We start from the raw sequence: 72089 nt of genomic DNA, 5'->3' as shown, positions 1-72089 counted from the left end.
GGTGAATCCAGGCAAAAGCTATGATCCCTTATTGATGTCACTTACTAAATCCACTTCAATCAGTGTAGATGAAGGGGAGGAGACAGGTTAAAGAAATATTTTAAGCGTTGATTCAATTGAGACCTGGATTGTGTATGTGTGCCATTCAGAGGGTAAATGGGCAAGACAAAATATTGAAGTATTTAAGTGCCTTTTGAATGGGGTGTGGTAGTAGGTGCCAGGCACACCGGTTTGACCGTGTCAAGAACTGCAACGCTGCTGGGTTTTTCACACTTAACAGTTTGTATCAAGAATGGTCCCGTGTGTATCAAGAATGGTCCACCATCCAAAAGACATCCAGCCAATTTGACACGACTGTGGGAAGCATTGGAGTCAACGTGGGCCAACATCCCTGTGGAACGCTTTTCAACACCTTGTAGAATCCATGTCCCGACGGATTGAGGCTGTTCTGGGGGCAAAAGGGGAGGGTGCAACTCAATATTAGGAATGTGTTCTTAATGTTTTGTACACTGTGTTTATAGGGAATAGTGTAGAATTTACACTCACAGGACACTGAAAATAGTGCATCAATAAACTACAGCTCCTTCTTAGGAGTGGAACATTATTTAACGGTGCAACTATTTCAGGTGAGAACTTATAATGGGATCACCCTAGTCTTTTTTTCCTTTTTAGTGTTTTTTAAAAGTAATTTTCAAGTTTATTGGACAGCGACAGTTGAGAAAGACAGGAAAATGAAGAGGAGAAATGGTGTGCAGGAGGAAATGCAAAGTTGTGCGTATTCGAGGTTTAAAAAGGCTTCTAAAGTGTGTACTTTCCACTTTAAAATGTCAGACTTGATTTGCCCTAATGAAAAATGTATCAACTCCTACAAAAAATGGCCATTGATTATAATCCCCATAATAATTCACATTTCTTGTTGCTGCAGGATTCTTTTCCTGCTGTAGAAAACTGGGTCAAATTAAGATCCTACATGTGTGCCCCGAGGCAATGTTAGCGAGCGCCAGACCACCCCGGGATACAGCACACTAGTCTTAACACTGATAATATCCTCTATATCTGTCTTCAGATCCAACCTGGCTCTCCACTAACCTGGGAGTGCTCATCTGCATCGAGTGTTCTGGAATCCACAGGGAGATGGGTGTCCACTACTCTCGAATACAGTCTCTCACACTGGACGTCCTGGGAACCTCAGAGCTCCTGGTAGATACTACAGGCTTTTAGGATTGTATTTGACAGACTTTTGTACTATAGTATAGTTAGTAAGATTAGTAGTGTGGTCCCCAGATCTGTTCATGGTGTCTTGACAACTCCTATGGTCATTGTCCCTGTTTGTCACAAACAAATCTGGGACCAGGCTAGATTAATGAAGGCTGAGCAGATACGAAATTGACGTGTGCCTGGTCTTCCCCAGCTGGCTAAGAATGTAGGGAACGCAGGTTTCAATGAGATCATGGAGGCGGACCTGTCTGCACAGAGCGTGACTAAACCCAACCCCTCCAGTGACATGTAAGTGACAGACTGCAGGGCAGGCCACACAAAACAGGAACAACACTGAATAGATTTAATTTCACATTAAGTCGAAATACGTTTCACTTCTTTTTTTATACTGTTTATAGTCCTGAGTGTCTTAGGTTGTGTCCAAAATGACACACAATTCAATGGGCCCTGGTCTACAGACACCCTAGTTCGAATCCAGGTTATATCACAACCAGCCGTAATTGGGAGTCCCATAGGGTGGCACAGAATTGGCCCAGCGTCGTCCAGCTTTGGCTGGTGCAGGCCATCATTGTAAATAAGAATTAGTTCTTAACTGACTTGCCTAGAAAAATAAAGGTTAACAAATCATTTTTTACAAATAAAAGTAGTGCACTGTGCTGCTGAGGGGAGGACGGCTCATAATAATGGATGGAACCGAGTGAATGGAATGGCAACAAATCATGTGTTTGATACCATTCTACCCCTTCCACTCCAGCCATTACCACAAGCCCGTCCTCCCCAATTAAGGTGCCACCAACCTCCTGTGCACTAATATATAAAATATTATTATATATTATATATTGGGTGCCAATTTGTACGCAGGTTTGCACTTGTTTCCTGTCTCTTTCCTGGTATTTGATCATCTATCTGTCTGGGCTCTTGTCTCCCTCAGGCAGACGAGGAAGGACTACATCACAGCCAAGTACACGGAGAAGCGTTTTGCTCAGAGGAAGTGTGTGGACGTGGCGTCTAGGCTGCACGTCCTGTGTGAGGCAGTGAAGACCCGAGACATCCTCTCTCTCATCCAGGTCTATGCTGAAGGAGTGGACCTGATGGAGACCATCCCGCTGGCCAATGAGCATGTGAGATGATTGACACTGTATGCATCCCAAATGGCACCCTATTTCGTACATAGTCCACTACTTTTCACCAGAGCACTATGGGCCCTGGTCAAAAATAGTGCACCATATAGGGAATAGGGTGCCATTTGGGAAGTAGACATTGCCTTCTAACAATGACATGAGAGAAACATTAGTCTTGAAGTCCCTCATGAAGTTAAAAAACTTGTTTTATAATGATGTTTTTGTGTGATTTGTCATATTTGAATGCCTCTGATTGGTAGGTATATTGGCTATATGTTTCTAACTCTGATGTTGTCGAACTGTTGTCTTGAGTTGTCATTGTTTCATGCCCTCAGGAACCGGGTGAGACAGCACTACACCTAGCAGTACGAATGGTGGACCGCAACTCCCTCCATATTGTGGACTTCCTGGCCCAAAATAGGTACTAAAGTACTGGGTGAAAAGATGCTGGTTTTTATAGCTTATAGTAGCAGAAGCAAACAAGCTCTCAGATATCAAATGTGAAGAGGGGAAGTTATTTAACAGCATATAATGAAATGTTTAGATAGGAGCAGAAGTTGTTCTCCCAATAATTGTCCATATCAATGAACGGCAGTGTTGCGCTCTTGTGGTGATAGTTCTCAGCTGCGTGTCTAACTTAACTTTTCTTTTCAGGTTCCAAAAGTCCTCACAAGGATAGTAAAATAAGGCTTATGGGTTAGGTTTAGTGTAAGGGTTAGAATTAGGGTAAGGGTAAGGGGTTAGGAATTAGGGTTTGGGGTTAAGGGTTGGTTAAGAGTAAAGTTTAGGGTTAGGGAAAATACCATTTTGAATGGGTATACATTTTTTGTCCCCCACTTGGATAGTAAAACCAACGTGTGTGTGTGTGTGTGTGTGTGTGTGTGTCTCTCTGTCTGTAATTCTGTCCGTGTGTGTAAGTGGGAACTTGGAGAAGCAGACAGCCAAAGGGAGCACGGCACTGCACTACTGCTGCCTGACCGACAACAGTGAGTGTCTCAAACTGCTACTGCGGGGCAGGGCCTCAGTCAGTATTGGTAAGTACCCTCATAGGATCATCTGCATCCCAAATGGCACCCTATTCCCTATATAATGCACTACTTTTGATCAGGGCTCTATTCAAAAGTAGTGCACTATATATGGAATAGGGTGCAATTTGGGATACAAACCCATCAAATCTCAAATCAAATCAAATTTTATTTGTCACATACAAATGGTTAGCAGATGTTAATGCGAGTGTAGCGAAATGCTTGTGCTTCTAGTTCCGACAATGCAGTAATAACCAACAAGTAATCTAACTAACAATTCCTAATCTACTGTCTTATACACAGTGTAAGGGGATAAAGAATATGTACATAAGGATATATGAATGAGTGATGGTACAGAGCAGCATAGGCAAGATACAGTAGATGGTATCTAGTACAGTATATACATATGAGATGAGTATGTAAACAAAGTGGCATAGTTAAAGTGGCTAGTGATACATGTATTACATAAGGATGCAGTTGATGATATAGAGTACAGTATATACGTATGCATATGAGATGAATAATGTAGGGTAAGTAACATTATATAAGGTAGCATTGTTTAAAGTGGCTAGTGATATATTTACATCATTTCCCATCAATTCCCATTATTAAAGTGGCTGGAGTTGAGTCAGTGTCAGTGTGTTGGCAGCAGCCACTCAATGTTAGTGGTGGCTGTTTAACAGTCTGATGGCCTTGAGATAGAAGCTGTTTTTCAGTCTCTCGGTTCCAGCTTTGATGCACCTGTACTGACCTCGCCTTCTGGATGATAGCGGGGTGAACAGGCAGTGGCTCGGGTGGTAGATGTCCTTGATGATCTTTATGGCCTTCCTGTAACATCGGGTGGTGTAGGTGTCCTGGAGGGCAGGTAGTTTGCCCCCGATGATGCGTTGTGCAGACCTCACTACCCTCTGGAGAGCCTTACGGTTGAGGGCGGAGCAGTTGCCGTACCAGGCGGTGATACAGCCCGCCAGGATGCTCTCGATTGTGCATCTGTAGAAGTTTGTGAGTGCTTTTGGTGACAAGCCGAATTTCTTCAGCCTCCTGAGGTTGAAGAGGCGCTGCTGCGCCTTCTTCACGATGCTGTCTGTGTGAGTGGACCAATTCAGTTTGTCTGTGATGTGTATGCCGAGGAACTTAAAACTTGCTACTCTCTCCACTACTGTTCCATCGATGTGGATAGGGGTGTTCCCTCTGCTGTTTCCTGAAGTCCACAATCATCTCCTTAGTTTTGTTGACGTTGAGTGTGAGGTTATTTTCCTGACACCACACTCCGAGGGCCCTCACCTCCTCCCTGTAGGCCGTCTCGTCGTTGTTGGTAATCAAGCCTACCACTGTTGTGTCGTCCGCAAACTTGATGATTGAGTTGGAGGCGTGCGTGGCCACGCAGTCTTGGGTGAACAGGGAGTCCAGGAGAGGGCTCAGAACGCACCCTTGTGGGGCCCCAGTGTTGAGGATCAGCGGGGAGGAGATGTTGTTACCTACCCTCACCACCTGGGGGCGGCCCGTCAGGAAGTCCAGTACCCAGTTGCACAGGGCGGGGTCGAGACCCAGGGTCTCGAGCTTGATGACGAGCTTGGAGGGTACTATGGTGTTGAATGCCGAGCTGTAGTCGATGAACAGCATTCTCACATAGGTATTCCTCTTGTCCAGATGGGTTAGGGCAGTGTGGTTGAGATTGCATCGTCTGTGGACCTATTTGAGCGGTAAGCAAATTGGAGTGGGTCTAGGGTGTCAGGTAGGGTGGAGGTGATATGGACCTTGACTAGTCTCTCAAAGCACTTCATGATGACGGAAGTGAGTGCTATGGGGCGGTAGTCGTTTAGCTCAGTTACCTTAGCTTTCTTGGGAACAGGAACGATGGTGGCCCTCTTGAAGCATGTGGGAACAGCAGACTGGTATAGGGATTGATTGAATATGTCCATAAACACACCAGCCAGCTGGTCTGCGCATGCTCTGAGGGCGCGGCTTGGGATGCCGTCTGGGCCTGCAGCCTTGCGAGGGTTAACACGTTTAAATGTTTTACTCATCTCGGCTGCTGTGAAGGAGAGACCACATTTTTCCGTTGCAAGCAGTGTCAGTGGCACTGTATTGTCCTCAAAGCGGGCAAAAAAGTTATTTAGTCTGCCTGGAAGCAAGACATCCTGGTCCATGACTGGGCTGGATTTCTTCCTGTAGTCCGTGATTGACTGTAGACCCTGCCACATGCCTCTTGTGTCTGAGCCGTTGAATTGGGATTCTACTTTGTCTCTGTACTGACGCTTATTTGATAGCCTTACGGAGGGAATAGCTGCATTGTTTGTATTCAGTCATGTTACCAGACACCTTGCCCTGATTGAAAGCAGTGGTTCGCGCTTTCAGTTTCACACGAATGCTGCCATCAATCCAAGGTTTCTGGTTAGGGAATGTTTTAATCGTTGCTATGGGAACGACATCTTCAACGCACGTTTTAATGAACTCGCACACCGAATCAGCGTATTCGTCAATGTTGTTATTTGACGCAATACGAAACATGTCCCAGTCCACGTGATGGAAGCAGTCTTGGAGTGTGGAGTCAGCTTGGTCAGACCAGCGTTGGACAGACCTCAGCGTGGGAGCTTCTTTTTTAGCTTTTGTCTGTAGGCAGGTATCAGCAAAATGGAGTCGTGGTCAGCTTTTCCGAAAGGGGGGCGGGGCAGGGCCTTATATGCGTCGCGGAAGTTAGAGTAACAGTGATCCAAGGTTTTTCCGCCCCTGGTTGCGCAATCGATATACTGATAAAATTTAGGGAGTCTTGTTTTCAGATTAGCCTTGTTAAAATCCCCAACAACGATGAATGCAGCCTCCGGATAAATGGTTTCCAGTTTGCAAAGAGTTAAATAAAGTTCGTTCAGAGCCATCGATGTGTCTGCTTGGGGGGGATATATACGGCTGTGATTATAATCGAAGAGAATTCTCTTGGTAGGTAATGCGGTCTACATTTGATTGTGAGGAATTCTAAATCAGGTGAACAGAAGGATTTGAGTTCCTGTATGTTTCTTTCATCGCACCATGCCTCGTTAGCCATAAGGCATACACCCCCACCCCTCTTCTTACCAGAAAGGTGTTTGTTTCTGTCGGCGCGATGCGTGGAGAAACCCGTTGGCTGCACCGCTTCGGATAGCGTCTCTCCAGTGAGCCATGTTTCCGTGAAGCACAGAACATTACAGTCTCTGATGTCCCTCTGGAATGCTACCCTTGCTCGGATTTCATCAACCTTGTTGTCAAGAGACTGGACATTGGCAAGAAGAATGCTAGGAAGTGGGGCACGATGTGCCCGTCTCCGTAGTCTGACCAGAAGACCGCTACGTTTCCCTCTTTTTCGGAGTCGTTTTTTGGGGTCGCTGCATGTGATCCATTCCGTTGTCCTGTTTGTAAGGCAGAACACAGGATCCTCGTCGCGAAAAACATATTCTTGATCGTACTGATGGTGAGTTGACGCTGATCTTATATACAGTAGTTCTTCTCGGCTGTATGTAATGAAACCTAAGATGACCTGGGGTACTAATGTAAGAAATAACACGTAAAAAAACAAACTGCATAGTTTCCTAGGAACGCGAAGCGAGGCGGCCATCTCTGTCGGCGCCAATATCAACAAATTATAAAGGGCTGGTCAAGTCCCATAGAAACACATTATTAAAGCTCTGGTTGATTTGTCTGTCTCTGTGTGCAGCCAACGAGGCAGGAGAAACACCAATGGACATCGCCAAGCGCCTCAAACATACGCAGTGTGAGGAGCTGGTGAGTGTAGGCTTGCAATGTAATCTGAAGGTCATAAACATTTTAACACACTGACTGCATCCCAATTCTCCACCCTTTTCCCAACGTGTTAACTTGCACACTTTTCGTCGTGGATTTAACAATAGTGAAAACTCCCCCCAGACAATGCTTACACCATTCATATGCTTTTAAATCCATGACAGGGAGAGGGCAAAGGCACAATTTTGGAAAAGGGTGGAGGATTAGGAAACAGCCTATAAAAATATGATGAACCAATTTATTAGAGGGTCCATGGTGCCATATGATCAAGATGGGTAACAGCAGATAGAGGTTGACTGTACGTTTGTTGTCTTTGTTCTGTTCAGCTGACCCAGGCCGAGACGGGGAAGTTCAACGTCCACGTGCATGTGGAGTATGAGTGGCGGCTCAGCAACGACGACAACCTGGACGAGAGCGAAGATGAGATGGAGGACAAGGTGAGTTAGTTGACCTTTATTTTGATATGATTTATTAGGATCCCCATGATGACAGATAGTCTTACTGGGGTCTGACATATAACGAAAAAAACATTATAAACAAACAAAAACGTTAAAATGTATATACAGTTCCAATCGAAAGTTTGGACACACCTACTTATTCCAGGGTTTTCTTTATTTTGACTATTTTCTACATTGTAGAATAATATTGAAGATATTAAAACTATGGAATCATGTAATAACCAAAAAAGTGTTAAACAAATCAAAATATATTATATATTTGAGATTCTTCAAAGTAGCCACCCTTTGCCTTGATGACACTCTTGGCATTCTCTCAACCAGCTTCACCTGAACTGCTTTTCCAATAGTCTTGAAGGAGTTCCCACAAATGCTGAGCACCTGTTGGCTGCTTTTCCTTCACTCTGCCGTCCAACTCATCCTCTGCGGTCCAACTCATCCTGTTCTTGGCCAGCTGCATTTTAACTAGGTCTTTCTTTGCTGCACTTGACCATATGACTGGACAATAATCAAGATAAGATCAAGCTAGAGCCTGCAGGACTTGCTTTGTGGAGTATGGTGAAAATTGCTGTATGGTTGAATCATCGGCATACATGGGGACACATGCTTTGTTTAATGCCAGCGGCAAGTCATTGGTAAAAATAGAAAAGAGTAGAGGGCCTAGAGCTGCCCTGCGTTACACCACACTTTACATGTTTGACATTAGAGAAGCTTCCATTAAAGTAAACCCTCTGAGTTCTATTAGATACAATAGATGACCCTGAATCCACAATATAGCATAGGTTGAAAAGCCATAACACATACACTACCGTTCAAAAGTTTGGAGTCACTTAGAAATGTCCTTGTTTTTGAAAGAAAAGCACATTTTTTTGTCCATTTAAAATAACATCAAATTGATCAGAAATACAGTGTAGACATTGTCTCAACAACAGGTTGTGGTCAATAATATCAAAGGCTGCACTGAAATCTAACAGAGTGGAGGCTCTTATAGCAGCAAGGGGGGACCTCTCCATGTTAATGCCCATGATTTTGGAATGAGATGTTCGACGAGCAGGTGTCCACATACTTTTGGTCATGTAGTGTATGTGTTTATGACATCCCAGGGGAATCGGTGCTGCCTGCTGTATACCAAACACACTTGGTATGCATATAAGCTGTTCTATGCTGTGTATGTAGGCTGTGCTATGCTGTGCATGTAGCATATCACCATCTGTTTCCAATTGTTAAAAAAGATGGCATCGATATCATTAGCAGGCTAGTAATGCTCTCTACCTGTGCGTCCTATCCCCCATAACCAGCCCATCCCCTACAGACGGTCAGAGCAGGAACGTCCTGTCAGCTGTTTCGTCCCGAGCAGTGGTCTCATGGGTCCAATGCCAGGTGGTCCCAACATGGCCTCCCTGGCCCGTGACGCAGCCAGCCTGGCCAGAGACAAGCAGAGAGCCCATCTCCCCAGCATGATGATGAACAACGAGACCTATGGCACCATTCTGGAACTCAGCCCCCCTCCCTCCGGCGTGCCAGCGTTACCGGTGGTACCCACCCCTCACCTTCCCCCCAGGACAGCCACCAAAGGTCAGTCAGACGACAATGAGCATAGGTCATAGGTCATGCATTAGGTCAGGGGTGTCAAACTCAAGTCCTGGAGGGTGTCTTCTGGTTTTTGTTATATCCTTTCGTTAGGTTCTAATTATCAGAGTAAGAACTCAATGGACACTATGAAAGCTCAAAGCAAGTTTATTCTTCCCAAAGGATCAAACAGCTGAATCAAACACAACATGTTTACCATAGTGGTGGTATTTGTACCCCACTTTGGATGGAGTCTCCTCCATCTCGTTAAACATTGTATCTTTATTGCTAGGCAGGAAACTAAGTGATACGGCAATAAACTTTTCCTCTCCCTTAACGTGACTTGACCTGACCTCGACCCCCTTCATCTCTAATCCATGACTCTCTCTCCCCTTATCAATGCCTGCCACGTGATCGTTTTCCCTACACTCAAAACATTCCAAGCTTAATTGCATCCACCATATACCTTCCTCCTACAGATAACCATTAACCTCTGGCGTAGACCCTCGGCTATGGCACCCCTCAGGTCTCTAGTATAACTAATGATTCATAACATTTAAAGTTCAGAAATCCAAACCCATCAGTCCCCCCCTTTTTTTTAAACATTTGACATCATACTGTTCAGCATTACATAAACTTGGAAATTACTTATAAATGGACAAACGATGATAATAAAACATGAACAAAACAAAAAATAAACATGATTAACATTCAGTGAGGTTTACAAACGCAGAGATTTATGGTCTCTGTTCTATGATCACACCATACACAATCTTATTTCCCTTTAGAACACTGATCATAACATGTGCGCTGAAGCCGTTGACTCCTTCCATTTCAAATTTCTCCGACATTATCTCACCACCGAGTCTAACGATTCACTGGTCTCTTTTCCCCATGATTCTCCATAACTACCGCACCACCATGTCAATGAACAACTACAAAAAATGTCAAAACTTTAGGTTTGGTACCCCAATGCTAATTCCTCGTGACCCCCTCCACCCTTTCGTCCATTCTAGAAATATATTTCAGAATAAGGTGCCATAAAATGTCAATCTTTCATAATAAAACGACATAAAATGTCTCATGAGATTAAAAGCCCCCCAAGGTTTTCTGAGTTACCCGGAGTGTTTGCCCAGATACTTTTTATTTGTTTCCTCTTTAGAATCCATTCCCCAGGTGTTACGCCTAGATTCTTTAACCCAAAATACTTTTTCCTGTGGCAAATTTAGCCAATTTCTCATCATAACGAATCCGCGATATTTGAACCCTGGCTTCTATTACTAAGTTGTGCAAAACGTGTTCTCATTCGTCTTCCTTCACATAGAAACTACTATCGATTGAACCGATAACGATAACATATGTGAAAGTTTCCTGTCCCGCTACTTTCAGAAGGTTTTGTTGCTGCTCTTTTGAAAAAGAGGCAAACGCTTGCATGGCAGCATTTCCTCCGAATGCAACAGGCTCCACTTCCACTCTACACTTATTAATCCAAAACCCAGCGGCCCCACATCTAAAACAGGGATCCATCTCCTTACGCTTTGGTGTTTTTTCACTACTTTTCTTTGTCTTACCTTGGCCATTGAAACCACTGTTGGTGACTTCCACTGTGGCTGTATTAAACCATCGCACATCTGAAAAGTGAACAGAGTTATATTCCACTCAAAGCATCCTGCTCTATTTCATCCACAACCCCCGCAAGTGATCACAGGTTTCAAACCTGCCACCAAAGCCGAAGTGCAAATTCTGTCTTTCTGTGGCTGCGTACTTCTACTACTTCCGAGTTTATCGGTTTGTATTTTTTGTTGATAGAATGCTGACATCAAAATGTTGTCATATTGAGCTTTTGATTCTGGTTCAAGTCACAATTGCCTCCCTGAATTCTCTATCAGATTAGAATGTTCCGTTAGCCAGGAAAAGCCGACCAATTTTATCCCGTTTGCTGAATTCTTCCCATATTCGAGCCGAATTGTTAGAATGCTTGTGCGCTTCTTTCAGCGCCTCCATGGCTTAAATCCTCTAGTTCCACTTTACAGGGAGAATCGGGGCCGTCTGTCACCATTTCACTAGTTATAATTCCCAACAGTGTCCAGGGTGTTTTTAGATTTCTTCACTTCTGTCTCTATTAACTGTTTTCCAAGGTAGCGCTACCCACTTCCCCGGAGAATAGTTATGGTATTTGTGCCTATTAATTGGTCACGGCACTTAATACCTTGTATTAGAACCAATAATACAGCGTCTACAAATGTATTACCGGAAAATACAACCGCCCCAATAGGGCATAAACCAACCTCTCTCCTTATTGCTACTGCTCATATACTCATATATACTCAAATCATGTCATCTTTCTCTTTTTCTAACCCACAGCTACTTGGCCCTCCAGGAATTGAGTTTGTCACCCCTGCGCTGGACCATAGGTCCTTGAAAGTGTTGCTGGGATAGTGACAAATGGTTGACCCTATGTGACAAATGGTTGACCCTATATGGTTGACCCTATGACTGTAACCTTGCAGGTCCACGGTGGAAGCAGGCTCCTATGGAGGGGGTGGGTAGACAGAGGTCCTCCTCAGACCCCCCAGACCCTCACACCCCAGACCCCAACAGCTCCATGTATGGTAAGTGCACTATATCATACTACACAATAAATAACACAATTATAACTATGTGATGGTGTCACGATCGTCATAAGCATACTCGGACCAAAGCGCAGCGTGATCTGGGTTCCACATATTTATTTAATGAAACGCACAAAAACAATGAAGAATAACCAAAACGTGACATTCTGGAGTGCTCATAGGCAACTACACAAAAAGAAGATCCCACAAAACACAGTGGGGAAATGGCTGCCTAAATATGATCCCCAATCAGAGACAACCAAAAACAGCTATTGGGAACCATACCAGGCCAACATAGAACTAAACAACCTAGAATACCCACTCAAGTCACACCCCGACCTAACCAAAATAGAGAATAAAAAGGCTCTCTATGGTCAGGGCGTGAAAGAAGGATAGATAGATTGATATCACTCTCCTCTCTCCATGTAGTGCTTCCTCCAACTGCTCCCCCTCCCCCTGTGAACAAGAGGACTAATGTGATGGAGCCTAGAGGCCATAAGACTGGTCCTCTACCACCTTTACCTCCAGTATTACCTGGGCCTCCAGTGCCAACGGTCATCCCAGGAGCACCAGTCCAACCAACAGCACCCCCCTTCAAACCCACACAGCCCCCTCCTGTCCCCGCACACCATCCCAGCAGGAGAGCCACAGGGCCCAAGTCACCTCAATCACAGACTAGGTAAGAACTGGGGCAGAATTGATCAAGCATCTCAGAGTAAGAGTGCTGAATTAGGATCAGTTTAGTATTTTAAATCACAATGAATATGATTATGTGGATAGGCGGGACCTGATCCTAATTCAGCACTTCTACTCTGAGACGCTTCATACATATGGCCACTGACCATGGAAGGATGATGTTTTGAATTCTTAAACTGCATCCTCATATGTTCTCATTCAAGATTATTGCATATTGTGTGTAGAAAACCTGTGTATAGATGGATACAGTAGATGGATGGATGCATGGATTGGTTTCACTCCCAATTCTCCATCTAGTGATTATCAGTTAACTAAGACCATTCATTAATGTGTGTGTTCAGTTCAGATAAACCCACTCCTAAAGGACCTCCCACCAGGACTGCTGGACCAACTGATGGACCAGGTAAACAGACAAATACAATTATTATAAAATATTAAATAACTGGTCTGTTTTGATTCAAAGAGCTTTCATGTACAGTTAAAGTTGGAAGTTTACATACACCTCAGCCAAATACATTTAAACTCAGTTTTTCACAATTCCTGACATTTAATCCCAGTAAAAATTCCCTGTCTTAGGTCAGTTAGGATCACCACTTTATTTTAAGAATGTGAAATGTCAGAATAATAGCAGAGAGAATTATTTATTTCAGCTTTTATTTCTTTTATCATATTCCCAGTGGGTCAGAAGTTTACATACACTGAATTAGTATTTGGTAGCATTGCCTTTAAATTGTTTAACTTGGGTCAAACGTTTCGGGTAGCCTTCCACAAGCTTCCCACAATAAATTGGGTGAATTTTGGCCCATTCCTCCTGACAGAGCTGGTGTAACTGAGTCAGGTTTGTAGGCCTCCTTGCTCGCACATGCCTTTTCAGTTCTGCCCACAAATGTTCTATGGGATTGAGGTCAGGGCTTTGTGATGGCCACTCCAATACCTTGACTTTGTTGTCCTTTAGCCATTTTGCCACAACTTTGGAAGTATGCTTGGGGTCATTGTCCATTTGGAAGACCCATTTGTGACCAAGCTTTAACTTCCTGACTGATGTCTTGAGATGTTGCTTCAATATATCCACATAATTGTCCCCCCTCATGATGCCATCTATTTTGTGAAGTGCACCAGTCCCTCCTGCAGCAAAGCACCCCCACAACATGATGCTGCCACCCCTGTGCTTCACAGTTGGGATGGCGTTCTTTCGGGCTTGCAAGCCTCCCCCTTTTTCCTCCAAACATAATGATGGTCATTATGGCCAAACAGTTATTTTTGTTTCATCAGACCAGAGGACATTTCTCCAAAAAGTACAATCTTTGTCCCCATGTGCAGTTGCAAACCGTAGTCTGGCTTTTTTTATGGCAGTTTTATAGCAATGGCTTCTTCCTTGCTGAGCGGCCTTTCAGGTTATGTCGATATAGGACTCGTTATACTATGGATATAGACACTTTGTATCTGTTACCTCCAGCATCTTCACAATGTCCTTTGCTATTGTTCTGGGATTGATTTGCACTTTTCGCACCAAAGTACGTTCATCTCTAGGAGACAGAACACATCTCCTTCCTGAGCGATATGGCAGCTGCGTGGTCCCATGGTGTTTATATACTTGCGTACTATTGTTTGTACAGATGAACATGGTACCTTCATGCATTTGGAAATTGCTCCCAAGGATGAACCAGACTTGTGGAGGTCTACAAAAAAATCTGAGGTCTTGGCTGATTTCTTTAGATTTTCCCCATGGTGTCAAGCAGAGGCACTGAGTTTGAAGGTAGGCATTGAAATACATCCACAGGTACACCTCCAATTGACTCAAATGATGTCAATTAGCCTATCAGAAGCTTTTAAATCCATTACATCATTTCTGGAATTTTCCAAGCTATTTAAAGGCACAGTCAACTTAGTGTATGTAAACTTCTGACCCACTGGAATTGTGATACAGTGAATTATAAGGGAAATAATCTGTCTGTAAACAATTGTTGGGAAAATTACTTGTGTCATGCACAAAGTAGATGTCCTAATCGACTTGCCATAACTATAGTTTGTTAACAAGACATTTGTGGAGTGGTTGAAAAATGAGTTTTAATGATTCCAACCTAAGTGTATGTAAACTTCCGACTTCAAACGTATGCGCTTCGACAAAGGAGACGAAACGCCTCAGTAATAAACATCATGGAAGGGAAGTAAGCTGCAGTTCTAAACCTTCTTTTACAATTGCGACTTTATTCTATGTGTTTCGTCAACGAATTGATGATTGCTGTCTCTGTGTGTCTTTTTGTTTGTGTGAGCAGTACAGGCTGCTCCTGTACCTGGCTCCCCTCACAGCCTTAGTCCCACCCCCCCAACACTGAAGCCCCGCACCAACCACCCTGTAAGCGCCTAATATAATAATAAAATATGCCATTTAGCAGGCACTTTTATCCAAAGCAACTTATGTGTGCATACATTTTCATATGAGTGGCCCTAGCGGGAAAGGAAACCACAATCTTGATGTTGCTAATGCCAAGCTCTACCAACTGAGCCACACAGGACCTGACCTCAGCCAATTATTAGCTCCTGACATTAGCCAATTAGAGCTGTGCAATCACTACCTCACACACAGACTATTATAGCAATACAGTAATATCATATTTACACTGATTATGATCAAGTCATATTTACAGTCTTAGGATTTACCATCAGGACTGATTGAACACAAAAATCATAAACTAACATTGTCTTGTCTCACTTTGTATTAATTGGCCTTTTTCACACTCAGAAACAGAAACCCAAGAGAGTGAAAGCCATCTATAACTGTTCTGCTGATAACTCAGATGAGTTAACTTTCACAGAGGGAGAGGTGATCGTAGTGGATGGAGAGGAGGACCCGGAGTGGTGGGTAAGTACTATATATATATATATATATATATATATATATATATATATATATATATATATATATATTACACTCACACACACTCACACTAAAGTGTTGTCATATCTTTACTACTGACTGTATCCTGTCCTGTGTATATTACAGTTTGGACATATAGAGGGGGAGCCGACCAGGAGAGGGGTCTTCCCTGTGAAATTTGTACACTTCATCACTGACTGATGCATCTGATGGTGTGACCGAAGCTGTCTCTCGCCTCTAGGCTGTCTTTATCTATGGCTGTATCAGAAGAGGCTGGTGGGAGGAGCTATAGGAGGGCAGACTCATTGTAATGGCTAGAATGGAATTGATGGAACAGAGTCAAGCATGTGATTTCCATATGTTTGATACTGTTCCATTTATTCCATTCCAGACATTATAATAAACCCGTCCTCCTACAGCTCCTCCTACCAGCCTCCACTGGTCTTTATGTGAGACTGTGAGTGAAAAAGATGTAGAATGTGCACTGTGTGTATGATGTTATTCTCATGCATCCAAACATCAAAAGAAAATGTCTGCTTCCCAAATAGTACCCTATTCCCTACATAGTGCACAACTTTTGACCAGAGTCCTATGGGTCCTGATCAATGGTAGGGCACTGTATAGGGAATGTATAATAACAGAATGTTAGAATGTTCTACAATTATGGAAAATGTGTGACAAACTATGTAACAACATTAACCAAATAAGAGGCAAGGAGAAAACTGTTCAGCCCGCACCCCAAGTGTTGAGAAACTTCAGTTTGTTGGGACAACTGGAAATAACTGGAGAAAGATTCTGGTTAGACTATGGCTAGAATTCAATCCAATCGTACTTCGTCCACAATGTGCATTTTAAAGGCAATGTTCCCTCGTTCGCGGAGACCACATTCATGGTATACGCTGCACATGTCGGCTTAATCAAAGATGACCTTAAAATGGTGTGTTGTCCCTCAGATCCAGTAATGTGTATTGTGTTATTAACTCAATGGGTATTGAAAGAGTAAACTCATAATGTAATAAAACATATTGTACAGACATTCAAAGTTTTCTACATATTACATAGTCATTAAACTGCTGTGAATCACAAACACTTACCACTGTGCATGGTCATCACTGACCACCTCTGCTGATGGGAAACTGATATGTTTGATCCTAACATAGAAAAACATCTAATTTATCAAGAAAGCATTTGTGAATATATATCATGCTATCGAAAGGGTTACAGGGTAACTCTGTATGTACATTGTTGTAGCTGTACAATGATCTTCCCTCTTGTTCTTTACAAGGTCATTAAAACATGAAATGGCTCATTGTGTGTTTTGTCTTCAATTCATCATGTTATGACGGATCAGTATAGTGGTCACTCTACTTACACGTACTGTAATGACAGTCCAGATGATGATGATGACGATATGACAGACCATAGCAATCTAATAACTGCTCTTGCTGCTATGCCCTAAAATGTTGTTACAACACTGGTGTCGTGCTGTAAATCTCCCCCCTGCCAGAACAATCTTCACATCAGGATAGGCAACCGAAATGAATAATTAATGTATGTGTGTTATATTAAACATGGAGGAGGGAGTAAAATGTTGGCAAGCAATAAACATGTCAGAACAACTATGGCTGAATTATTGTCCTTCCACTTACAAAAATACTAATCGATTAAGACATGGGAGAGATGAGGAATTTTGGCAAAGAGATTTATTTCTAGACTAATACAAAATCAGTAGCAGATTTAAGTACGGGCGACATGGGCAGCCTCCCAAGGCGGCATCTTGCCGTCACCAGCGGGCGCGGCTGCTGAAGGGGGGCCTCGCCCAGGGCGCCATACAAGCTAGAACCTCCACATACACTTGAAACAAATAGCCAAACCGAAAACTGCAGACAAAAAATACTTTCTGCTACTAAGATCAGTGAAATGTAGGTTAAACTGACAGTGTGTGAAGAGCAGAAATGTCAACTAGCAAGCAAGTCGCAGCAATGAACGACTCTGTCAATCACCGCATTCTTATCGGCAGACTCAATAACCTTGGCTTTTTAAATGACTGCCTCGCCTGGTTCACCAACTACTTCTCAGATAGAGTTGTGTGTCAAATCAGAGGGCCTTTTGTTCGGACCTCTGGCAGTCTCTATGGGGGAGCCACAGGGTTCAATCCTTGGGCCGACTCTTTTCTCTGTAAACATCAATGATGTCGCTCTTGCTGCTGGTGATTCTCTGATCCACTTCTACGCAGACGACACCATTCTGTATACATCTGGCCCTTCTTTGGACACTGTGCTAATAATCCTCCAAACGAGCTTCAATGCCATACAACACTGTTCGAGGCCTCCAACTGCTCTTAAACGCAAGTAAACTAAGTGCATGCTCTTCAACCGATTGCTGCCCGCACTCTCCCGCCCGTCTAGCATCACTACTCTGGACGGTTCTGACTTAGAATATGTGAACAACTACAAATACCTAGGTGTCTGGTTAGACTGTAAACTCTCCTTTCAGACTCACATTAAGCATCTCCAATCCAAAATGAAATCTAGAATCGGCTTCCTATTTCGCAACAAAGCCTCCTTCCCTCATGCTGCCAAACATACCCTCATAAAACTGACTATCCTACCGATCCTTGATTTTGGCAATGTCATTTACAAAATAGACTACATCCAGTAGTGTTGGAGGCTATCACGTTGCCATCTGTTTCGTCACCAAAGCCGCATATACTACCCACCACTGCGACCTGTATGCTCTTGTTGGCTGGCCCTCACTACATATTCGTCTCCAAACCCACTGGCTCCAGGTCATCTATAAGTCTACGCAAGGTAAAGTCCCGCCTTATCTCAGCAAACTGATCACCATAGCAAAACCCACCCGTAGCACGCACTCCAGCAGGCATATTTCACTGGTCAACCCCAAAGCCAACACTTCCTTTGGCCGCATTTCCTTCCAGTTCTCTGCTGCCAATGACTGGAACGAATTGCAAAAATCACTGAAGCTGGAGTCTTATATCTCCCTCTCTATCTTTAAGCATCAGCTGTCAGAGCAGCTTACCGATCACTGTACCTGTACTCAGCCAATCTGTAAATAGCCCACCCAACTACCTCATCCCCATGTTATATATCCTCTTGCTCTTTTGCACCCCACTATCTCTACTTGCACATCATCATCTGCACATCTATCACTCCAGTGTTAATGCTAAATAGTAATTATTTCACCTCCATGGCCTATTAATTGCCTTACCTCAGTTATTGTCCAAAGATGCCCAAGTGTATTTACCGGGCTAAAGATGTAGCTAGCTAGTTGGTATTTCCAAGTAGTTAGCCAACTAATTTACTATGCATTCTATGAGTTCTCATCAAGATGCATTTTTTATTTTGCTGTCAAAATATTGCCATAATGCGTGCTTGTTCTGAATCTGTCAGAACATTACTTTGTGTCAAAGGTCATCATCAGACAGTCGACTCCTGTTTCCCTCCAACAGTGGAGCTGGACAGGTCATGCATCATTCTGGAGGGGAACAAAAATCATGGCAATGTAACACACCTTCAGTCATAAACTCAGCAAAAAAAAAGAAACGTCCCCTCACTGCGTTTATTTTCAGCAAACTTAACATGTGTAAATATTTGTATGAACATAAGATTCAACAACTGAGACATAAACTGAACAAGTTCCACAGACATGTGACTAATAGAAATGGAAAAATGTGTCCCTGAACAAAGGGGGGGTCAAAATCATGGAGGGATTGTGCCTTCCTGGTGTAACTCGGGCAGTTGTTGTTGCCATCCTGTACCTGTCCCGCAGGTGTGATGTTCAGATGTACCGATCCGGTGCAGGTGTTGTTACACATGGTCTGCCACTGCGAGGCCAATCAGCTGTCCGTCCTGTCTCCCTGTAGCCCTGTCTTAGGCGTCTCACAGTACGGACATGACCATGTATTGCCCTGGCCACATCTGCAGTCCTCATGCCTCCTTGCAGCATGCCTAAGGCACGTTCACGTAGATGAGTCCTCTTCACAGTAGAAAGGCCTCTTTTGTGTCCTACGTTTTCATAACTGTGACCTTCATTGCCTACCGTCTGTAAGCTGTTAGTGTCTTAAACATGCACCTGTGGAACGGTCGTTATTAATTGTTTATGGTTCATTGAACAAGTATGGGAAACAGTGTTTAAACCCTTTACAATGAAGATCTGTGAAGTTATTTGGATTTTTACGAATTATCTTTGAAAGACAGGGTCCTGAAAAAGGGACGTTTCTTTTTTTGCTGAGTTTATTTGTCACACTAAATGTCTGAGTCAAACTTCAATAGAAGTAATCTGATATGCTCAATCGTTTGCAGCTGGACTGGAATTCACCAAGGACGGGATGGAACCCAGGCCCTCTCCCTGTATCGATTTGATCAACCCGGCTGAGATAGACCTGCTTCTCATCAGCGAGTGAGTCTTCCTTCCCTCTCATCTGTTCTGTAGAAAACACAATACACAAAAGAAAACAAGTGTTTTTTTAACAAGTGATTTTTATTGGACAAATCCAGGTAGTCCCCTGTTTCAGTATGGGGATACCTAGTCAGTTGTACAACTGAATGCATTCAACTGAAATGTGTCCACATTTAACCCCACCCTTCTGAATCAGAGAGGTGCGGCGGCTGCCTTAATCAACATCCACGTCATCGACGCCCAGGGAGCAGTTGTTGTTGGGGGTTAACTGCCTTGTAGGGCAGAACGGCACATTTTTATCTTGTCGATTTGGGAAAATCGATCTACACAGCCATGTCTTCAGGGCAAAAACTACAGGATGCTGCTGTGTAGAGTCAGTGTAGAGATGCCATCATCCATTATGGACAATTGGGGTTCACATGGTGTCGGTGACTGTCTCCATTTTTCCTCCAGATAACATCTCTGCAGGCAACATGCTGCACACAGAGACCAACGTGGATGCCACAGCCATGTTTATGATGGAGATAGCAGGGGTAAAAGGGAGTACTGAGTTTAGAAAATGAGGAGAGCTTTTTCAACTTCTTCTTGAATGGTTCCATTGGTACATGATTTCCCCTGATTTTGTCCAGTTTTATTATTCTTGAATATCTCCTCATCTCCACCTTGTTTTTGTAGATGTGCCATTATAAAGTGTAATAATCATCTCCCCAATGCATCAATAGATACAGAATGTGTTGTTTAATCTGGCCAGTAGATGGCACCCATATGCTGGACAAATGTTCCTGTACGAGGCCATTCATGTTGTTTTCCATGTCTCATCCCCGTGTTTGCCTTGGGAAAAGGCCAGGAATTTCTGCTCATCCTGGGTGAGATTCTCCAACCAGTCCCCACTTCAGCCTGCTTATAGAGCAGGGATCTTCCTCTGTTCTACAGCTCCAGTCACTCTCAATCATGGAAGAGTTCACTAGGAACCAAACGACACATGGCCTCCAATCAGAAACGCACTTTTCACTTTCCGTTGCGTGCTCTAATGAACACAACCCTTCTCTAGTGTGTGTGTGTGTGTGTGTTTTCCCAGAGGTGTACTAGCAGAACCACCCAGGGCGTCATGACATTCCCGTCTAGTACACATAGTTTCTGGCTGAAAGAAGTGCTGCTTACCAGACCTACATCAACGCTGTGAACGACAAGATCTGCAAGGCCATCAATGTCAACAACCCCTTTGTCTTCAAGCACATCAGCAACCTCATGGTGGGTAACATTAATCAGATGAATGTTCAGCCTCCGACCGCAAGGCACTACAGAGGGTAGTGCGTACGGCCCAGTACATCACTGGGGCCAAGCTTCCAGGACCTCTATACCAGGTGGTGTCAGAGGAAGGCTCCAGACACCCTAGTCATAGACTGTTCTCTGCTACCGCACGGCAAGCGGTACCGGAGCGCCAAGTCTAGGTCCAAGAGGCTTCTAAACAGCTTCTACCCCCAAGCCATAAGACTCCTGAACAGCTAATCAAATGGCTACCCAGACTATTTGCATTGCCCCCACCCCACCACACACTGCTGCTACTCTCTGTCATTGTCTATGCATAGTCACTTTAATAACTCTACCTACATGTACCTATTATCTCGACACCGGTGCCCCCCGTGCATTGACTCTGTACCGGTACCCCCAGTATATAGCCCCGCTATTGTTATTTACTGCTGCTCTTTAATTTTGTTATTCTTGTCTCTTACTTTTTTTTCTTTAACCGGTTAAGGGCTTGTAAGTAAGTGTTTCACTGTAAGGCTGTATTTCGGCATGTGACAAATAAAATTTGATTATTAGGTACCAAATAGTAGATAGACTGAAACGGGGAGGGACTACCTGTACTTATTCAATAAGAAACTATTTTAATTTCCTTTGCAAATTGGTTTGCTATGGTGTGCGCTAATAATTCTGACTCTGCTGTACCCCTCGGTCCATGCTAACTCTGCTGTAGCCCTCGGTCCATGCTAACTCTGCTGTAGCCCTCGGTCCATGCTAACTCTGCTGTAGCCCTCGGTCCATGCTAACTCTGCTGTAGCCCTCGGTCCATGCTAACTCCGCTGTAGCCCTCGGTCCATGCTAACTCCGCTGTAGCCCTCGGTCCATGCTAACTCTGCTGTAGCCCTCGGTCCATGCTAACTCTGCTGTAGCCCTCGGTCCATGCTAACTCTGCTGTAGCCCTCGGTCCATGCTAACTCTGCTGTAGCCCTCGGTCCATGCTAACTCCGCTGTAGCCCTCGGTCCATGCTAACTCTGCTGTAGCCCTCGGTCCATGCTAACTCCGCTGTAGCCCTCGGTCCATGCTAACTCCGCTGTAGCCCTCGGTCCATGCTAACTCTGCTGTAGCCCTCAGTCCATGCTAACTCCGCTGTAGCCCTCGGTCCATGCTAACTCTGCTGTACCCCTCTCCTCAGAGTATGGACCACTTTGATGACGGCGGGCCCAGTGTGGTGATGGCGTCTCCAGATATGATGCAGAGCAGTCTGTCCTGAGAGCTGGTGCAACGACAAAAGGAACTGTCATCATCGCCGTATACTGCGTAGAGGATACCCTCACCAAGTTGGGGCTCAGTCTTCAACACGTCTTAAGTTGCCCTTTTAAAGCAGACATTGCTCAGTAGTATACCTGCCCATACCCCCACCATGGGGGCACTCTTTTCACAACAGCAAACCGCTCGACCACAAAATGCTATACGTGGTCTGCAGTTGTGAGGCCAGTTGGATGTATTGCCAAATTCTTTAAAACAATGGAGGCTTACGGTACAGAAATGAACATTCAATATTCCAGCGACCACTCTAGTGGACATTCCTGCAGTCAGCATGCCAATTGCACACTCACTCAAAACTTGAGACATTTGTGGCATTGGGTTGTGTGATAAGGCCACTCTAAAATGTGCCATTTTTTTTCTGCTGTTTCATGCTGTTTAATCAGCTTCTTGATATGCCACACCTGTCAGGTGGATGAATTATTTTGGCAAAGGAGAAATGCTCACTAAAGGATGAAAATAATTTGAGCGAAATATGCTTTTTGTGCATATGGAACATTTCCGGAATCCTTTATTTCAGCTCATGAAACATGGATCCAACACTCTGCATTTTATATTTTGGAGTATATTGTTGGACAAGTTTGCACACCAACAGAAAACAACTTCCAGCTCACAACTTAAATGCAATGTAAACATGGCATCTACTGGCACTCAATAATGAAATAAAAGACACCCAATTTTTGGTAAATATATCACTTTATTTTCTTATAGCTGCTGAAAGCTCATAAGTTTATAATGTATGTTTCTAAAACTCTCATCCCCCTGGAAAGAGTGCAACCACAGCATTGAAAAGTGCTAACATGCTCCAACAGATTTGTTGCCCTGCAACAACCTCTCAGTATTCTCAAAGTACCTCTGACATGATGTCCAAACACAAGATCATTCGGACTAAAATCGAGATATTCCTGAACAACCACCCGCGCTGTAAACAGCACAAGACCTCTTCATCCCAGTCTCTGAAACACTCTCAACATAGACTTCAAAGTTTGATAAAATCTCAAGAGCACCTTGAAACTCTAGGTGGTAGGCACTAGAGGGGCAGTGAGTAACACCCAACTATTGTAGCACTTGCTGGAAGATTTGCTTTGAAATTTAAACCTTGGTCCGACTGCACTACCTGCGGAAGTCAAAACGTTGAAAATAATTTCCCCATAGCCTTAATGTTGGAAGCTGTGATTTTCCTCAGTGGAACGGCCTCAGGGAAACGGCCTCAGGGAAACAAGTGGCAGTGCACATAATGGTCAAGAGAAACTAATTATCACTCTGTTTTGGGCAAAGGAACAATACAATCCACCAGAACACTGCTGAAAGGTTTGTCAAGAGCATGAATAGGCTGCAAAGATGCAACCGGTACAGCTTGGTTTGGTTTAACCTTCCGCTGGCAAACGCGGCAGGATTTACAGTAAGACATCCTGTTTCAAACCAGAATAAGTAAGAAACGGTCATATGTCTCAACCCCAAGAAGGCCTGTCACGTTGTTTCAAATGTTTGGAGACAGCCGCAAGAATACATAATAGGGTGTTTTAACACTCCACCCAATATATAACATGCCATGAAAAGGCACGGGGACGAAGCCCAAAACAAACATGTATACAAAAACACAGGGATGTAAACCCAAACAAAGAGTGAGGTTAAACCTCTAATAAATACAAGGGACCCGTAATAACAATACACGGGACGAGACCCGTAACAATAATTGCACAATACTACACAGGACGAGACCCGTAATAACGTGTACACAATACACGCAAGCCAAAACAACAAAGCACAGGTACTCACAAGACCAACAGATATGGGAACAATAACCAACAAGACAATGGTGAACAGAGGGCACATATACAATTACTAATCAGGGGAAAATAGGAACCAGGTGTGGTTAATAATTAGACAAGACAGTCCGGGGTTGGTGGAAAATGAACCAGTTCAGTGACACCTAGAATTTGAGATACACTGGGCCAATCGTCTTCCTAAGAAGTGGGGCGAGAACACCATTTCCTCATTCGAACACCATCTCTGTCAAAGTAACCCACACAAATGTATCTCAGCAAAAAGAAGGGAAAGGGAAACAGCTTTACTCTGTTCTGCAATCAGCTGCTTCTTAGACATCGAAGCGTCAGCTGTAAGGACGCTCTCTTCCTTCAGCGGTCCTACAAACTCGCTCACCTTTGGGGTTTTTAAAGGAGAGGTCAACGCAGGAGGTTTAGGATGACCTATAAACGTCTCAGAAGGACCATGGTGGGATCGCTGACATCCTCCTCAGTGTTGCTCCCGGGGACTTCCTTAGACAGAGCATGTGTCACGGCCATGCTGGGAACACACAAGGGTACTTTTCTGATAACCCATCAGGTTCTTCCACTCTGGGTTCCTTACAAAGTACAGGATTTGGCAAGATCTTCCCTCCAGCCAAATCATTTCCCAAAATAAATGAGACCGCCTTCACCGGTAGACTTTACTTTAAATACATTCATACATCTTGAACTGCTCAAGATGTATGAATGTATTTAAATCATTGTCATCTTGAGAACCATACCACCAATCAAAAAGACATGTTTGTGAACTCAACATGGCTTTGTGATTCTGTCTTTGGTAATTTAATGAAACTGTCTGTATGCCTCTGGGACCAGCTCGTAAGCCCGAAGGAGAGCAGCTTTAATAGTTTCCAAATCTGAACTCTGGTCAAGGGAAAAAGCGGCGTACACTTTCTGAGATTTTCCCACAAGATCACTTTGGAGGAGCAGCAACCACTTGTGTTACGGACATTTTAGAGATGTGGCAATAGTCTTAAACAGAGTAAAATATACAGTACCAGTCAAATTTTGGACACAAACCAAATGGGATGGCGATAATGAACTCATCCTCTGGTTTTTGCGACTGCACTTGAAGAAACTTTCAAAGTTCTTGAAATTTTCCGGATTGACTGACCTTCATGCCTTAAAGTAATGATGGATTGCAGGGCTTATTTGAGCTGTTCTTGCCATAATATGGACTTCATATTTTAGCCCTACCTTCACAACACAACTGATTGGCTCAAGAAGGAAGGAAAGATATTCCACACCTGTTAATTGAAATGCATTCCAGGTGACTACCTCATGAAGCTGGTTGAGAGAAGGCCAAAAGTGTGCAAAGCTGTCATCAAGGCAAAGGGTGGCTACTTTCAATAATCTAAATATAAAATATATTTTGATTTGTTTAACACTTTTTTGGTTACTACATGATTCTATATGTGTTATTTCATAGTTTTGATGTCTTCACTATTATTCTACAATGTAGACAAAAAAAGAAAAACCCTTGAATGAGTAGGTGTGTCCAAACTTTTGACTGGTACTGTATATTCACTATAACCCCTGAGGACTACCTGCCTGTGGCATGGTACAAGTGAATCACACATCCAATATGGAGGCTTATGGGGCATTCTTTCATCCAGATCAAAGATGTGTGAGACCATAAAATAATCACAAACAAATTCAGAAATATCAGAGGGACTTTGGGAGAAGTACAATGTAAACACGATTAAAGCATAACACATCAGTGAGATAACGTCGCTAGCAGATCACAATGAAACAACAAAGAAAATACCACAGACAATGTTCATTAGTGTCACGGCCTGACCATAGAGAGCCCTTGGTTCTCTATGGTGTAGTAGGTCAGGGCGTGACTAGGGGGTGATCTAGTATATCTATTTCTATGTTGGTGCTAAAAATGAGGTAAGAAAGTTTTAGACTTGGGAGGACACGAGACCCTTCCTTGGCGGGAGTCGCCAAGGAGCATGGAAGGACAGCGACGACGCCGGGGACCACGGCCACAGAAACCCCAAGATTTTTTGGGGGGGGAGGGGGCACATGGAGCTGGAGGTCGAGCAGCGGAGAGTGCCAGAGCCTGTTTGGGTGTTGGTGGAGGAATTTGATGAAAGATTCCGGAGAGAGGTGGTAGCGATGAGAATGATGTTGTGCTGAAGAGCGTGACACCAGTTGCCATCTGCACCGGTTTCACGCATCTGGCCTCCAGTGCGCCTTCCCAGTCCGGTACGTCCTGTGCCCGCTCCCCGCACTCTCCCTGAAGTGCATGTCACCAGTCCGGTGCCACCTGTACCGGCTCTACGCACTAGGCTTCCAGCGACGGTCCCCGGTCCGGAACCTCCGGCGACAGTCCACGGTCTGGAGCTTCCAGGCAAGGCATCCAGTCCTGCTCCAGGGACGTCCAGAACATTCTAGAACTGTTTGTCATAGATTAAACCATGTTGATTTATAATTTTTGTTCAGAAGAAAATGGCTTTTCAATGCTCAATAGGTTTAATTTTAGCCCTGTGGGTACTTTCAACTGAATTCCCATTTTCAACTGAAGCTGCTCTCCAACTCCATATAATACATTATATAACTGTCAGCCCACATATTCTGTCCTGCTTGTTCTACTTTGCGGTCTGCCCTTCAGTGCTGACTGAGTGAGCATCATCTCCCACTCTGTCCTCTCCTCCTCCTCCAGTCTCTCTCACTCCCTTTTTCTCCTTTGTGTTAGGAGCCCTCTATCTATCTCCCTCCCTCCTCAACTCCCCTTTCCTCTCTCCCTCACTCTCTCCCCTCCCTCTCTCCTTTCCACTTCCCCTTCCTCCTTTCCTCTCACTCTCTTCCGTTCCTCCCTCACTCCCCTTTCCTCTCCTCCACCCTCTCTCCTTTCCTCTCCTCCACCCTCTCTCCTTTCCTCTCTTCCACCCTCTCTCCCTTCTTCTCCTCCGCCCTCTCTCCTCCGCCCTCTCCCCCTTCCACTCTCCCTTCCTCTCTCTCTCCCTCCTTTCCTCTCACTCTCTCCCAACCCTTCTTCCCCCTCTCTCTCTGTCTTCATCTCTCTCAGCACTCTGTCTCCTTGCTGTTGATGCAGGCCTGTCTCTGTAGTCTGAAGGGTAGGGCCTTGTTGCTGTGTCGGACCAAGGGCCCGTGTTCTGTCAGGTCCTCAAAGGATTGTGGAGCTGAACTCCCATGGGAAAGTCCCCATCCAGGGCCTCCTCATCAAAGCTGGGGTCCTCCGGATAGTGGCCATGCGTCCTGCTCTCCAAGGGGGGCAGGGGGCTCTGGCTGGGTATGGGGGTTGGGACTGAGGCCTCAGGGGTTGGGGCTGGAGCTGCGGCTTGGATCCGGGGAGTACTGGTCTGCTGGGGGCCAGAGGCCTGGAAGTGCAAGACTGAGACTGCTCATAAACTCTGCATTCTGGATAAACACACAGGGTCAAGGGTGAGCTAACCAAAATAACTACAGTGCCTTCGGAAAGTATTCAGACGCCTAGAGTTGTTCAACATTTTGTTAAGTTACAGCCTTATTATAAAATGTATTCAATATATAAAAATCCTCAGCAATCTACACACAAATCAAATTTTATTTGTCACATACACATGGTTAGCAGATGTTAATGCGAGTGTAGCGAAATGCTTGTGCTTCTAGTTCCGACAATGCAGTAATAACCAACAAGTAATCTAACTAACAATTCCTAATCTACTGTCTTATACACAGTGTAAGGGGGATAAAGAATATGTACATAAGGATATATGAGTGAGTGATGGTACAGAGCAGCATAGGCACGATACAGTAGATGGTATCGAGTACAGTATATACATGTGAGATGAATATGTAAACAAAGTGGCATAGTTAAAGTGGCTAGTGATACATGTATTACATAAGGATGCAGTCGATGATATAGAGTACAGTATATAGGTATGCATATGAGATGAATAATGTAGGGTAAGTAACATTATATAAGGTAGCATTGTTTAAAGTGGCTAGTGATATATTTACAACATTTCCCATCAATTCCCATTATTAAAGTGGCTGGAGTTGAGTCAGTGTCAGTGTGTAGGCAGCAGCCACTCAATGTTAGTGGTGGCTGTTTAACAGTCTGATGGCCTTGAGATAGAAGCTGTTTTTCAGTCTCTTGTCCCCCATAATGACAAAGCGAAAACAGGTTTTCAGAATTGTTTGCAAAAGTATTCAAAATAAAAAACTGAAATACCTTATTTACATAAGTATTCAGAACCTTTGCAATGAGACTAGAAATTGAGCTCAGGTGCAGCCTGTTTCCATTGATCATCCTTGAGATGTTGCTACAACTTGATTGGAGTCCACTTGTGGTAAATTAAATTGATGGGACATTATTTGAAAAGACACACACCTGTCTATATAAGGTCCCATAGTTGACAGTGCATGTCAGAGCAAAATCTAAGCCATGAGGTCGAAGGAATTGTCCATAGAGCTCCGACACAGGATTATGTACAAACGGTCAAATACGGAAGGAGAACAAGTTTCCATTTTCTTAAGAAAAAAGGGGGAAAAGACAATGATCATCTGAGAGGTTATAGTGGAACATCTCCTGGTTCATCAGCCTGTTGCAGCTAGCTTCCCTATTGGATCTGAACATCTCCTGGTTCATCAGCCTGTTGCAGCTTGCTTCCCTGTTGGATCTGAACATATCCTGGTTCATCAGACTGTTGCAGCTTGCTTCCCTGTTGGATCTGAACATCTCCTGGTTCATCAGCCTGTTGCAGCTTGCTTCCCTGTTGGATCTGAACATATCCTGGTTCATCAGATTGTTGCAGCTAGCTCTCCTGTTGGATCTGAACATATCCTGGTTCATCAGCCTGTTGCAGCTAGCTCCCCTGTTGGATCTGAACATATCCTGGTTCATCGGCCTGTTGCAGCTAGCTCTCCTGTTGGATCTGAACATATCCTGGTTCATCAGCCTGTTGCAGCTAGCTTCCCTATTGGATCTGAACATCTCCTGGTTCATCAGCCTGTTGCAGCTTGCTTCCCTGTTGGATCTGAACATATCCTGGTTCATCAGACTGTTGCAGCTTGCTTCCCTGTTGGATCTGAACATCTCCTGGTTCATCAGCCTGTTGCAGCTTGCTTCCCTGTTGGATCTGAACATATCCTGGTTCATCAGATTGTTGCAGCTAGCTCTCCTGTTGGATCTGAACATATCCTGGTTCATCAGCCTGTTGCAGCTAGCTCCCCTGTTGGATCTGAACATATCCTGGTTCATCGGCCTGTTGCAGCTAGCTCTCCTGTTGGATCTGAACATATCCTGGTTCATCGGCCTGTTGCAGCTAGCTCTCCTGTTGGATCTGAACATATCCTGGTTCATCAGCCTGTTGCAGCTAGCTTCCCTATTGGATCTGAACATATCCTGGTTCATCGGCCTGTTGCAGCTAGCTCTCCTGTTGGATCTGAACATATCCTGGTTCATCGGCCTGTTGCAGCTAGCTCTCCTGTTGGATCTGAACATATCCTGGTTCATCGGCCTGTTGCAGCTAGCTCCCCTGTTGGATCTGAACATATCCTGGTTCATCGGCCTGTTGCAGCTAGCTCTCCTGTTGGATCTGAACATATCCTGGTTCATCAGCCTGTTGCAGCTAGCTTCCCTATTGGATCTGAACATATCCTGGTTCATCGGCCTGTTGCAGCTAGCTCCCCTGTTGGATCTGAACATATCCTGGTTCATCGGCCTGTTGCAGCTAGCTCTCCTGTTGGATCTGAACATATCCTGGTTCATCAGCCTGTTGCAGCTAGCTTCCCTATTGGATCTGAACATATCCTGGTTCATCGGCCTGTTGCAGCTAGCTCTCCTGTTGGATCTGAACATATCCTGGTTCATCAGCCTGTTGCAGCTAGCTCCCCTGTTGGATCTGAACATATCCTGGTTCATCGGCCTGTTGCAGCTAGCTCCCCTGTTGGATCTGAACATATCCTGGTTCATCAGCCTGTTGCAGCTAGCTCCCCTGTTGGATCTGAACATATCCTGGTTCATCGGCCTGTTGCAGCTAGCTCCCCTGTTGGATCTGAACATATCCTGGTTCATCGGCCTGTTGCAGCTAGCTCCCCTGTTGGATCTGAACATATCCTGGTTCATCGGCCTGTTGCAGCTAGCTTCCTGTTGGATCTAAACACCGTATCCTTTATAGTCCCACCACGTTGTCCTATAGATGTCATCCACACGGTCAATCAGCTCAATCTGCCTGACCAATCACATCAGGGAGAATGTAAACTGTGTTTTTCACAAGCAACCATCAAGCCAAAGACTACTCCACACGGCATCGTCTGCATCACAAATGGCACCCTATTCCCTATAGTGCAGTTATTTTGATCAGAGCCATGTTGGCCCTGGTCAAAGTAGTGCAGCACTATGGGCCCTGGTCAAAAGTAGTGCACTACATAGGGAATAGGGTGCCATTTACAATGACAGCCTACCCTGGCCAAACCCTAACGACGCTAGGACAATTGTGCGCCACCCTATGAGACTCACAATCACGTCTGGTTGTGATTGGAGCAGCAGGTAGCCTAGTGGTTAGAGTGTTTGGTCAGTAACCGAAAGGTTGTTAGATCAAATCCCTGAGTTGACAAAGTAAAAATCTGTAGTTCTGCCCCTGAACAAGGCAGTTAACCCACGGTTCCTAGGCTGTCATTGTAAATAACTTGCCTAGTTAAATAAAAATAAAATGATACAGCCTGGAATCAAACCAGGGTCTGTAGTGATGCCTCTAGCACTGAGATGCAGTGCCTTAGACTGCTGCGCCACTCTGGAGTCAAATGTAGTCTACATGTGGTTTGGAATTAAGAGTTATGAGGGACAGGATTCATTTGGGAAAGCACAGGGAGGTTGGTTTGAGGTCTGTTTCCTCCTCCCTTACTCACCCTCTTCCTGCAGTCTAGCTGACCTCACGCTCTCAGGCAGTAGGTCATTATAGTCAGTCTTCACGTAGCCACAGACTTTGGGCGAGGCCAGTCGGCTGATGTCCTCAGAGCGGTATACCAGCAGATGGCCATCGGGGGGCGCCGCCGTGAACCTCCATAGGGGCTGAGGAGGGAAAGAGATTTGATTTGTTAGGTTTGATAAGGATAACAAGTGTGTGTGTCTCAAATGGTACACTATTCACTATGCACTACTTTTAACCAGGGCCCATAGGGCCAAAAGTAGTGCATTATATAGGGAAAAGTGTACTACTTTTGACCAGAGCCTCGTGGGCAATTTGGAAGGTAACCTATAAACTCCAGTTGTTTATATGCAGTATGTCCACAACAGGCATTTCAGATGATTGTCATATTATATATCCCATTTAGCAGACGCTTTTGTCCAAAGCGACTTACAAGTCGGCTGGGGCCACTACTTTTGCATATGGGTGGCCCCAGTGGGAATAGAACCCACGACGCTTGGCGTTGCAAGCGCCATGCTCTACCGACTGAGCCACACAGGACCCCTATATTGATTTTGTATCATAATCTGTCGTTGAAATAGTACAATATGATACCCCTATGTTGTACTCTGCTTTGTCAGTGAGGATGTGTGCCGAGAAGTTGTTGTCATCGATGTGCGCCTGTACTCTGGAGTTCTCCTCTCCTTCAAATGGACAACACTGAGTAAACACCGTTGCTGAGAAAGAGCACAAACTATAAACATGGGACAAAGCCAAAGCAAATTCTTGAGGCTCTAAGAGATGTTAAAGTGATAGTTCACTCCAAAATTAGATGTTCGCCAGATGTTTTCAGACCTCAAAAGTGGTGTAAAGTCCATTTCTCAGGCTGTAGATTCAGCTAAATGCCGCAATCTCAAATGAATGCACTTAAAGGCCCCTTGACAATGTATGTGACCTAAGTCTGATGGTTTCTGTGTCCAACCAGTGGTGTCTGTCTTACCAATGACATGGCCGTTGAAAAAGTTGTCTGTTGACCTCGTAGCTGTCCTCCTGTCCATCCTCATCCATGAACACGGCCCTGAAGTCTTCTGTGAACAGCTCTGTGTTGGTCCTCAGGTACAGCCTGAAATGCCTAGCACAAGTGAGAAATGGGGAATCACAATGCTCATGATGATTAAGACAAGCGACAAGTGCAACTGAGGCATTGACATTTGATATACATCCCAAATGGCACCCTATTCCCTATATATTGCACTATTTTAGACCAGGCCCATAGGCTAGGCACAGCCTTGGAGTTCCTACCTCTATAAGGCAGTGAAGCTGAGATGTCGTTCAACATGGGTCTGTGTCTGGACATCCCGCCGCCAAACTGAGTGAGTCTGGAGACTAGCAAGGGGCAGCACCTCGAAGTCTTGGAGAAAGGCAGAGGAATAACAGAACAGAAAAGTACAGAACACATTTTTCCTCACTAAATTGCACTGACACAAAGAATGTGCATATACCAACCTATTCTATCATATTCAACCTCAAACTATTCCGTTTTATTCTATTCTATGTCAGAGCAGTTTTCTCAACTCTCAGTGCCAGCTAACCCAGTGTTTAGAGAAACAGCTCTCTGCCAAATAATAAGGATGGTTAACCCGCTGTTATTGGTTCTACTATCATCATTATGCTCCCATGCCATGCTGCCATGCCCATGATTGCTACATTGGCCCATACTGCGCCAGTGTGTGGGATGTTTGTGACCATAACCATCTCAGGAATCACCAGAAATAACTCATGACATTTGTTTAAGGGAAAATCAAGTTAGGCCACTCTCCATTCACCATATTACGGATCTACAACCTCCGCCACCGGTTTTGTTGCACCATCCGTTAAAAATAGGGACATTTTAAATAAATAGAATATCTGCATATCAGCATGTATCGCTTAAACAATATGTAAAAAGGAAAACAAATCCATACACTGGTTAAAAAACAGCTTCGACAGAATTTGTCCTATCGGGATATGATCTTCCCAAAAGCGCACTTTTTTTCGCATACTCAAGGAAGGTAACAATGTGATTTAATTAGTAGTGACAATATAATCAAACGTTCTGTTGTTCGGCAACTGTAACAGATTGGAGTTCAGATTGTAAAATCGGACTTCTAATTTGGGCAAAAAAAAATTGTATTTTTGAAACCAGGGCCGCATACTTGGAAGTGTTGTGAGAGACAATAATTCCCATTAATGATGGGGGATATACAGTCGCCTATAGTTCACTCGAGTTAATATTATAGCTCAATGACAGTAACAGGACGCGGTACTCGAACATTTCTTTTGCAGTAAATCTACCTGCTATCATAGACTGTTTTTACTTATGAAAATAAGAAATTGTTTTGTTCATCTGTCGATCTGAGTTCGGAAGATATTGCAGAAAATTGTAGTTTAGGTTTTACTGCAGCACTCTTACATCAGGATCACAAAGCTTCAGCAGCAGGAGAGTGATTTCAAACCCGAGCCACATTTGGGCCGATACATTTTTTTAATGCTTGGTCATCCCATTTTAACTTCTAACATTTGCGTTTAAAATCTGAACCAATATTTGACTGGGTTGTCGTGTTTGTATAGACCCATAATGTGACATTGCTGTTATTTTTACAGTCAAATATAACTTTTTATTTTTGCCATTTACTGACAAGACAATGAAATAACCTAAATGATTATACAATTCCATTTGTTTGACATCTATTCCTGCACAAACGGACATTACGTAATAATCAGTGTCAAATTAAGTACAGTATGACGTACATTAAATTGGCGAACACTATTCTTGAAGCGATGTGAGATGGGCTCAAAAGCCAGCTATTTTCATTCTGAAGTCCCTAGTCTATTAATATGTCTGGGATTTAATGAGGCTACTGGGACATAGTATTCCCACTCTGTATGAGGATACTGTATGAACCTCATGCAGTCAGTTTAACCGGACACGTACTGTATTATCTTTGTCCCAAATGGCACCCTATTCCCTATTTAGCGCAGTACTATTGACTAGGACCCTGATCAAAAGTAATGCTGTATAGGGGAGGGTTTCCCAAACTTGGTTCTGGGGCCCACCATGGGTGAGTCTTGGTTTTTGACCTAGCATGACACAGCTGATTCAAATAAATGAAAGCTTGATGAGTTGGTTATTTGAATCAGTTGTGTAGTGCCAGGTCAAAAACCAAAACATACACTCGGGGGCCCCAAAACCCTGCTATAGATGTGATGTGTGCAGAGGGTCCTTGGTTCGAGGCGAGGGATGGAAGCTATACTGTTACACACAACCAAGTAAAACATGCTGTATAGCAGGGATCAACTAGATTCAACGAGCTGATTTTTTCTCGAGCGCATGGTAGTGGTGCCAGAGCAGAATTATATAAATTGGCCACAAGAAACCAACAGATTTGGCAAAAACTATAATTTCAAATATATTTGTATATGATCACACCTCTATGTGTGAGAATACTTTGGAACAGATTTCCAAAATATAAAATGACGTGGAACTTATTGCCTGGTGTTCTTAGTCATGTCCAACGAAACAAATTAATTGGGCTGTAAACACACTGTCTGCTCACAAATTATGGTTTACAAAATGTCATTTTTATTCATGTTACATAGGTGTTACATAACATCAGGGCATTAAACATTCTCACAAAGGTTTGGGGGCTACAATCAATGATTAGCAAAAACACTAGTGGTCTCAATCTCTAATGACAATCACTGGACAAACCAAACACCCTCTGACATGTGCACAAACCTGCAAAGAAAAGTACTGAACAAAAACGGGACTTTCTGTATGCAATATTGATTCCCCATTCCAGTGTACAGTGAACAAAATAATAAAGGGGCATGCATGCACTTATTCTATTGCCATTCCACATTCTTTTTTTTGTCTTAAAGTACCAACGTTTTATTGTCAGACATGCTACAAAGTAACACATTGAGGTGAATAATATAACTAGGAAGGAGTGTTTTATAACCGTGGAGGGAGAGACCTCATTACAAGAGCCCATGGATAGGACTTGCTCTGTTGACAGTTAACATCCCAAATAGCACCCTAATTCCTTCAATAGTGCACTACTTTACTTTAGTCCACAGCCCTAGTAGCCCTGGTCAAAAGTAGTGCACTATAAAGGTGATAGGGATGCAACCACTGGTTGGATAGCCCCCACAGATTCATAAAATACAGGTTTCAGGAGTGTTCAAGTTCCCAGGCAATTTGGATCCCAAATAGCACCCCATAACCTTTCATAGTGCATTACGTCTGACGAGGGCTCTGGTCAATACTAGTGCATTATAAAAAGGAAAAGGGTGCCATTTGGGATAAAGCCAATATGTCAGGTTGGCTTTCATGGGCCAGCAGGTGTTGACAGATGCAACTACCTAGCAACCTTTTTGGAAGACCAACACACAGGGGGACAGTGGAGGCAGCCAGAATTCCTGTCAAATTTGGGTCAGCTTGACATACCTTTCCCTCCCCACCATATGCCCAGGCTGCACGATACTTGCTGTTTGCAAATGGTCTTTTAAAGTTCAGAAAACCGATCTTTCTGGACACCCACATCCTATATTGTCACGTTGAACAGACAGTTAAAGTGAAGCGAATATTTTTTTAAAGCAGAAACTGCACATTAGGAAGGCCGGGACAAGCAAACTGAGGCATGGCGATAATATTATTTACTTAATTGAGCTTTTCTTCATACCAAAAAGCAGAGTCGTGGTGAAAACTAAAATGATTCATGTCACACACACTGCAGCTCCATTGTACGACAGGCATTCATTACTAGAATCATTTCAAGTGGAACAATAAGGAATGAAGGTGTAAAAATGATTGTTTTCCTCATTTTTGTTGTATTTCTTGGCGAGGGTTGACAGGGAGCATCTCAGTTCTCTCCATCTCCAGCCTCTGGCTCATCTGCTGCATTGTCAGACGTCCATAGCTGAAACACACAAGACAAAATACCATTAAACTGACAAGCATCTCAGATATCCAAAAGACCCTGCTGGAGGGAAGTCAGACAAAATGTACTGACTGTACCGTAAATCACTTTGGAATCAAGGGTCTACTAAATTGTAAACAGTGCATTCGAAAAGGATTCAGACCCCTTCACTTTTTCCCAATTGTTGTTACAGCCATATCTAAAATTGATAAAATGTTTTTCTCCATCACAATAACCCATAATGACAAAGCAAAAACAGGTTTAGAATCTCTCCAATTTCTTAAAAATAAATATGTACATAAGTATTCACACTCTTTACATTGTTGAAGCACCTTTGGCATTGATTACAGCCGCGAGTCTTCTTGGGTTTGACACACCTGTATTTGGGGAGTTTCTCCCATTCTTCTCTGCAGATCCTCTCAAGCGTCGTCAGGTTGGATGGTGAGCATCACTGCACAGCTATTTTCGGGCCTCTCCAGAGGCTGTTTGATCAGGTCTAGACCATTCAAGGACATTCAGAGACTTGTCCCGAAGCCACTCCTGCGTGGTCTTGGCTGTGTGCTTAGGGTCGTTGTCCTGTTGCAAGGTCAACCTTCGCCCCAGTCTGAGGTCCTGAGTGCTCTGGAGCGGGTCTTCATCAAGGATCCAGCTGTACTTTACTTCATTCATCTTTTGCTCGATCCTGACGAGTAGCCCAGTCTCGACAGCAAAAAATAAATAAAAACCATCCCCACAGCATGATGCTGCCACCACGATTCACAGTAGGGACAGTGCCAGGTTTCCTCCAGACGTGACACTTGGCATTCAGGCCAAAGAGTGCAATCTGTTTCATCAGACCAGAGAATCTTGTTTCTCATGGTCTGAGAGTCCTCCAGGTGCCTTCTGGCAAACTCCAAGCGGGCTGTCATGTGCCTTTTACTGAGGAGTGGCTTCCGTCTGGCCACTACCATAAAGGCCTGATTGGCAGTGCTGCAGAGATGGTTGTCCTTCTGGAAGGTTCTCCCATCTCCACAGAGGAACTCTGACAGAGCTCTAGAGTGACCATCGAGATCTTGGTCACCTCCCTGACTAAGGCCCTTCTCCCCCGATTGTCAAGTTTGGCCAGCTCTAGGAAAAGTCTTGGTGGCTCGAAACTTCTATTTAAGAATGGAGGCCTCTGTGTTCTTGGGGACCTTCAATGCTGCAGAAATGTTTTGGTACCTTTCCCCAGATCTGTGCCTCAACACAATCCTGTCTCGGAGTTCAACAGACAATTCCTTCGACCTCGCGGGTTGGTTTTTGTCTTGACATGCACTGTCAACTGTGGGACCTTACATAGACTTGTGTGTGCTTTTCCAAATCATGTCCAACCAATTGAAATTACCACAGGTGGACTCCAAGTTGTAGAAAGATCAAGAATGATCAATGGAAACAGACTGCACCCTGAGCTAAATTTCAAGTCTCATAGCAAAGGGTCTGAAAAATACATTTTCTCTTTGTATGTAAATTGAGGGGGAAAATGTCATCCATTTTAGAATAAGGCTGTAACGTAACAAAATGTGGAAAATGTGAAGGGGTCTGAAAACTTTCCGAATGCACTGCATGTGTGTTGTGTGTGTGTGTATATGTATATGTATACATACACACACACATACTGCTCAAAAATGTGAGTGAACACTAAAATAACACATCCTAGATCTGAATGAATGAAATATTATTATTAAATACTTTTTTCTTTACATAGTTGAATGTGCTGACAACAAAATCACACAAATTATCAATGGAAATCAAATTTATCAACCCATGGAGGTCTGGATTTGGAGTCACACTCAAAATTAAAGTGGGAAACCACACTACAAGCTGATCCAACTGTGATGTAATGTCCTTAAAACAAGTCAAAATGAGGCTCAGTAGTGTGTGTGGCCTCCACGTGCCTGTATGACCTCCCTACAACGCCTGGGCATGCTCCTGATGAGGTGGCGGATGGTCTCCTGAAGGATCTCCTCCCAGACCTGGACTAAAGCATCCGCCAACTCCTGGACAGTCTGTGGTGCAACGTGGCGTTGGTGGATGGAGCGAGACATGATTTCCCAGATGTGCTCAATTGGATTCAGGTCTGGGGAACGGGCAGGCCAGTCCATAGCATCAATGCCTTCCTCTTGCAGGAACTGCTAACACACTCCAACCACATGAGGTCTAGCATGGTCTTGCATTAGGAGGAATCCAGGGCCAACCGCACCAGCATATGGTCTCACAAGGGGTCTGAGGATCTCATCTCGGTACCTAATGGCAGTCAGGCTACCTCTGGCGTGCACATGGAGGGCTGTGCGACCCCCCAAAGAAATGCCAACCCACATCATGACTGACCCACCGCCAAACCGGTCATGCTGGAGGATGTTGCAGGCAGCAGAACGTTCTCCATGGCGTCTCCAGACTGTCACGTGCTCAGTGTGAACCTGCTTTCATCTGTGAAGAGCACAGTGCAACCAGTGGCGAATTTGCCAATCTTGGTGTTCTCTGGCAAATGCCAAACGTCCTGCACGGTGTTGGGCTGTAAGCACAACCCCCACCTGTGGACGTCGGGCCCTCATACCACCCTCATGGAGTCTGTTTCTGACCGTTTGAGCAGACACATGCACATTTGTGACCTGCTGGAGGTCATTTTGCAGGGCTCTGGCAGTGCTCCTCCTGCTCCTCCTTGCACAAAGGAGGAGGTAGCGGTCCTGCTGCTGGATTGTTGCTCTCCTACGGCCTCCTCCACGTCTCCTGATGTACTGGCCTGTCTCCTGGTAGCGCCTCCATGCTCTGGACACTACGCTGACAGACACAGCAAACCTTGCCACAGCTCGCATTGATGTGCCATCCTGGATGAGCTGCACTACCTGAGCCACTTGTGTGGGTTGTAGACTTCATCTCATGCTACCACTAGAGTGAAAGCACCGACAGCATTCAAAAGTGACCAAAACATCAGCCAGGAAGCTGAGGAACTGGTTATCACCTGCAGAACCACTCCTTTATTGGGGGTGTCTTGCTAATTGCCTATAATTTCCACCTGTTGTCTATTCCATTTGCACAACAGCATGTGAAATTTATTGTCAATCAGTGTTGCTTCCTATGTGGACAGTTTGATTTCACAGAAGTGTGATTAACTTGGAGTTGCATTGTGTTGTTTAAGTGTTACCTTTATTTTTTTGAGCAGTGTATATAAAATACCTATGCTCCACTTGGGTCAAATCCTTATATCATAGCTTGTCACTCAAAATGGCACTGGCTCCTGCTTGCCATTAAAATACTGAAATGAGATGCACATACACTAGACTGGTTGCAGTCACAGTGTCTGTGGGTGTATGGTGTGTGTGGGATGTGTTGATGAAGCGACCAATCCCGTGGCTCGGTGGGGGGAGGTCAGAGGATACTTACTGTGAGGTTGTCTCTAAGCAACTGCATGATGAGTGTACTGTCTTTGTACGAGTCTTCGCTCAGCGTGTCGAGCTCGGCGATGGCATCGTCGAAGGCCTGCGAAAACACAAGTAACAATGGTTGATATGCATATGAACAGGGAGATGAGGCAAAGATAGAGATGGACAGAAGACAGATGGCACATAATGCAGCTATGTGTGTGTGTGTGTGTTCACTGAGTAAACAAAACATTAAGAACACCTTATATTGAGTTGCAGCCCCCTCCCCATTTGCCCTCGGAACAGCCGCAATTCGTCGGCGGATGGACTCTACAAAGGTGTCGAAAGCGTTCCACAGGGATGCCGGCCCATGTTGACTACACAGTTGTGTCAAGTTGGATGTATTTTAGGTGCTAGACCATGCTTGATACACACAGGAAACTGCTGAGCGTGAAAAACCCAGCAGTGTTGCAGTTCTTGACACATTCAAACCATAACCAGTTCAAAAGGCACTTTTTTTAACACGTTTGTCTTGACAATTCCCCCTCTGAATGGCACACATACAAGCCATGTTGTAATTGTCTCAAGGCTTGCATTTATTTTAACCAGCCTCAGCTTCATCTACACTGATTGAAGTGGATTTAACTAGTGACATCAATAAGGGTCATAGCTTTTACCTGGTCAGTCTATATAATGGAAGGTAATGTTTTGTACACTCAGTGTATATAGAACACCCCATAATCTCACCCTATTCCTTATATAGAGCACGACTTTTGACCAAAGCCCCATAGGCCCGGTGTCAAAAGAAAGCACTATATAGGGGATCTGGTGCCGTTTGTGTGGGCTGCTGTGTTGTCTCATCATCCCTACCTGTTTGGCCAGTGAGCAGGCCTTCTCTGGAGAGTTGAGGATCTCGTAGAAGAAGACAGAGAAGTTGAGGGCCAGGCCCAGGCGGATGGGATGTGTGGGCTGCATCTCCTTCTTGCTGATGTCAAACGCCTCCTGGTACGAGTCTTGAGAGTTGGATATCGTCTCTGTGGAAAGGGGAGGAACCATTGAGATGGAGCTCCAACTCTAAAACATTGTCTACGTCCCAAATGGCACCCTATTACTTATATAGTACACTACTCTTCAAGGCCCATAGTCAAAAGAAGTGCTCTATTAAGGGAATAGGGTGCCATTTGGCACAGAACCAGTCTCATTACAAACTTTGTAAATTTGAAATATTACTCCTCCAGGTAGGCCTATCCATCATTGCTGCAAATGGGGTCACTTTCCTTTCCCTAGTCTGGCCACCGTAAGCATTTCTGAAAGCTAGGCTACATGAGGTAATGGGCTTATAAATATCCTTTGTTGAGCACCGGAGCTACATTACCGACGACAGGACGGTGGTAGTCAGAGACCTGGCAGTGTGGTGCCAGGACAACAACCTCCAACATCAGTAAGACAAAGTTGCTGATCGTGGATTACAGGAAACAGAGGGCTGAGCACGCCTCCATTCACTGGATGTCATAAGGTGAATTCACCAATTTGTAAGTCGCTCTGGATAAGAGCGTCTGCCAAATGACTTAAATGTAACGTAACATAGACGGAGAAGGTTGAGAGCTTCCTCAGTGTCCACATCACTAATGAACTACCATGGTCCACACACACCAACACAGTTGTGAAGAGGGCACGACAACACCCCTTACCCCTCAGTAGGCTGAAAAGATTTAGCATGGGCCCTCAGGTCCTCAAAAAGTTATACAGCTGCACTATCGAGAGCACCTTGACTGGCTGCATTAACGCTTGGTATGTCAACTGCTTGGCATCCAACCACAAGGCGCTTCAGGACCAGTACATTACTGGGGCCGAGCTCCCTGCCATCCAGGACTGTTATACCGGGCGCAGGTGGGTTTTGCACGAACCACATGCTGCTGCTACTGAGTATTCTCAGTCACTTCATTCCAAGTTATATGTACATATCTACCTCAAATTCCCTTGTACCCCTGCACATCGACTCGGCTATATACACACAGGGTAGCAGTACCAAGTTATATGTACATATCTACCTCAAATTCCCTTGTACCCCTGCACATCGACTCGGCTATATACACACAGGGTAGCAGTACCAAGTTATATGTACATATCTACCTCAAATTCCCTTGTACCCCTGCACATCGACTCGGCTATATACACACAGGGTAGCAGTACCAAGTTATATGTACATATCTACCTCAAATTCCCTTGTACCCCTGCACATCGACTCGGCTATATACACACAGGGTAGCAGTACCAAGTTATATGTACATATCTACCTCAAATTCCCTTGTACCCCTGCACATCGACTCGGCTATATACACACAGGGTAGCAGTACCAAGTTATATGTACATATCTACCTCAAATTCCCTTGTACCCCTGCACATCGACTCGGCTATATACACACAGGGTAGCAGTACCAAGTTATCGTTACTCATTGTTCATTATTAATGCGTTTTACTCTATTATTCCTCTATAACAAATGGAAGGGCCTGTAAATTAGGTGTAGACTAAGTGAAACTTGGTTGTTTACCAAGCACGTGACGAATAAAATCTGATTTTGATTTGAACAGTGCTATGGCATTTTCTAAGAACTACAATGTAACAAATAATCCCTGGATATGATACATGTGGATCAAGTTGCAAAGTCCCTGGCCTGGATGCCAAAATAAGCCGGCAAGCGTTAGGCTACTAACTAACGAGGCCTACATTTCAACATCCTCCCTCCCCTGTTCAAACCTCAGTTGGGGCGGTGCTGTAAGGGGAAAACCATGACACTAATTCTGTGCAGTCTCGTGTTCAGTGGCTGAGGCTTGCCAGGGAGGAGGCGGCTGGCAGATAACGCTCTCACTGGGGGGGGGGGGCATGGCAAGAGGAAAAGAGAGCGGGAGGCAAGGAGGGGAGAGAAGTATGGAGGGAAGGGAAAGAGGTATGGAGGGAGGGAAGGTAAAGAGGTATGGAGGGAGGGAGGGAAGGTAATCATGGATGGATGAGATAGGGAGACATGGGTGAGGGACGAGGGAGGGAAAGAACCCCGCAGCAGCAAGGAGAGAACATTCATATACCCATCACCACGTCCATAGCCCAAACTCACTCAGCCTGCATTAAACCAACAAGCTTGCATCCCCTGGAGCGAGAGGTCTGGATGGAGCTCCAGACACACACATTTGCTAGATGAGCTTGTTTTGAGATCAATGCGAGAGCTGCATGTAACCACTTGTGCACATTTGTTCGTATTCTTTGTTAGTTATTAGCCCAGTTACAGCTCATTTCTCGTCAGCAATGGGGGAGAGGTTGCTTCCTACAAGAGCACAAAAAGTGCATTTCTAGCCATCTATGGAAAGCAAGTCAGGTAAAGAGCTTTTTTTAAGTCTTAAAAAAGGGACAGTGCTGTATTTTGAGAAAGGCTTGAATAAGATAAGTAGCCAATAAGGGAAAGGGAGATAACTCGTCAGCTGTACAACAACGCATTCAACAGAAATGTACCTTCCGCGTTTAACCCAACCCCTCAACAATAGGCAGAGAGGAGCATCATTTGTCGGAGTCGCTGAAATAATGGCATGGGAATAATGTATTTTATTTTTTGTAAAGTGGTTTCTTGAATCAAACAACATTTTCAGTCAGCTTGTCTGAAGGACAAGTGGGCAAAAAAAAACAGGTTAATGTAAATCCCTCCATGTTTTTTTTAAGTCTCATGAATGTAGGCCTACATTGAAAACCACACATTGGCTGAATGATTAAAAAACAGCTTTTTAAAATGTTTTGGGATACACTTTCTCCATTGTTTTTTTTAAATGGTAGGCCACTGATAGGCCTACATTACGATCAAAATAGCCACAGTAGTCTACTTGGCCACTGTTCTAACTAACTTAAAAGCAGGTATAGCCTTAGTGGTCATAGTAAACGCGTGGCAGAAGACAGAATTTTCACAGTTCTTTTCACAGTGCGCGCAGCCGGCCCACAAATTTGCTTAGTCCCGAAGAATGATAAAACATTGCTTGGTAGCCTACAAAATATTGCTAAATAACCACCAAATACTTGGTGTCTTTATATAATAATTCCTTCCAGGACTTAATCAATGGCATCCTGTCAGTGATGACAGATCTAAAATTAATACAACCATTGCACATTAAGAAATATATTAAAAAGCAATGAGGCTGATGCAACCGATCAGACCATTCAGCTTAAAAATGTTGATACAGTTTTATTCCTTCATATTATAAGATCAACAATGTGCACATGGCTGTAGGCTACACAGGAATGGTCCAAACTGCAATTAGCGGGAACACTGTTCTCAAAAGCACACCACATGCGTGAGCGGTTTCATGTGACAGATGAAACCGTTAGAAATCAAGCCTCTAAACGTTAATTATTATTTGTCAACAGATGACTGCCATTTAGCCTAACTTTACGCAACCTGAAGTCTCATTAAAGTTAAGCTACATTTTCTGCTACCTCCCTCATGTCAGCATCGGTTTGGACATGAGGCTGTAGCAAATATGCATATCACCTACACATTGACATGGAGCCTTTTTTATTGATGTATATTAAAAAGAGATTTAGAATATTATTCCAATGTTGGCCCTTCTGGTCAGAGTAATTGTTAGTGATTTTTGGGGGGCATTGTCCTGTAGAAAAACAAATGATAGTGGGACTAAGCGCAAAATAGATGGGATGCATTCCAGGTGACTACCTCATGAAGCTGGTTGAGAGAATGCCAAGAATGTGCAAAGCTGTCATCAAGGCAAAAGGTGGCGACTTTGAAGAATCTCAAATATATTTTGATTAGTTTAACACTTTTTGGTTACTACATAATTCCATGTGTATAGTTGATGTCTTAACTAATATATTACAATGTAGAAAATGGTTAAAAAAAATAAAGAAAAACACTTGAATGAGTCAGTGTCCAAACATTTGACTGGTACTAAGGAGTGGGAGACAGCGAGGCCCATTGGAGCCAGCAGCCCAATAACTCCTGAGAGAGTAGATTTGAGTCCCAAACGACCCTCTATTCCCAATATAGTGCACTACTTTTGACCAAAACCCATTACTGTAGTGCACCTTATAGGGAATATGGGGCCATTTGGGTCATGGTCCAAAGTAGCGCACTATGTAGGGAACAGGGTGCCATATGGGACTTAGACTGGAGACCCACTTACCCTTCTTGTTGTCTCCAGAGGCCACCTCAGCCAGGTATCTGTAGTAGTCTCCCTTCATCTTCAAATAGAAGACTTTGCTCTCCGCATTAGGGGCATTTTCAATCAAATATTTGCTCAGCAGCCCCTGAGGGAGAAAACAGACGGGAGGAGAGTTCATTTAAATTTTACGAATTCCATGGGCACTTCCCAAATGGCACCCTATACACTACTTTATAGGGGTGCCATATGGGATGCATCCTATCACAAATAGCTAGATTTTTTTTTAACACCCATAAAAGTGTGACATTTGGCTTCATTCCATCTCATTGAAAACACCGTAATCTGCCTGCCTGCCTCGCACAAACACACGATGGAAGATGGGGGTTTTGTGCAACAACAAAACAGGATGTAGTAACTTTACTTTGATGCATCATTCGATTAGTTGAGGCATGAAAATCAGAGCATCTACAGTGGCATGCCTTAACTTCAGTTGCAAAAAGGGGCATCTCACTTTCGATCCCCATCAGTCATCCAAGCTGTACTCGATGGCTTCACCGTTGCCTCAATTTGTTGTGGGTGTAACACAAAAACAGGTTGTGGTGGCATTCACATAACACCGGTACGAAACAATGAGCACTCTACAGCCAGCTTCCTGTGTGAGCCAAACGCCTCTCCACTTCCTTTTAACAGCCGAAGACAATAGTCCTGCCTAGAGACCACGTGTGACAGGTAGCCTGGTCCCACAAGTTTGTGTCCTTGTCTCCTCCATTGCCGTCATTGGCACGTCAAACTTGTTTCACGTGGCAATGAGTGACAGAGTTGGCATGGCAGCACAAACGCTGGGTCTAAGACTACACGTGTGGCATGGTAACAGCTAACCAGTTGCCTGCTCCCTGTGGAGGTCAGGAGTTCCACATGGAGAGGCCACTGTTAAGCCTAAAGGAAGGAAATACAAAGGAGGTTTAATCTGGGTCCAAAGGAAACACTGGCCTGAACCCGGGTTAACTCAGTGAAAGATGCTGAGGCATAGATAGAACCCAGTGGAAGGCTTGAGTGAAGGTGATACCATCCACAAGCTGCCGTTCATGCTGGCTCTCTAATACCCGATTATCAGCTCGGCATGGGCTGACGACAACCTGAGTGAGAGGCACTTACAGGCAACTATACTCTGCCCTACCAACTGTTCAGTGAGATGACATAATACTGCTATAGATATGGACAGCCAGAGGGGAGAGTACAGCTTAACTGCTGCTTGTTCTGAGAAGTCACTTGCTTAAAGCATGTTTCAGCCGAGCAGCCAACCCAGGAACAGGGTTGGACCGGCCACCATTTCCACTGCGTGGCATCACCACCAACATGGAGGAAGGGGCACTCCTGTGTCCTCAGCAGCCACAGCAGTTTGTGGCTGTTAGTAGCAGGCCAGTGAAGCAGAGGTCCCTCTCCTCACAGGCTCAAGGCATGATTTAGTACCGCTGACCATTTTACCAAGCAAAAATAAAAACCTCAATCCAGCATGACAGTTATAGTGAAGAGCGTACTTGTAGATCCCTCAAAACGAACATGACGGGTCAAGAATTATATAGACCACTTCTCTGCCTTCATCCACTATGGGTGAGTTCCAAATGACACCCAATTTCCCATTTAGTGCACCACATTTGGTCAGGACCTATAGGACTCTGGTCAAAAGTAGTGCACTATGTAGGGAATAAGGTGCCATTTGGGTCAACTCTAGTGGGAGGATGGGAATCAGGACAGAAGTCCCCTTTCCTCCACCTGTCGTCGGCAGCAACGTTGTCGCATCAAAACATGTGCTCAGACATTCAGTATGTGTATCAAATGGTACCCTATATAGTGCACTACTTTTAAACAGGGGCCCTATGGGTGTGCACTATAGGATGCCATTTTAGACATCCATTTAAAAAGACAGATAGCAAAAGAGCTGGGCCCTGTCATGTCCCTAACCATAGGCTAGCTTTCTCTTTTCCTCTGCACCACAAAAAGTTAGCCACTGGGGCTATTTTACCACACACACACACTGATGCAGGGACTGGTTTGAGTTTACTTTACAGTCTATAAAAATGTATTTCAATGTTAGGTTTGTTAAATGTGATACGTAACTCTGGCGTGTATGTCAGTTATAGTTTACTCCGTTTCCTACATGAGTCATCGCTCGCGCTCATCCTTTTTGCCGCTAACCACACAAAGCCCTGCCCCGTCACTCAATGAGAGAGCAGTTGCTCAACGACAGTCACAAGCATTTTGTTGACGTTCACTTTGCATGGTCAGATGGACACAATGTTGGTGAAAGAATGCTTATGGAAAGCAGCATAACTACACTATTATTGTGTGGTGTCTTACTATATGCAAACTACTGTTTGCCAGTTTCTTTTCTTAGCAGGGTGTTTCTAAATCAAAATTAAGGAGCAACAAAATAACAGTAGCGAGGCCATATACAGGGGGTACCATTACAGAGTCAATGTGCGGGGTTAGTCAAGGTAATATGTACATGTAGAGTTATTAAAAAAGTGACGATGCATAGATAAACAGAGTAGCAGCAGGGTAAAGGGGGGGGCAATGCAAATAGTTTGGGTAGCTATTTCATTAGATGTTCAGGAGTCTGGCCTTCTAGACAGCGTTGCAAAGAAAAAGCCATCTCAAACTGGAAAATAAAAATAAAAGATTAAGATGGGCAAAAGAACAGACACTGGACAGAGGAACTCTGCCTGGAAGGCTAGCATCCTAGAGTTGCCTCTTTACTGTTGATGTTGAGACTGGTGTTTTGCGGGTACTATTTAATGAAGCTACCAGTTGGGGACTTGTGAGGCATCCGTTTCTCAAACTTGACACCAATGTGCTTGTCCTCTTACTCAGTTGTGCACCGGGGCCTCCCACTCCTCTCTCTATTCTGGTTAGAGCCAATTTGCGCTATTCTGTGAAGGGAGTAGTACACAGCGCGATATGAGATACTCAGTTTCTCGCATGGAATAGCCTACATTTCTGAGAAGAATAGACTGACGAGTTTCAGAAGAAAAGGTCTGTTTCTGGCCATTTTGAGCCTGTAATCAAACCCACAAATGCTGATGCTCCTGATACTCAACTAGTCTAAAGGCTGCCAGTTTTATTGCTTCTTTAATCATAAGTTTTCAGCTGTGCCAATATAAATGCAAAAGGGTTTAATGATCAATTAACCTTTTAAAATTATGAACTTGGATTAGCTAACAGCGTGCCATTGGAACACAGGAGTGATGGTTGCTGATAATGGGCCTCTGTACACCTATGTAGATAATCCATTAAATCTGCCATTTACAGCTACAATAGTCATTTAAAACAATGTATTTTTTCAAAAACAAGAACATTTCTAAGTGACCCCAACCTTTTAAACGTTAGTGTACATGTAGGTTGAGTTAGTGACTATGCATAGATAAACTGAGTAGCAGCAGCGGAAACGGGGGGGGGGGGGGGGCATTGCAAATAATCTGGGTAGCCATTTCATTAGATGTTCAGCAGTCTTATAGCTTGGGGGTAGAAGCCTCTTGGACCTAGACTTGGCACTCCGGTATCACTTGCCGTGCTGTAGCAGAGAGAACAGTCTGACTGGGGTGACAGGAGCCTTTTACAATTTTTAGGACCTTCAAGACACCGCCTGGTATATAGGTCCTGGATGGCAGGAAGCTTGGCACCAGTGATGTACGGGGCAGTACGCACTACCGAGCAGTAGGCACTGCCGAGTAGTTGCCATATCAGGCAGTGATACAACCAGTCAAGATGCTCGATGGTGCAACTGTAGAACCTTTTGAGGATCTGAGAACCCATGCCAAATCTTTTCAGTCTCCTGAGGAGGGATAGGTTGTCATTCCCTCTTCACAACTGTCTTGGCATTCTTGGACCATGTTAGTTTGTTAGGGGCATTCTCAGTCCTTTTCCTGTAGTCCACAATCAACTCCTTTGTTTTGATCACGCTGAGGGAGAGGTTGTTGTCCTGCCACCACACGGCCAGGTCTCTGACCACCTCCCTATAGGCTGCGTCGGTGAGCAGGCCCACAACTGTTGTGTCATCTGCAAACTTGGTGTTGGAGTCATGCCTGGCCATGCAGTCATGAGTGAACAGGGAGTACAGGAGGGGACTGAGCATGCACCCGAGGGGCCCGTGTTGAGAATCAGCATGGCGGATGTGTGTTGTTACCTACCCTTATCCTTGGAAGTCCAGGATACAGTTGCAGAGGGAGGTGTTTAGTCCCAGGGTCCTTAGCTTAGTGATGAGCTTTGAGGGCACTATGGTGATGAACGCTGAGCTGTAATTAATGAATAGCATTCTCACAGATGTTCCTTTTGTCCAGGTGGGAAAGGGCAGTGTGGAGTGCAATAGAACCTGCATCATTTGTGAATCTGTTGGGGCGGTATGCAAATTGGAGTGGGTCTAGGGTTTCTGGGATAATGGTGTTCATGTTAGCCATGACCAGCCTTTCAAAGCACTTCATGATGGGAGTGCTACGGGTCAGTAGTCATTTAGGCAGGTTATCTTAGTGTTCTTGAATACAGGGACTATGGTGGTCTGCTTGAAACATGTTGGTATTACGGACAGGGGTTGAAACCGTCAGTGAAGACACTTGCCAGTTGATCAGATGCTCGGAGTACACGTCCTGGTAATCCGTCTGGCCCTGCAACCTTGAATGTTGACCTGTTTAAAAGGTCTTACATTGGCTGCGGCAAGCGTGATCACATAGTATTACGGAACAGCTGGGGCTCTCATGAATGCTTCAGTGTTGCTTGCCTTGTAGGTTTGTGTCACTGGACAGCACGCGGCTGTGATTCCTTTTGTAGTCTTATAGTTTGCAAGCCCTGCCACATCCGACGAGCTTCGGAGCCGGTGTAGTATGATTCAATCTTAGTTCTGTATTGACACTTTGCCTGTTTGAGGGTTCGGAGGACATAGTGGGATTTCTTATAAGTTCGCTTGCTGCATGAAGTAAGAAACATTAATTAGGGTCACCTGGAAACAGTGAACAGCACTTTGGTTCCAACCTTATCAATAATTCCTCACTGGCTTGTCACGTAGAGTAGGCCAGAAGGCTGAACTGAAAAACCTTACCTCTATCAAATAAAAAGATGGTGGAGCCGCAAAAGTATTTCTGTGCAAGGGTGTTTATTTACATAGTGAATCCGGAAGAAAAACAGTACTGCCATCCAAACTACACATTAAGGGGACAACTTTTAAACAGCTCAAACCAAAATGGTTCCCCCTTGAACTGAGAGACTCCTTTTGTAGGGGAAGCCTCTCCCACCAGAACATACCCAGTACGAATTAATTAAGCAATTACCTTCATCAAAGCCTACATTTTCCACTCAGCTAAACAATGAATTATATACATTGCAACACATTTCTCATGATACAATAAACCAATAACACATTTACAAAATCCCATCCATGCTGACAGAGTCTTCCAATATGCTCATTCACATGAACAAGCCAGTCGGGACAGGCACTACAAAGCCAGCCCGATTACCGTAGCTCTGGTCCTTATCCCAGCATACCCGGAAGCTACAGACAGAGGAACAGAACCAAACAAACAACGCACTCATCCATAACATTGACAAGTACAATAAACATTGCTTTAATTAAACATGAAAGCTTGTCTGTATATTCTTTATACCAGAAACTGTTACTGACGGGAGGTAAGATTTTTTTTATTTCACCTTTATTTAAACAGGTAGGCTACTTAAGAACAACTTCTCATTTACAACTGCGACCTGGACAAGAAAGCAAAGCGGTCTGACAAACACAGTTACACATGGAATAAACAAACACAGTCAATAACACAATAGAGAAAAAGTCTATAGACAGTGTGTGTAAATGAAGTGAGATAAAGGAGGTAAGGCCATAGTGGCGAAATAAATACAATTTAGCAATTAAACACTGGAGTGATAGAAGTGCAAGTGGAGATACTGGGGTGCAAAGGAGCAAAACATTAACAGTATGGGGATGAGGTAGTTGGATGGGCCTTTTACAAGTATTGTGATCTGTGAGCTGCTCTGACAGCTGGTGCTTAAAGAAGAATTGGCTTTGGGGGTGACCAGTGAAATATACCTGCTGGAGCGCGTGCTGCTATGGTGACCAGTGAGCTGAGATAAGGCGGGGCTTTACCTAGCAAAGACTTGTAGATGACCCGGAGCCAGTGGGTTTGGCGACGAATATGAAGCGAGGGCCAGCCAACGAGAGCATACAGGTCGCAGTGGTGGGTGGTATATGGGGCTTTGGTGACGAAACGGATGGCACTGTTAGCTGAATAGTGTTGGAGGCTATTTTGTAAATTACATCACCGAAGTTAAGGATTGATAGGATAGTCAGCTTTATGAGGGTGTGTTTGACAGCATGAGTTAAGGATGCTTTGTTGCGAAATAGGATGCCGATTCTAGATTTAATTTTGGATTGGATATGCTTAATGTGAGTCTACAGTCTAACCAGACACCTAGGTATTTGTAGATAGTGAAGTTAATGTTGGTCAACAACCAAGATAACGGAGCTGATAACGGAGCAGGGAGGCGGATGAGTCAACAGGTTCCGCACATTTTTATATGGCTCTTGTATCTCTGCAGCAGATATATAGTAAGCAATATGTTTGTAAAATCGAATTGCAATTCAATCGCATTATCGAATCGCAGTGAGATCAAATTGTGAGGTCCCCGGCAAATCCCAGCCCTACTATCCATGGTGGTCAGATCAAACGAACAGCATGCACGATGATCACAAGAGAAGTAGGCCTATATGGTAAAGAAGGTTATTGGTACCATACACAATAATACTGAGACTCCAGTATATCAGCAGCTGTAATCATTCTGCATAGTTATCCATCACCCGAGTGGCACAGCAGTCTAAGGCACTGCTTCTCAGTGCAAGAAGCTTTCACTACAGACCCTGGTTCAATTCAAGACTATCACAACTGCCGTGATTGGGAGTCCCATCGGGTGGCACACAATTTGCCCAGCGTCGTCTGGGTTAGGCTTTGGCCGGGAAGGCTGCCATGGTAAAAAGGAATGTTCTTAACTGACTTGCCTAGTAAAATAAAGGTAAAATAAAATCAAACTTTGGTTGAGTTTGTAAGAGTTCATAAGCTTACCGTAGGTTACACAAATGACCTACAATAATCAAGACAGAGGGCCACTGGAGAGTGTAGGGTACTAGCCCAGAGGCGCCCCATGTAGAGGGCACTGGCCCCGTAAAGCAGGGCGCTTTAACAGATGGCCAGTGCAGAATTAGAGCACCCAGATGTGGCTCAGTGTGCGCGCAAGCTCAGTGCTGAGCCTGCCACACCAGCACACCCTCAATGGACATCCGTCTATCAGGGTCACAGCTTCCTATACAGGAAGTGACAGCAGGATAATGCCATATGTGTAGTTTATTTTTAAAGGAGAGTTTCACTTAACCATACGAGGCTATTGGACAGGCATAGATCTAGAAGGGAGACATTGGATGAAGGGTGGAGACTGGGATTGAACCCTGGTCCTCGTGGGGAGGAGTGTACGCATGGCTTGTGCCCTGAGGGTCACCCACTTGATCAAGGCTCTGCAAGCCATGTGTGTAGGTTAAGTTCAGGGTCTGTGTGGACGAGAGCTTGGCTTGCGTAGATCAAAGGGTGTTGAGTAGAGGATGGACTTATCTGGAATACTAATGAGCGGCTTTAATCCACCAGAGTGATTGATCTAAGCCTGATCTACAAGAGACAATATAAGTGAGCTTTTCCTCTATCACCAAACATCTAGCTAATGTACAATAAGTGTGTCTGGACAACTGTGAAAGCCACATGTGCTCAGGACTCGTGTGCCTGTCTACCTGCTACATGTTCAATGTTTCAGACACAGCCTGTTGAATGAAGTCACTGCCACAAGTCCCCCTTTTGACAGGAAACCACTCTTCCTCTGTGTCAAGGATGTGCATCAGGTTCTGTATCAAACTATAGCCTGGCTTTTGGAACCGATCCATCCCCTTTCCTTTGAGGCCCAGGTCTGCATTCCAAACGACATATTCCCCATAGGGCCCTGGTCAAGAGTAGTGAACTATATAGGGGATAGGGTGCCATTAGGGACGCAGACCCCGATGTGGAGGACACCTCCTGTTCGGAGGGATAAACTGAACAATACAGTTAGACGTCGTGCAAACATCTCTTAATCTGCCAACAGCACTGATATCTCTGCCCTATTTAGAGTAAGGCGGCCACATACATTCTTTACACACGCGGTTATTGTGCTGGTTGAGTAGTTAACACTAGAGAATAGAGTACTACATTAAAGCTGAATACAGTGAGCCCACGGGAAGGTCATGAACTACCAATGAGAAACTAAATCTTGGTTTTACGCATTGGGCAAGTATATCAAGAACGCCAAATAAGCTCTGACAAAAGGTGGCGAGGGCCGATACTTAAAATAAATAAACAAGTGATACTGGCAAGAGCAGAGTGGAATTAAGAGTAAATTAGCCTTGTTTGACATTTAGCCCATAGCCTCTGTACAATTTGGATGTCAAACAGCAGTATTTGTTAAAGTGGATGAACACTAGGGGCGGTGACATGTAATCTGAGAGAGATTACAGGTGCTGTCTTTCACCATGGCCACACCTACTCAAACCCTACAGCCAGGTGCAACAATACACTTTCCCATAGTGGCAGTAGATGGGACACTGGGAGCAAACAGGTCAGGTAACTTCCAGCTAACACACGTTATGGGGTCTCAAATGGCACCCTATTCCATATTTAGTGCACTACTGTAGAGCAGGGCCCTACGGGCTGCCATTTCAGATGCAACCATGGCCTTCTGTTGAACAAAGAACTGAGGGACAGCAAAGGCAACAGGATCCACCAGATAGGGTTGGGGGATATGACCAGCCCATGACAGCCAAACTTACGGAGTTGATCCCCAAAATAGTGTTCCCTACTACATGGGAAGGAAGGTGTGTGCTTAAAATGAGTTCAGTTCCACAGGAAATGCATGAAACAACCATCCTGTACAAGAGCAAAAATAAAATGTCCTTGGATTGAAAAAAAAAGACAGGGGGGCACACATTCTCAAAATGTAGTAGTAACAGAATTGTTACAGCGCTGTCAGTCATTTGCCAATATTATCAGTAGCAGAGGTCAAAAAAATAAAAATAATGTTTTACGCGTTATCATATCTAGATGCTGTAACATCTCCACTGGAGGCCCAGTTCACTGGCTGCTGCTCTGCCTTATTGATCTGGCATATCAAACTCAAGCGGACAATCAAACTAAACCACAAGAGTCTGCCAAGTAAAAGTAGAGCCTTTTACGTGAACATTTGCCATAGCCTTTGACTCAGAATGTCTGACTGTTCTGTTGACAACCCCAATAAACTATTCAGTGAAATTTAAAGGAGGAAAGAAAGAGGTGCTGCCTGCCGTACGACACATTATTGAATGGGAGCAGCAGTGGAAAGGGGAGGTCATGCCACTTCACCACTGTGGCTCAGAATCAATTGGGGCAGACTTTCTGCATAGTTTCAGATAAACGTCACAAATAGAAGCATTGCAATGTCAAAGTCCATGAATGAGGGACTTAAGACAGCGCCATTGTGCACTACTAGTAAATAGATTTTCATACAGAGGGGGATACCACTACTCAGTCAACCGAATCACCATTTCATTCCCCAAGAAAAGGAATGGATGACAGCTTATTTTGCATTTCAGTTTCTCAAATCAAGAGCCCATTGGTAATTGTATGAATCCTGTTGTGTTAAGCTACCATCTATCCAAGTTGGTGCCGCCCTCAGCCTCACAGAAACATAGTGTGTTGGTGATTCTATCAATCAAGCTTTTTATAACACAAGTGACCTCGTTTGCTGCTTGTGCTGAGCCTACAGGCTGAGACGGTTTATTGCTGTCGTCACCGAATATCTGTCCTCAATTTACAGCAGAGAATATGAACGAGGTAAATCAAATGTGGCTCTCTCAAAGCCATGCATGCCCATACTGGCTAGAAGAAATACATTAACTCACCAATACATCGTTGCAGATGTCTCGTAATTCTGTCTCCACCTTCTCCCGGTACTCCTTGACCATCTGAAGCTTCTTGTCGCTGCCCTCTGTCTTCTGCTCGATGGCGGAGATGACCCGCCATGCAGACCTCCGGGCCCCGACAACATTCTTGTAGGCGACCGAGAGAAGGTTCCTCTCCTCGCATGACAGCTCTGCACCCTTCTCCGTTACCTCCTTCATGGACGAAGCCATGTCGTCGTAACGCTCTGCCTGCTCGGCCAGCTTGGCTTTCTGAATCAGCTCCGTTTTATCCATGTTTGTGAGTTATCGTATGTTCAAACTGTCGCTTGCAGTTTCAAAGAAAGTCCGAAGATGTGAGAAGGGGACAACGGTGTGGGGATAGATCGTGTATAACAATAGTTCTAATCTTTGGGCAGGTGGGTGGAGGTACAGGTATGTTATCCAGACACCTGGGGAAGAAAATTTGATTGTTTAGAATGGTCAATGCATGCACACCTTGTAAGGCCGTTTGGTTGGCTAGCTAGTCAACTCAGTTCACCTGTAACAAAAATAAATCAATTCAATAACTTGTTAAGATAACATTAGCTAGCTGGGATACCGAACTGCCTTGCCTAGGAGATGGGAAACGCCATTTAAATGGTACTAATGCCCATTGTGTAAGTTGCCCATGAGTCGTCAATGGGCCGCACGGTGCAACGTGGACGATTCTGAGCTCTCATTCAAGGAGTCAACTGGGCGCTAGCTCCAAAAAAAAAAAACATTAGCATGAATTTCATGAAAAAGTACAACAATACAAATCTTTTCAGAGATGTGAGAATTAACATGCTCTCTATAATATTGTAGATTTGGAATAACCACATTATGTACTTTCGAGGAAAATGGGAAGGTTTCGCGACTCATATCCTGATTGAGAAGGGATTGCGCAATGGTTAGTTTAGCACCCGCGTAACGCACCATGACACGATTGGTCGACAGTCTGCTGGGTGGGGCATTATACGTTTCTTCATACATTTCCCAGTGGGATTCTTATCTCCTCCATTCTCTAATATCTCTGATTATACCATAATGAACACGGAGCCAGATGTCTCACCGGATGTATAAATCTGAAGCATCTGGTTGGAATTTCCACTCCACAACAAATATGGTGAGGAGAGGAAGATCAGTGGCCGGCAGTGTTACGAATAGACTGCACTAAGTTATGTATATAATGTTTTTTCTGGTTTCAAACTATTGTTTACAAGGCGTGCAAGTGCACAAACACACTAAACAGAGCAGGCATTTCATAAAGGAAATAGGCATACTAGAACGTGCCAAAAGGATTTCACTAACTACTGCTTGGCTCTGCCCAACTCCTTGCCTGTTCACGCCACTATGCTTAATTTGCTCCCATTGAAAACGACACAGGTGAACCATCTTGGGTTAGTTATAAATATCTTTGGATATACCTTCACTTTTCTGCTAGTTAGCTAAAGTAACATACTCTTCTAATTAGTTGCGAAGGGAAGTTCACGAGGGGCTCAGCAGTCTAAGGCACTGCATCTCAGTAGTAGGGGCGTCACTACAGACCCTGGTTCAATCCCGGGCTGTAATCACAACCGGCCGTCATCGGGAGTCCCTTTGGGCGGCACACAATTGGCCCAGCGTCGTCCGGGTTAGGGGAGGGTCCTCCCGGGGTAGGCCGACATTGTAAAATAAGAATGCGTTCCTAACTGACTTACCTAGTTAAATACAAAAAAGGTACAAAAATAAAAGCGCATTCAGCACTTGCCTAGCTAACAGACAGTTAATGGTTGGAGGACTGATATGTTGTAACTCAATACTTGTTCACGAGTTAACATCCTAGCCGCTACAACTGCTGCTTTCTCGTTAAAATCAAGTGTGTTGGTTTCGCTATGGTTTGCCCCGTGTCGTTTTGCCCTGACGGCGAATGCTAACTAGCTTGCTTGCTTGACTAACCCCGCGCGACACAGAATGAATCGTTTTTATGAAGCACCACTGCACCGGCGACCAAACGACATCGTATACTAACTATCCATAGACAGTTGACATTTCCTTACAAATTTAGAACAATCGAACTTCATGTTAAATGTAATGACCTACACATTAATTTCCAAGATTTAAAGAAAAAAAATGTTAATATATTTCCCCAACCTTTACCTGGTTCCAATCCGCCACTCCGAGTAAATACCTTACGAAGATATTTGGGCAGGGAAATAATCTATGCCTTCAACCAAATCAGACCAACGGGCGTGTCTAACAAAACGGTAGCCCAATGAGAACCCGTCTTTGAGACGGATCAACCAACACAGTTAAAACAAGAATCAATAGGATGATAGCGCGGGGGAAGAGGCGGGCTTTGAGGCCACGGGGTTTCCTCAAATTAAAGCAAGGGAGAAGACGTCATCATTACCATGGATATCTAACACTTTTCCACATCACATGTGCCGCGTTCAAAACAACTGGGAACTCGGAAAAATGCGAAGTCAAATCATGACGTCAGTGATTTTCAGGTCGGATAGTTGGAGCTCTAGAAAGAGGTCCGAGTTCCCGAGTTGGAATTCCGAGGTGGATGACCATTCAAATCGATTTTTCCAGTTGGAGCTCGTTTTTTCCGAATTCCCAGTTGTTTTGAACGCACTGAAGTCCGAATTCGGAAATTTCCGAGTTACCAGTTCCGAGTTCCCAGTTGTTTTGAACGCAGCAAAACGCACACACACCAACACACACCAACAGTATCAGTAGGCCGCTAGTGGGTGTGGCAGGGGGAAATGATACACACAGTTTTGCAATAAACTTTGCATTTAACATGTAATTGATGGATGTATCAGCCTATTCTGTTTTTCCCAAAAGTGTGACCACCTAGGATTAAATAATAAGCTATTGCAAGGTTTATGAATCAGTACACTTGTTTTATTTGCATTGGATAGATTTGCATAGGATAGATTGCCTATAGTCATCATGGGTTGAGGAAATAGTTATTCATAAGGAACTGGTCAAAAGTAGTGGACCATGTAGGGAATAGGGTATGACTTCTCTTTGGCAGCTGGAAATGAACACATTAGGATGATCAGTAGCATTAAATGTAGAATATTTAACAAAAGTAATTGTGAGCGCTTTGATGATATTTCATGGGAAAATGTTTATAATCAAGTCGATGCAGAGTCTGCTTACCAGACTTTTCTCACATCTTTCAATTCTGTATTTCACCACTGCTTTCCTGTAGTTAAACCACAGAGAGCAGTAGAAGGGTTCTGGAAACCTTGGTTTACAACCGTTCTCAAAAGATTCTCACTTAAAAACAACTGTCCCCTGAATTCTGCAAATTACAAAAAGTATAAGAACAAATTTACTAACCTACTTTGGATATCCCCAAAATTATATTTTACTAACAAATTTCAAGAATCCTTAAAATAATATGAAGTCATCTGGGAAAATCTTCAATCAATTGTTTAAGAAAAGGCATCTACAGTAGAACTATTCCATCTAAATTTACTGTTCGAAATAAGACCTACAGTGACACCAATGTTATTTCATGTGAATTTAATAACTTTTTTGTGAATGTTGGTTACTCTCTGTCAAATGCATTTTAAAAAACTGATGTAAATCCCTTGGATTACAAATCCCTTGGTTAAGGGACATTTGGTGTATAAGAGAATGTTGAAACATGTAAATCAACACTGTGTTCTATATGAGCACCAATATGGTTTTTGTAGAAACTACTCTACAGATATTGCTTTTTTGCAGAGTTGCAAAGAAAAAGCCATATCTCAGACTGGCCAATGAAAATAAAAGATTAAGATGGGCAAAAGAACACAGACACTGGACAGAGGAACTCTGTTAAGAAGGCCAGAATCCCGGAGTCGCCTTTTCACTGTTGATGTTGAGACTGGTGTTTTGCGGGTACTATTTAATGAAGCTTCCAGTTGAGGACTTGTGAGGCGTCTGTTTCTCAAACTAAATACTCTAATGTACTTGTCCTCTTGCTCAGTTGTGCACCGGGGCCTCCCACTCCTCTTTCTATTCTGGTTAGAGCCAGGGAGTAATACACAGCGCTGTACGAGATCTTCAGTTTCTTGGCAATTTCTCACATGGAGTAGCCTTAATTTCTCAGAACAATAATAGACTGACGGGTTTCAGAAGAAAGTTATTTGTTTCTGGCCATTTTGAGCCTGTAATCGAACCCACAAATGTTGATACTCCAGATACTTCACTAGTCTAAAGAAGGCCAGTTTTATTACTTCTTTAACCAGAACAACAGTTTTCAGCTGTCCTAATATAATTGCAAAAGGTTTTCTAATGATCAATTAGTCTTTTAAAATGCTAAACCTGGATTAGCTAACACAATGTGCCATTGGAACACAGAAGTGATGGTTGCTGATAATGGGCCTCTGTACGCCTATGTAGATATTCCATTAAAAATCTGCCGTTTCCAGCTACAATAGTCATTTACAACACTACCAATGTCTACACTGTATTTCTGATCAATTTGATGTTATTTTAATGGACAAAATATGTGCTTTTCCTTCAAAAACAAGGACATTTCTAAGTGATCCCAAACTTTTGAACGGTAGTGTACAGTACCAGTCAAAAGTTTGGGCACACCTACTCATTCCATGGGTTTTCTTAGTTTTTACTATTTTCTACATTGTGGAATAACAACACGTCAAAACTATGAAATAACACATATGGAATCATGTAGCCACCAAAAAATGTTAAACAAATCAAAATATATTTTATATTTGAGATTCTTCAAAGTAGTCACCCTTTGCCTTGATGACAGCTTTGCACATGCTTGGCATTCTCTCAAACAGCTTTATGAGGTAGTCACCTGGAATGCATTTCAATTAACAGGTGTGTCTTGTTAAAAGTTATTTTGTGAAATGTCTTTCCATCTTAATGTGTTTGAGTCAATCAGTTGTGTTGTGATAAGGTAGGGGTGGTATATAGAAGATAGCCCTATTTGGTAAAAGACAAAGTCCATATTATGGCAAGAACAGCTCAATAAGCAAAGAGAAATGACAGTCCATCATTACTTCAGGACATGAAGGTCAGTCAATCCAGAAAATTTCAAGTGCAGCCGTAAATCCCATCAAGCGCTATGAGGAAACTGTCTCTCATGAGGACCGCCACAGGAAAGGAAGACCCAGAGTTACCTCTGCTGAAGAGGATAAGTTCATTAGAGTCAACAGCACCTCAGATTGCAGCCCAAATAAATGCTTCACAGAGTTCCAATAGCAGACACATCTCAACATCAACTTTTCAGATGAGACTGCGTGAATCAGGCCTTCATGGTCGAATTATTGCAATGAAACCACTACTAAAGGGCAACAAGAAGAATAAGAGACTTGCTTGGGCCAAGAAACACGAGCAATGGACATTAGACCGGTGGAAATCTGTCCTTTGGTCTGATGACTCCAAATTTGAGAGTTTTGGTTTCAACCCCTGTGTCTTTCTGAGACGCAGAGTAGGTGAGCGGATGATCTCCGCATGTGTGGTTCCCACGGTGAAGCATGGAGGAGGTGTGATGGTGTGGGGGTGCTTGTCTAGTGACACTTTCTGTGATTTATTTAGAATTCAAGGCACACTTAACCAGCATGGCTACCACAGCATTCTGCAGCGATAGGCCATTCGCCATGGTTTGCGCCTCGTGGGACTATCATTTGTTTTTTAGGACAATGACCCAACACACCTCCAGGCTGTCTAAGGGCTATTTGACAATGCAATTATCACAACACATAGGTTGTAAAATGGAGGGGGCTTGGCTTCCCCAGTGATTTTACCCACGCACCGCACCACCACAATTTTACCCACGCACCGCCGCAATCAGCCTATGTCTATGTCAAAGGTGTGTTTTTTTTAAAGCAAAACACAGAGTAATCTGTGTATTAGCACAAAACAAATCACATTAAACAAGGAAAGAGGTGTCTTGCTTCTCTTGTTGTGCTGTTTAATTATGGTATTACACAGGCTTTAAGAAGGGCAAGTCTGGGCATATGCATGGTGGGGTAAGGCTGAACAGTGAATAGACAGGGGAGACGGAGCTGTGTGTCAGTGGAACTGGAAGGAAGCATTATCTGAGCTTTTTACCACTTTGTGTTGGCTACGCCCTCCAGTATTAGGAAAGCTTTGATGAAAACTTTGGAGAGGGTTTATTGGTCTGCAAAATGTTCTATTGCTGATAGTTAGAACAATGATGTGATTCTCTCCCGAGCAGAGTTAGTTACCTATGGGCCAGATTCTGGAAGTCTGGAATGTTCTTCTGAGCTGTAATCCCATCCCTATATGCCAGAGGCAGAATGATACAACACATAGAAATTTTTTCTGTCCTTGCTAAATCTTATTGTGTGACACTCACAGACGTCAACATAATCCAGAGAAAGCTATAGGACTTTGTATCTGAAGCTAATACATTTTTATTTTGTGCTGTTAATGAGTCACTGAGAACAAAAGCAGCACTGTACTGTCAATTGGTCACTATCCTCTCCTCTCATTTACGTATGACCATTGTCAGTCAGCAGCCTCACCCACCTCATGAGACAAACACAGTTCAGTGACACGTTAATGTGTCAGAGGCGTGTCATTGGTTCAACGACCGCAGCCCAGGCTTTATCTCTGAGGATTTCTGATATACTGCACCAGCTCTGGAGGGAGAGGAAAGAGAGAGGGAAAGAGAGTCACAGGGACAGAGAAAGAAAAAAAGAGACCAGGTGTGGTTAAAGGTAACAGCTACAGCCATCTGAGTGTGTGTAGAGGGGGGTTCAACAGAAGGGCGAGGAGGGAGGAGATGTGAAGTAATATGACTAGAGGTAAGAGTAGCGATTACCCACTCTCTGGATTCCAGCTGGAACATCGACACAGACACGGCTTTGTTAGGAGGACTCTCCCTCTGTGTGTGAGAGTGTGTGTGTGTGTGTGTGGGGGGGGGGGTAGCTGGGGAGTGGCTGTGCCCCTGACAGATGCCAGTAACCTCCACCCCCACACCCCTTCTAACACACACCCATCCTGCTTCTCTTCCCGCCAACAAAGTGGATCACCCAGGCCGCCGTGCAAGGCCTGAGCTGTCGAGTGGCATTACGTAACAGCCACTCTTTCAGAAAAGAGAAAGAGGGAGAAAAAAGCCTTTGGGCGTTGTCTGGTCTCCTGAAACCTGCCTGGAAACAGGGCTCACTATCTCAGCCTGAGCACTGAGTACCAACGCCCACTCCACCTACCCTCCTCAACCCCACACTCCCTGTCTGCTACTGTTGTGCCCTGTAGTGCAGTCAGCATGGCATTGGAACACACAGGCTTACATATGTCCTCCTGACTGTCCCAAAATCACCATATTTAGAGGGTACATTGATTGTGGTGAGCTGTGATTAAACAGGCATGGTTTTATCCCATGTACTTCCTCCTCTTTTGTCCTCAACAATGCCTCTAAAACATAGGTATGTCAAACTTTGCACCAAGCTCGAGAGAAATTCCTAAAACCAGTATAATTTTACTGGAGTTTCATCACTCACATTTGCATGCACAACATCCCTCGAAAGATCTGTGGTATTGCTCTGCTTGTCAGTACTGGAACTAATTCCCCAACACAATTAGTGAGTTTTTCTCCTTTTTTTCTCTACCATGAAATTGAGAAAGAGAACGTTTTTAACAAAGCTTAAGGGACTTTAAAGTCATTTTCAGCTCAGTGAATTTCCCACTCTTGATGAGTTAACCTTGAAATGCTGAGTCATCATGATGTTCCAGGGGTAGCTAGCTTTACATGGTGCTTTCTGTCCCCACAGGTAGGCAGACATCACTCAGCCATGTCTAAGGCTTAGTCATACCTTCCAGACCAGATCACCTTCCCACCAGGCAGGTTGGGGCCTGAGTGACATGGAGGATGATGCTGCCCCTAAGCACTTGATTTGAGATCTGAGAGACTTTAACCTTCTAAAGGACAAGACACACCATAACAAACGTTGGCTGTGTGCAATATCTCACCTGCTGGGCGTGTACTGAGGCGATTCAACATGTAGAATCGTTGGGAAATTAACAAAAAATGACAGCCGATGTTCTGTGGTCAGAGGTGATAAGACGGCCAACCGCTGCCCACAGATGACATTCGTTGTGGTGAGTTTTGACCATAATAGTTATGGTTAGCACCACAAGATGGAGTCTTGTCCATCAGCATTGGTAGAGATCAAGTTGAGTGGGGTGGGCTTTTTACACAATGTTCCTTCAGTCAGATACTATACATAGCTTAGATTTACATGTGAAGAGTTTCATTCCGAAACGCTATACATCCATTTTCAGAAATGTTGATAAATTAGTTTTTATTGTTTAAAGATCTTGTAAAATAGATGAGTGTGTTTCTTCACCGTCTAATCATGACATGGGGTAGTTTGGTGACAGACATGTTTTTGTTTGAAATGTATCACTTGATGGTTTCATTTCAGGGAGACAATAATCAGGTTTTGAAGCAAAATGCTGCATATCCGCCTCACTCTCAGAAAAATAAGTAGTGTTGCTAGGTTTAACAGAGTAACGTGTAATAAATAACTACATTTAATATAAAGTACTGTGCAAAATATACATTTGTGCCATCAATATTTAATGATCAATACAGTAATATATTTGACATTTTAGTCATTTAGCAGATGCTCTTATCCAGAGCGACTTACAGTTAATGTATTCATCTTAAGATAGCTAGTTGAGACAACCACATATCCAACTAGGTCTCACAGTCTCACGTCAGAATTAGATCACATTTCGAAGTATTGAAGGATAAGTCTAGGAATTAATTTAGAAATATTAATGTTAGGCATTAACTCAGAATGGTTAATGGGGCTTTGGTCAAAAGTAGTGGACTATATAGGGAATAGAGTGAGATTATGGGGTGCACTATATACACTGAGTGAACAAACATTAAGAACACCTGCTCTATCCATGAAATTGACTGACCAGGTGAACGCAATGATTCCTTATGGATGTCACTTAAATCCACTTCAATCAGTGTCGATGAAGGGGAGGAGAAAGGTTAAAGAAGGATTTTTAAGCCTTGAGACATGGATTGTGTATGTGTGCCATTCAGAAGGTGAATGGGCAAGACCAAAGATTTAAGTGCCTTTGAACAGTGTGTGGTAGTACGGTGCCAGGCACACCGATTTGTGACAAGAACTGCAACACTGCTGGCCTTTTGACGCTCATAAGTTTCCCTTGTTTCCGTTGGGTGGTGGACCAACGGGAAACAAGAATGGTCCACCACCCAAAGGACATCCAGCCAACTTGACACAACTGTGTGAAGAAAGTCAACATGGGCTAGCATCCCTGTGGAATGCTTTCGACACCTTGTAGAGTCCACGATCCAATGAATTGAGGCTGTTCTGAGAGAAAAAGGGTGCAACTCAATATTATTAGCAAGGTGTTCTTAATATTTGTACACTCAGTGTATAGCGTTTTGCAACAAAACACATTTTAATACACATCTAAATTCTATGAATAAAAAATCTGAGAACAGCAATGTTTTACACACACATGGAGGTACCCATGAGCAAAACTTTCTGATGAAAAAACACAAATGTGATAATTGGTGGATATAGTGCTTTGGAACAAAACTCTCCATTACATACAGTACCAGTCAAAAGTTTGGACACAGTGACTCATTCAACGGTTTTTCTTTATTTGTACTATTTTCTACATTGTATAATAGTACTGAAGATATCAAAACTAGGAAATAACACATATGGAATAATGTAGTAACCAAAAAAGTGATAAACAAATCTGAATATATTTTATATTTTAAATTCTTCAAAGAGGTCACTTTGCCTTGATGACAGCTGTCACGAATCCCGCCGAAGATGGTGCCTCTTCCTGTTCGGGCGGCGCTCGGCGGTCGTCGTCGCCGGCCGACTAGCTTCCATCGATTCCCTTTTTTGTTTCTGCTAGTTTGGTCTGATTTGTTACACCTGTTTTGAGTTTAGTTTTGTTTGTGGGCTATTTAAAGGTACGAGGCACCTGACTCCTCCACCCACTACTCCTAGAAGCCTTAACAACCGCTTTGCACACTCTTGGCATTCTCTCAACCAGCTTCACATGGAATGCTTTTCCAACAGTCTTGAAGGAGTTCCCACATACACTGAGCACTTGTTGGCAGCTTTTCCTTCACTTAGCAGTCCAACTCATCCCAAACCATCTCAAATGGGTTGAGGTCGGGTGATTGTGAAGGCCAGGTCATCTGATGCAGCACTCCATCACTCTTCTTCTTGGTCAAATACCCTTACACAGCCTGGAAGTGTTGGGTTATTGTCCTGTTGGGAAAAAAATGATAGTCCCACTAAGCGCAAACCAAATATTCTCTGCAGAATGCTGTGGTAGCCATGCTGGTTAATTGTGCCTTGAATTCTAAATAAATCACAGACAGTGTCACCAGCAAAGCACACCCCCACCATCACACCTCCTCATCCATGCTTTACGGTGGGAAGATCCTCTATTAACCTACTCTGCGGCTCATAAAGACACGGTGGTTGAAACCAAAACTCTCAAATTTGGACTCAATGACCAAAGGACAGATTTCCACCGGTCTAATGTCCATTGCTCGTGTTTCTTGGCCCAAGCAAGACTCTTCTTCTTATAGGTGTCCTGTAGTAGTGGTTTCTTTGCAGAAATTTGACCACGAAGTGCTGATTCACGCAGTTTCCTCTGAACAGTTGATGTTGAGATGTGTCTGTTACTTGAACTCAGTGAAGCAGATATTTGGGCAGCAATTTCTGAGGCTGGTTACTCTAATGAATGCTTGATGGTTTTTGCGACTGCACTTGAAGAAACTTTCAAAGTTCTTGACATTTTCCGATTGACTGACCTTCATGTCTTAATGAAATGATGGACTTCTCTTTGCTTATTTGAGCTGTTCTTGCCATAATAAGGACTTGGTCTTTTACCAAATAGGGCTATCTTCTGTATACCAACAGAACTTTGAAGAATCTCAGATATAAAATATATTTTGATTTGTTTAACACTTTTTTGGTAATTTCATGATTACATATGTGTTATTTCATAGTTGTGATGTCTTCACTATTATTATACAATGTAGAAAATAGTCAAAATAAAGAAAAACCCTTGAATGAGTAGGTGTGTCCAAACTTTTGACCGGTATTACATGTTGGATCTTAATTTGAGACAGTTTGCTACAGCAAACTAATAATCTTGCAGCAACAGAAAATGTGGATTATTATTTTGTGAATTATTATGTGGATTAGAACTAATGCATATTTTTGGAGGGGTTGATACATTTTTCTTTAGGTCAAATTAGGTCTGACATTTTAAAATTCAAATGACAAACTATAGAAACCTTTGCATATTCCTGCTGCATGGGAAAATTCTCAGCAACAAAAGAGTGATATGAAAAAGGCATCTATATTCCATCTCAATTTATTGTTGTAAATAAGACCTATAGTGATCCTGATGTTATTTCACGTGAATTGAATAACTTTTTTTGTTAATGTGGGTTCCTCTCTGTCCAAGGAAATTGAGAATACTGATGGAAACCCGATGGATCAAATGTAGGGATATTTCCCTTCTCTGCTTCAGTTTGATCCTCCTGATGTAATGGAGGTGATGATGTAATGGAGGTGATGATGTAATGGAAGTGATGGAGGTAATTGGTAACTTCAAGATATCAGCAGCTGTGTATTCATTGACTCTGTATTGGTATCCCCTGTATATAGTCCCGCTATTGTTATTTACTGCTGCTCTTTAATTATGTGTTATTCTTATCTCTTACTTTTTTTTTGAATTTTTTAAAAACTTCATTGTTGGATAAGGGCTTGTGAGTAAGCATTTCACTGCAAGGGGAAATGTTGTATTCGGGCGCATGTGACAAATAAATGTGATATGATTTGATTTGAGCTGAACATTTAACATTTCAATCAACACTGTGTTCTATGTGAATACCAATATAGTTTTTGTAAAAACTAATCCACAGATATGACTCTTTTGCAACTTGTGCCCTGAACAACAATGAATACGCTCTTGCCATATTTTCACATTTATCCACTGCACTTGATACGGTTGATCATGAAATGTTACTTTCTAACCTGCATTATTACGGTTTCATGGTTATACATATAATTGGTTATATCAAATCAAATCAAATTTTATTTGTCACATACACATGGTTAGCAGATGTTAATGCGAGTGTAGCCAAATGCTTGTGCTTCTAGTTCCGACAATGCAGTAATAACCAACGAGTAATCTAACCTAACAATTTCACAACAACTACCTTATGCACACAAGTGTAAAGGGATCAAGAATATGTACATAAAGATATATGAATGAGTGATGATACAGAACGGCATAGGTGAGATGCAGTAGATGGTATCGAGTACAGTATATACATATGAGATGAGTAATGTAGGGTATGTAAACATATAAAAGGGCATTGTTTAAAGTGGCTAGTGATACATTTTTTACATACATTTTTCCATTATTAGAGTGGCTGGAGTTGAGTCAGTATGTTGGCAGCAGCCACTCAATGTTAGTGGTGGCTGTTTAACAGTCTGATGGCCTTGAGATAGAAGCTGTCTTTCAGTCTCTCGGTCCCTGCTTTGATGCACCTGCACTGACCTTGCCTTCTGGATGATAGCAGGGTGAACAGGCTGTGGCTCGGGTGGTTGATGTCCTTGATGATCTTTATGGCCTTCCTGTGACATCGGGTGGTGTAGGTGTCCTGGAGTGCATGTAGTTTGCCCCCAGTGATGCGTTGTGAAGACCTCACTACCCTCTGGAGAGCCTTACGGTTGTGGGCGGAGCAGCCGTACCCGGCGGTGATACAGCCTGACAGGATGCTCTCGATTGTGCATCTGTAAAAGTTTGTGAGTGCTTTTGGTGACAAGCCAAATTTGTGCAGCCTCCTGAGGTTGAAGAGGCGCTACTGCGCCATCTTCACCATGCTGTCTGTGTGGGTGGACCAATTCAGTTTGTCCGTGATGTGTACGCCGAGGAACTTAAAACTTACTACCCTCTCCACTACTGTCCCGTTGATGTGGATACGGGGGTGCTCCCTCTGCTGTTTCCTGAAGTCCACAATCATCTCCTTTGTTTTGTTGACGTTGCGTGTGAGGTTATTTTCCTGACACCACACTCCGAGGGCCCTCACCTCCTCCCTGTAGGCCGTCTCGTCGTTATTGGTAATCAAGCCTACCACTGTAGTGTCGTCTGCAAACTTGATGATTGAGTTGGAGGCGTGCATGGCCATGCAGTCGTGGATGAACAGGGAGTACAGGAGAGGGCTCAGAACGCATCCTTGTGGGGCCCCAGTCATGAGGATCAGCAGGGTGGAGATGTTGTTACCTACCCTCACCACCTGGGGGCGGCCCGTCAGGAAGTCCAGTACCCAGTTACACAGGGCGGGGTTGAGACCAAGGGTCTCGAGCTGATGACGAGTTTGGAGGGAACTATGGTGTTAAATGCTGAGCTGTAGTCGATGAACAGTATTCTCACATAGGTATTCCTCTTGTCCAGATGGGTTAGGGCAGTGTGCAATGTGGTTGCGATTGCGTCATCTGTGGACCTGTAGGGCCGGTAAGCAAATTGGAGTGAGTCTAGGGTGTCAGGTAGGGTGGAGGTGATATGGTCCTTGACTAGTCTCTCAAAGCACTTCATGATGACGGAAGTCGTTTAGCTCAGTTACCTTAACTTTCTTGGGAACAGGAAAAATGGTGGCCCTCTTGAAGCATGTGAGAACAGCAGACTGGGATAAGGATTGATGGAATATGTCCGTAAACACACCAGCCAGCTGGTCTGCGCATGCTCTGAGGACGCGGCTGGGGATGCCGTCTGAGCCTGCAGCCTTGTGAGGGTTAACTCGTTTAAAATGTTTTACTAACGTCTGCTGCAGTGAAAGAGAGTCCGCAGGTTTTGGTAGCCGGCCATGTCAGTGGCACTGTATTGTCCTTAAAGTAAGCAAAAAAGTTGTTTAGTCTGTCTGGGAGCAAGACATCCTGGTCCGTGACGGGGCTGGTTTTCTTTTTGTAATCCGTGATTGACTGTAGACCCTGCCACATACCTCTTGTGTCTGAGCCGTTAAATTGCGACTCTACTTTGTATCTATACTGACGCTTAGCTTGTTTGATTGCCTTGCGGAGGGAATAGCTACACTGTTTGTATTCGGTCATGTTTCTGGTCACCTTGCCCTGATTAAAAGTGGTGGTTCGCACTTTCAGACTCGCACGAATGCTGCCATCAATCCACGGTTTCTGGTTTGGGTAGGTTTTAATAGTTGCTGTGGGTACAACATCACCGATGCACTTTGCTAATAAACTCACTCACTGAATCGGCGTATTCGTCAATGTTGTTGTTTGACGCAATGCGGAACATATTCCAGTCCACGTGATTGAAGCAATCTTGAAGTGTGGAATCAGATTGGTCGGACCAGTGTTGAACAGACCTGAGCGTAGGAGCTTCCTGTTTTAGTCTCTTTCTATAGGCTGGAAGCAACAAAATGGAGTTGTGGTCAGCTTTTCCGAAAGTAGGGCGGGGGAGGGCCTTATATGCGTTGTGGAAGTTAGAATAACAATGATCCAGGGTTTTACCAGCCCTGGTAGCACAATCGATATGCTGATAGAATTTAGGGAGTCTTGTTTTCAGATTAGCCTTGTTAAAATCTCCAGCTACAATGAATGCAGCCTCAGGATATGTGGTTTCCAGTTTACATAGAGTCAAATAAAGTTTGTTCAGGGCCATCGAAATGTGTGTGCTTGGGGGGGAATATATGCGGCTGTGATTATAATCGAAGAGAATTCTCTATAGTTATGTTTATGATCGAGAACAATTTGTTTATGCAAACAGCTGAGCATTTACCAGGGCCAAGATATCCTGTGGTGTACCACAGGGTTGGAGAATTGTTATTCTTGTTATTATGACCTTGCTGCTGTGTCTTAAAATCAAATCAAACTTTATTTGCCACATCCCCAAAAACAACAGGTAGTCCTTACAGTGAAATGCTTACTTACAAGGCTTTAACCAACAATGCAGTTCAAGAAAGAGCAAACAAAATATTTACCAAATAAACTAAAGTAAAAAATAATAAAAAGTAACACAATAAAACAACAATAATGAGGCTCTATACAGGGGGTACCTATACCGAGTCAACGTACGGGGGTACAGATTAGTCAAGGTCATTTGTACATGTAGGTAGGGGTAAAGAGACTATGCATAGATGATAAACAGCAAGTAAAAACAAATGGGGGGGGAGGGGGCGGTCAACGTAAATAGTCCGGGTGGCCATTTGATTAATTGTTCAGCAGTCTTATGGCTTTGGGGTAGAAGCTGTTAAGGAGCCTTTTGGTCCGAGACTTGGTGCTCCGGTACCGCTTGCCGGTCGGTCTTCTACTGTACTTCCCATTCTCTTTGCTGATGATACAAATGAGATTTTATCACATAATACTTTTTATTCACTAATTATTGAAGCTAACTCATGCATGGCCAAATGTTCTGAATTGTTCCAGATAAACAAAGGATCTTTAAATGTAAAAAAACAAACATTATTGTATTAACTAATAAGAATAAGAAATATTGTTTAAAAAAAGAGAGACAGGATCTCGATTGGTGGGAATGAAATTGAACAAGTCACATCCACTTGATTTTAATTGATGAAAAGTTATATTTCAATGATGAAAAGTTATATTAAATTTGTCTGCAGCAAAGTAATGAAATCTGTTGGTCTCATCAGAAAGATTATTGGTTTTGTTCATCAAGCTTGCTTTACACTATAGCTTCCAAACTACTCAGTAATCTCCTCCATATAATAACTCTCACACACTCACATGCACACACGCATTCATATTTTCTTTCTTCGTGATTACTGATCAATTCATTTATACATTTATAATTAGTAGGTTTTGTTATCTGTTTCAGCAAAACTTTTTTATTTGATTATTATTTATTTTATTGTATGTTGTTTTGTTGTGAGGTTTTCATGTTATAAGCCCTTGGTTTTCCAACCACACCTGCACACTGTAATAAAAAGGTGTTTTTATCTGTTCATTTTTTGGGTGCAAATAAATAAATAAATAAAATAAATCACCTCATTGATTATCTGTGCCTTAGTGTACAGAGAGAGAGAGATGTGTCATGATGTTCATCATAAAAAAATCGATAAGACTTTCTCTGTACAACTAAAAGGTGCCTTGGTGTTCCTCAGGGATGTGTCTACAGTCTAATGACTTTCACCGTTTAGTGATCGTTTAGTGTCATCTACATAATGCAAATGGATTATCGACTTTTTGTTTGTAACATGAGCTGTGGGGTACAGCGCTAACAATCAAACATGATTAATGTGTATGACAACTGTTTCAGTCGGCTGTATTAATATTATTCAGACGATGTCCTTCCCGTTCTTGTATCAGCGTGGAACTGAAAACAACCTGTCTCAAGAATGAAATCAGACAGAAAGAAATCTGCCATAGTATATGGCGATGGAGAGAATAGAATGAATAGGAAGAGGCAGAGAAAAAAATGTTTTTATCACGATTCAATTTGTCTGACAGTGTACAGATGAGAGCATGTGGTGATGATCTGATATCTCTGTAATCAGAAGGAGACTGTCTGGGAGCGGGATAATGAGACAGAGGGTTTGTCCCAAATGGCACCCTGTTCAATATATAGTGCACTACTTTTGACCATGGGCTCATAGGGCTCTGGTCAAAAACATTGCACTATATGGGGAATAGGGTGCCATTTGGGATGTAGACAGAGGGAGATAGGATGGCAGGGAGGAAATTCAGACGTGTGGGTCCGTGTTAATCCATGGCAGGTCAGACAGGAATATATCAGCTTTGATCAGATTGGCATTGTAGGATGAATAGTAAGACCCGTTGTCATGCAAACTAATTGCAGTCGTGAGTGTTGTGACAATAGATATTAGAGGAAGTGTTTTGTATTCTGTTCTAGACTAATACTGTCTGGAACAAGCACATTGGAAAGTGAAACATACAGACACACACACACGCACGCACGCACGCACGCACGCACGCACACACACACACACACACACACACACACACACACACACACAGTGAGTTGAAATGTGCCTGAACTTATGAATCAGATACTGTATATTCCTCTGAAGAAGAGAGAGAATGGGCCAGTTGACATGCTGAGATATTTCTCAGTGTCACACTTTAATGCCTCTGTGGAACCACATGATTACATGAATGATAGAAGATAGTGAGCTAAAAGGGAAGAGAGCTCAGTCTATGTCCCAAATGACACCGTATTCCCTATATTGTGCACTACTTTTGACCAGGGACCATAGGGGCACTATATGGGGAATAGGGTGCCATTTGTGACGCAAAATTTAGTCACGACGCAGGGGAAGAACAGCCCACAGCACTGTTTCTTAGAAAATGGTGCTTCTGTTCTGTGTCAATTTCCCAGGAGTGCCCTGAGCTGTTAGGTTCCAGTGTGTGATAAGGGTCTGTACTGGGGCACATTCCATCCAGGTATTTTGCTCGCGTGTGTGTTGATGTATGGCTGGATGCATACTGAGATTGTTGAATCAAATTAATCAAATCTCAGAAGAGGACAGCCTTCCAAATGGCATATAATTCCAGGACCA

General features: G+C 43.7%; 2 protein-coding genes across 6 annotated transcripts in view; one reads left to right on the top strand and one right to left on the bottom strand.

Annotated features, from left to right (window-relative positions):
- Positions 1–16654, top strand: part of LOC135506112 (arf-GAP with SH3 domain, ANK repeat and PH domain-containing protein 2-like) — a 55271-nt gene extending 38617 nt beyond the window's left edge. For all 4 annotated transcript variants that reach the window (XM_064925556.1, XM_064925555.1, XM_064925554.1 and 1 more), the window contains 14 exons: positions 1067–1200; positions 1412–1506; positions 2150–2339; positions 2675–2760; positions 3258–3373; positions 7053–7120; positions 7465–7575; positions 8892–9168; positions 11673–11774; positions 12204–12453; positions 12812–12873; positions 14747–14826; positions 15214–15333; positions 15475–16654. In XM_064925556.1, coding sequence (XP_064781628.1) covers positions 1067–1200; positions 1412–1506; positions 2150–2339; positions 2675–2760; positions 3258–3373; positions 7053–7120; positions 7465–7575; positions 8892–9168; positions 11673–11774; positions 12204–12453; positions 12812–12873; positions 14747–14826; positions 15214–15333; positions 15475–15549 — 1766 coding nt within the window. In that variant the 3' untranslated portion in view covers positions 15550–16654. The remainder of the gene's footprint in view (positions 1–1066; positions 1201–1411; positions 1507–2149; positions 2340–2674; positions 2761–3257; positions 3374–7052; positions 7121–7464; positions 7576–8891; positions 9169–11672; positions 11775–12203; positions 12454–12811; positions 12874–14746; positions 14827–15213; positions 15334–15474) is intronic.
- Positions 16655–34606: 17952 nt separating this feature from the next.
- Positions 34607–56765, bottom strand: LOC135506111 (14-3-3 protein zeta-like). Of its 2 annotated transcripts, none has more exons than XM_064925551.1 (6): positions 56663–56765; positions 54506–54954; positions 44524–44647; positions 40216–40379; positions 39368–39463; positions 34607–35968 (listed from the first exon to the last, which is right to left on the bottom strand). In XM_064925551.1, exons 2-6 carry the CDS (start codon positions 54797–54799, stop codon positions 35912–35914), a joined length of 735 nt encoding a protein of 244 aa, XP_064781623.1. In that variant the 5' UTR covers positions 54800–54954; positions 56663–56765; the 3' UTR covers positions 34607–35911. The 2 variants fall into 2 exon arrangements, with proteins under 2 accessions (XP_064781623.1, XP_064781624.1); XM_064925552.1 differs by having other exon boundaries at positions 56657–56758.
- Positions 56766–72089: the final 15324 nt, after the last annotated feature.

This window comes from Oncorhynchus masou, chromosome 19 (genome assembly GCF_036934945.1).
Source record: "Oncorhynchus masou masou isolate Uvic2021 chromosome 19, UVic_Omas_1.1, whole genome shotgun sequence".
NCBI classification, from domain to species: Eukaryota; Metazoa; Chordata; class Actinopteri; order Salmoniformes; family Salmonidae; genus Oncorhynchus; species Oncorhynchus masou.
The sequence above is the reverse complement of the archived record's forward strand: the minus strand, read 5'-3'. Positions and strand labels throughout refer to the sequence as shown.

Coding starts and splice junctions, on each gene's coding strand:
- LOC135506111 (XM_064925551.1), bottom strand. CDS start 54,799: ATGGATAAAACGGAGCTGATTCAGAAAGCCAAGCTGGCCGAGCAGGCA. Junction 44,648..54,505: donor ACATCTGCAACGATGTATTG/GTGAGTTAATGT, acceptor TTTCTCCCTCAG/GGGCTGCTGAGCAAATATTT. Junction 40,380..44,523: donor CTCTGGAGACAACAAGAAGG/GTAAGTGGGTCT, acceptor CCCTTTCCACAG/AGACGATATCCAACTCTCAA.